We start from the raw sequence: 60948 nt of genomic DNA, 5'->3' as shown, positions 1-60948 counted from the left end.
GTGATTTATGGAGAGGTCACAGAGTGATTCATGGAGAGGTCACAGAGTGATTTATGGAGAGGTCACAGAGTGATTTATGGACAGGTCACAGAGTGATTTATGGAGAGGTCACAGAGTGATTTATGGAGAGGTCACAGAGTGATTTATGGAGAGGTCACAGAGTTAGGGATAGGTCAGTAAAGTTAGGATTCAGGCTCTGTGATAACAGAAATGTCTTGGTGACCAATAGAGAATAACAGCTATTAAGGCCTTGGGCCAGTGGCTAAAGGGGGGGGGGAGAACTGATAAATGATAAATCCATATTGGAAATCAAGTGTTTGTCTATGTCATCTTTAAGAAGGGAAAACACCTGCAGAGAAGTATGTTTCATATGCATAAATGTCATTTAGTTTCACCCCCCAAAAAAAACACACCAAGCTCTCGACCAAGAGCAAAGAATTGACAGAAAATGAACTTGAAAGCACATTACCATAGTTGTTCCACTTCTTGTAAAATACATGACATAAAAGGAAGTGCCCAGGAAGTGCAGCTTTCAGTCATACACACCATATGTAAAGAGTAGCTTATACTACAATGAGCAGAGGTACTTATAGCACAGCAGACATTACAAGTCATGATTAACAAACACATTTTATGTCGCCAAGAACATTTTTTTTTTTTTAGAAATCAAACCTGTAGACTACAGACTAGCTTATCTGGGTTTCAGAGAATAGTAGACTTGAGTGGTTAATGTATGTATGTATGTTGAACAGAGAGAGACAAAAAAGGGACATAATTAACTAATTATAATTAGTTACTAATACATAATGTTCCTTTGATTAATAGAGATATTCATTGACAAAGAAAGACGAGTAGACGGAAGTATATAGAAGGTTCCTTGGATTAATGACATTAAGAATAAGACACAGTTGAAGTGGGAAGTTTCCATACACTTAGGTTGGAGTCATTAACTCGTTTTTTTTCAACCACTCCACACATTTCTTGGTAACAAACTAGTTTTGGCAAGTCGGTTAGGACATCTACTTTGTGCATGACACAAGTCATTTTTCCAGCAATTGTTTACAGACAGATTATTTCACTTAAAATTCACTGTATCACAATTCCAGTGGGTCAGACGTTTACATACACTAAGTTGACAGCTTTAAACAGCTTTGAAAATTCCAGAAAATTATGTCATGGCTTCTGATAGGCTGATTGACATCATTTGAGTCAATTGGAGGTGTACCTGTGGATGTATTTCAAGACCTACCTTCAAACTCAGTGCCTCTTTGCTTGAAATCATGGGAAATCCAATAGAAATCAGTCAAGACCTCAGAAAAAAACAATTATAGACCTCCACAAGTCTGGTTCATCCTTGAGAGCAATTTCCAAACACCTGAAGGTACCATGTTCATCTGTACAAACAATAGTACGCAAGTATAAACCCCATGGTACCACGCAGCCGTCATACTGCTCAGGACGTAGACGCGTTCTGTCTCCTAGAGATGAACGTACTTTGGTACGAAAGGTGCAAATCAATCCCAGAACAGCAATGGACCTTGTGAAGATGCTGGAGTAAACAGGTACAAAAGTATCTATAGCCACAGTAAAACGAGTCCTATATCGACATAACCTGAAAGGACGCTCAGCAAGGAAGACCTTGTGAAGATGCTGGAGGAAACAGGTACAAAAGTATCTATATCCACAGTAAAATGAGGGAGGCTTACAAGCCGAAGTTGGGAGGCTTGCAAGCTGAAGAACACCATCCCAACCGTGAAGCACGGGGATGGCAGCATCATGTTGTGGGGGTGCTTTACTGCAGGAGGGACTGGTGCACTTCACAAAATAGATGGCATCATGAGGAAAGGAAATGATGAGATGTTGCTTCAATATATCCACAAGACATCAGTCAGGAAGTTAAAGCTTGGTCGCAAATGTGTCTTCCAAATGGACAATGACCCCAAGCATACTTCCAAAGTTGTGGCAAAATGGCTTAAGGACCACAAAGTCAAGGTATTGGAGAGGCCATCACAAAGCCCTGACCTCAATCCTGTTGAAAATGTGTGGGCAGAACTAAGAAAGCGTGTGCAAGCAAGGAGGCCTACAAACCTGCCTCAGTTACACCAGCTCTGTCAGGAGGCCTACAAACCTGACTCAGTTACACCAGCTCTGTCAGGAGGCCTACAAACCTGCCTCAGTTACACCAGCTCTGTCAGGAGGCCTACAAACCTGACTCAGTTACACCAGCTCTGTCAGGAGGCCTACAAACCTGACTCAGTTACACCAGCTCTGTCATGAGGCCTACGAACCTGCCTCAGTTACACCAGCTCTGTCAGGAGGCCTACAAACCTGACTCAGTTACACCAGCTCTGTCAGGAGGCCTACAAACCTGCCTCAGTTACACCAGCTCTGTCAGGAGGAATGGGTCAAAATTCACCCAACTTATTGTGGGAAGCTTGTGGAAGGCTACCTGAAAGGTTCGACCCAAGTTAAACAATTTAAAGGCAATGCTACCAAATACTAATTGAGTGTATGTAAACTTCTAACCCACTGGGAATGTGATGAAAGAAATAAAAGCTGAAATAAATCGTTCTCTCTACTATTATTCTGACATTTCACATTATTTAAAATAAAGTGGTGATCCTAACTGACCCTAAGACAGGGAATTGTTACTAGGATTATATGTCAGGAATTGTGACAAACTGAGTTTAAATGTATTTGGCTAAAGGTGTGAACTTCAGACTTCAACTGTACATAAATACATAGTAAATGCAGTGAGGAAAACAAGTTGAAAAAAAGACGTCCTTTCAACCCATTTTTACTCACTGGTAATGTTCACGTTTTGGCAGAAAACAGTCAATATGATTATATGATATGAAACATTCCTTTGAACAAGCTTTTACTACGGAGAAATATTGGACGATTCAGCAGCCTCATCCATCATGTTTGGGTTTACCTGAGATTCCGTTTGTCCCTCAGGGGTGGACTCTTAACACTGACCAGACTACTTGATCGATCACTTGACGGATCGATAGATTGAGCCCAAAGTCTAACAAAGGTTACGAAGATCGGGTCAGACATTCAAGCGAGCAGAGAAGGCGGATATTATCATGCCGATATTATCTTAAAACACTATCGTCACAACGAAAGATCAACCAAACTCAGCCTGGCTTGCTTCAACCAAACACACCGGACTCACCTTATCATCAAACACACCTGACCCGCAGGTTGAAAACGTTCCTTCCTCCCTCCACTTAGCTCCATTTTACACAACCACTCGTCAATACCTTTTAAAAAGAAAAATCGCAAATACATTTTTTTAAAGAAAGGCTTTTAGCTTATAGAAGGGACGATAGATCCGCTTACCGGTACAACCCTCTTCCTTCGAAGAAGTAGTTTTTTTCCATTTAAGACAGTCTTGGAATGCACTATATATATATATATATATATATATATAGAGAGAGAGATAAATATTGCCATTACTATAAAGCATGATTACTGTATACATACAGTGGCCTCCCTACCACTAGAGGCACCAGAGCGACCTGTAGCACCCTTTCCACTATTAACTCTGACTGTCATAGCCCCTGAAGACCTCTAGGAGGACAGACACTGAGCAGTCATAACCCCTGAAGACCTCTAGGAGGACAGACACTGAGCAGTCATAACCCCTGAAGACCTCTAGGAGGACAGACACTGAGCAGTCATAACCCCTGAAGACCTCTAGGAGGACAGACACTCAGAGCAGTCATAACCCCTGAAGACCTCTAGGAGGACAGACACTGAGCAGTCATAACCCCTCTGAAGACACTGAGCAGTCAGAAGAGGACAGACACTCAGAGCAGTCATAACCTCTGAAGACCTCTAGGAGGACAGACACTGAGCAGTCATAACCCCTGAAGACCTCTAGGAGGACAGACACTGAGCAGTCATAACCCCTGAAGACCTCTAGGAGGACAGACACTGAGCAGTCATAACCCCTGAAGACCTCTAGGGGAACAGACACTCAGAGCAGTCATAACCCCTGAAGACCTCTAGGAGGACAGACACTGAGCAGTCATAACCCCTGAAGACCTCTAGGAGGACAGACACTCAGAGCAGTCATAACCCCTGAAGACCTCTAGGAGGACAGACACTCAGAGCAGTCATAACCCCTGAAGACCTCTAGGAGGACAGACACTGAGCAGTCATAACCCCTGAAGACCTCTAGGGGAACAGACACTCAGAGCAGTCATAACCCCTGAAGACCTCTAGGAGGACAGACACTCAGAGCAGTCATAACCCCTGAAGACCTCTAGGAGGACAGACACTCAGAGCAGTCATAACCCCTGAAGACCTCTAGGAGGACAGATACTCAGAGCAGTCATAACCCCTGAAGACCTCTAGGAGGACAGACACTCAGAGCAGTCATAACCCCTGAAGACCTCTAGGACAGACACTCAGAGCAGTCATAACCCCTGAAGACCTCTAGGAGGACAGACACTCAGAGCAGTCATAACCCATGAAGACCTCTAGGAGGACAGACACTCAGAGCAGTCATTTTCTTTTCTTAAAAAAAATCCCTTATATATGTAAAAATCCACACTTTAGTGACGTTCTTCTCCCATAGGTCACTCCTCATCGACAGTTTCCCTTTTCGATTCGTCAGCTTTGTGTTCCAGGCCCTGAGAGGCGGGGCTAGGAGGGGGAAGGACATTGACGGCAGCAAATGAGGAGGGTTCTTGTTGATCAAGGTCCTTCCTGGATGAAATCTCTTCCTGTGAAGGAAATAGCTATTAATTTATTAAAACAGTTGACTCCCGATACATGCAATTCAGTTCATTGTTTCAGGGATAGTTTAACAAATCGCTGACTGAATCGTTGATTCACTGACTCACCTGCTCTGAGAATCGTTGATTCACTGACTCACCTGCTCTGAGAATCGTTGATTCACTGACTCACCTGCTCTGAGAATCGTTGATTCACTGACTCACCTGCTCTGAGAATCGTTGATTCACTGACTCACCTGCTCTGAGAATCGTTGATTCACTGACTCACCTGCTCTGAGAATCGTTGATTCACTGACTCACCTGCTCTGAGAATCGTTGATTCACTGACTCACCTGCTCTGAGAATCGTTGATTCACTGACTCACCTGCTCTGAGAATCGTTGATTCACTGACTCACCTGCTCTGAGAATCGTTGATTCACCGACTCACCTGCTCTGAGAATCGTTGATTCACTTGCTCTGCGTAGTCATGTGGCTCCAGCTCCTCCCCGTTGGAGTGACAGCTCGGGCTGCGAACCTCGATACCGTGACTCTCCAAGATGGCCGCCTCTGAGGGAGCGTGAGAGTGGAGGAAGTAAAGAGTAAGGAAGGTAAATAACGAATGAGAATGGGGAAACTACTGGCAATCTATTTCCAGTCTACAAATTATTAGTGGCGTGGGGGACTCGGTGTGGCGTGGGGGACTCGGTGTGGCGTGGGGGACTCGGTGTGGCGTGGGGGACTCGGTGTGGCGTGGGGGACTCGGTGTGGCGTGGGGGACTCGGTGTGGCTTGGTAGACGCGGTGTGGCGTGGGGACTCGGTGTGGCGTGGGGGACTCGGTGTGGCGTGGGGGACTCGGTGTGGCGTGGGGGACTCGGTGTGGCGTGGGGGACTCGGTGTGGCGTGGGGGACTCGGTGTGGTGGGGGACTCGGTGTGGGTGGGGACTCGGTGTGGCGTGGGGGACTCGGTGTGGCGTGGGGGACTCGGTGTGGCGTGGGGGACTCGGTGTGGCGTGGGGGACTCGGTGTGGCGTGGGGACTCGGTGTGGCGTGGGGGACTCGGTGTGGCGTGGGGGACTCGGTGTGGCGTGGGGGACTCGGTGTGGCGTGGGGGACTCGGTGTGGCGTGGGGGACTCGGTGTGGCGTGGGGGACTCGGTGTGGCGTGGGGGACTCGGTGTGGCGTGGGGGACTCGGTGTGGCGTGGGGGACTCGGTGTGGCGTGGGGGACTCGGTGTGGCGTGGGGGACTCGGTGTGGCGTGAGGGACTCGGTGTGGCGGGCGACTCGGTGTTGTGCATCAGAGATTCTCACCTATATTAGCCCGCCTCTTCATCTCTTTCCGGCGGTTGGCAAACCAGTTGTACACCTTCAGAGCCGTGACACGCTCAAACTCAGACAGCTTGCCTCCTGGGTAATGACAACAGGATTTTTTTTTTTAAAAGATGAACAAGTGAATATATTTAATTGGGTGAGCTGCTCTCTCGTCATGATAAAATGAGAGCCTTTTTAAACATGGGATTCGATTGACAAAGCAGACATTTGAGAGACCTAACAGATTGATTACAGGTGTGTTCTTGCCAAACAAACCAAACTGACCGGGTTTCTGGATGACTGAGTTGCAGGCGTTAGCGATCTCCTCTCTCTTTGCCTCGTCAGGGTACTGGTTCTCCATGAAGAAACTGATAGCCAATAGGAAAACAGAAAGATGAGTCCTTCCTGCCCATGACCATAACCAAATCTCAAACTCTCATCATAGTGGAGGCGGGAGAAAGACACCATCCAGCCAATGAGAGTGCAGCTACATCAGCCTAAATCAGGGCCATTAACCAGAGCAAACTAGACACTCATTGAAGTGGGACAGTAGATTAATGGACACATGAGGTGGTTCACATTCAGTGCTGTTGTCATAACTCTCCCTTTCTCTCCTCTTCTAGGAGGACATAAATAATAACCAAATGTAACCGTAACAGAAAGATAAACTGCACCAAATGTTTTCACTGGTTACCACAGACAACGTCCATATCGTAAGATTCATGGGGGGAAATAAATTGTTTTTTTTAGTCTTAATTTAAGGTTAGCAGTGTGGCTTAGGTTAGATTCCCGAGTGGTTGGGCTCCCGAGCGGCAATGCGGTCTAAAGGCACTGCATCTCAGTGCTAGAGGCATTACAACAGACACCCTGGTTTGAATCCAGGCTGTATCACAACCGGCCGTGATTGGGAGTCCCATAGGGAGGCACACAATTGGCCCAACTTCGTCAGATTTTCTCTCCACGCCCCTCTCCTCTCCACGCCCCTCTCTTCTCTCCACGCCCCTCTCCTCTTCTCTCCACGCCCCTCTCCTCTTCTCTCCACGCCCCTCTCCTCTTCTCTCCACGCCCCTCTACTCTTCTCTCCACGCCCCTCTCCTCTTCTCTCCACGCCCCTCTCCTCTTCTCTCCACGCCCCTCTCCTCTTCTCTCCACGCCCCTCTCCTCTTCTCTCCACACCCCTCTCCACTTCTCTCCACGCCCCTCTCCTCTTCTCTCCACGCCCCTCTCCTCTTCTCTCCACGCCCCTCTCCTCTTCTCTCCACGCCCCTCTCCTCTCCTTTCCATTCCCCCATCTCTATCTTCCCCACCTCTTTCCATGCCCCTCCCCTCTCTCCTTTTCTCTCCATGCCCCTCCCCTCTCTCCAAGCACCTCCTCTCTCCAAGCCCCTCCTCTCTCCAAGCCCCTCTCTCCAAGCCCCTCCTCTCTCCAAGCCCCTCCTCTCTCCTCGTCTCTCCAAGCCCCTCCTCTCTCCTCGACTCTCCAAGCCCCCCCTCTCCTCGTCTCCCCAAGCCCCTCTCTCCAAGCTCCTCCTCTCTCCAAGCTCCTCCTCTCTCCTTTTCTCTCCAAGCCCCTCCTCTCCTTGCTCTCCCCAAAACCCCTCTCTCTCTCCTTCTCTCCAAGCCCCTCTCCCTTTTCTCTCCAAGCCCCCTCTCCTAGTCTCCCCAAGCCCCTCCTCCAAGCTCCTTTTTCTCTCCAAGCCCCTCCCCTCTCCTTCTCTCCAAGCCCCCTCTCTCTAGTCTCCCCAAGCTCCCCTCTCTCTCCAAGCTCCTCCTCTCTCCTCCTCTCTCCAAGCTCCTCCTCTCTCCTTCTCCAAGCTCCTGCTCTCTCCCTCCAAGCTCCTCCTTCTCTCCAAGCTCCTCTCTCTCTCTCCCAAAACCCCTCCTCTCCAAGCCCTCCTCTCTCCTTCTCTCCAAGCCCCTCTCCTAGTCTCCTCCCCCTTCTCTCCAAGCTCCTCTCTCTCTCTCTCCAAACCCCTCCTCTCCTCTCCAAGCTCCCTCCTCCTCTCCTTCTCTCCAAGCCCCCCCTCTCCTAGTCTCCCCAAGCCCCTCTCTCCAAGCTCCTCCTCTCTCCTCTCCAAGCTCCTCCTCTCCTCTCCAAGCTCCTCCTCTCTCTCCTTCTCTCCAAGCTCCTCCTCTCTCCTTCTCTCCAAGCCTCTCTCACCCTCCTTTTCTCTCCAAGCTCCTCCTCGCTCTCGCTCTCTCCAAAACCCCTCCTCTCTCCTTTTCTCTCCAAGCCCCTCCCCTCTCCTTCTCTCCAAGCACCCCCTCTCCTAGTCTCCCCAAGCCCCTCTCTCAAAGCTCCTCCTCTCTCCTTCTCTCCAAGCTCCTCCTCTCTCCTCTCCAAGCTCCTCCTCTCTCTTCAAGCTCCTCCTCTCTCTCCAAGCTCCTCCTCTCTCTCCATTCTCCTCCTCTCTCTCCAAGCCTCTCTCACCCTCCTTTTCTCTCCAAGCTCCTCCTCTCTCTCGCTCTCTCCAAAACCCCTCCTCTCTCCTTTTCTCTCCAAGCTCCTCCTCTCTCCTTCTCTCCAAGCCCCTCCCCTCTCCATGTCCCTCTACTTTTCTCTCCAAGCCCCTCCCCTCTCCTTCTCTCCATGTCCCTCTCCTTTTCTCTCCATGTCCCTCTCCTTTTCTCTCCATGTCCCTCTCCTTTTCTCTCCAAGCCCCTCCCCTCTCTCAATTCAATTTAAGGGGCTTTATTGGCATGGGAAACATGTGTTAACATTGCCAAAGCAAGTGAGGTAGATAATATACAAAAGTGAAATAAACAATAAAAATTAACAGTAAACATTACACATGCAGAAGTTTCAAAACAATAAAGACAAATGTCATATTATGTATATACAGTGTTGTAACAATGTACAAATGGTTAAAGTACACAAGGGGAAAATAAAGCATAAATAAGGGTTCTATTTACAATGGTGTTTGTTCTTCACTGGTTGCCTTTTTCTTGAGGAAACTAGCCACAAATCTTGCTGCTGTGATGTCACACTGTGGTATTTCACCCAGTAGATATGGGAGTTTATCAAAATTGGGTTTGTTTTCAAATTCTTTGTGGATCCGTGTAATCTGAGAGAAATTATGTCTCTCTAATATGGTCATACATTGGGCAGGAGGTTAGGAAGTGCATCTCAGTTTCCACCTCATTTTGTGGGCAGTGAGCACATAGCCTGTCTTCTCTTGAGAGCCAGGTCTGCCTACGGCGGCCTTTCTCAATAGCAAGGCTATGCTCAGAGTCTGTACATAGTCAAAGCTTTCCTTAAGTTTGGGTCAGTCACAGTGGTCAGGTATTCTGCCACTGTCTACTCTCTGTTTAGGGACAAATAACATTCTAGTTTGCTCTGTTTTTAATGAATTATTTCCAATGTGTTAAGTAATTATCTTTTTGTTTTCTCATGATTTGGTTGGGTCTAATTGTGCTGTTGTCCTGGGGCTCTGTAGGGTGTGTTTGTGTACAGAGCCCCAGGACCAGCTTGCTTAGGGGACTCTTCTCCAGGTTCATCTCTCTGTAGGTGATGGCTTTGTTATGGAAGGTTTGTGAATCGCTTCCTTTTTAGGTGGTTGTAGAATTTAACGGCTCTTTTCTGGATTTTGATAATTAGTGGGTATCGGTCTAATTCTGCTCTACATGCTCTGCATTATTTGGTGTTCTACGTTGTACACGGAGGATATTTTTGCAGAATTCTGCGTGCAGAGTCTCAATTTGGTGTTGGTCCCATTTTGTGAATTCTTGGTTGGTGAGCGGACCCCAGACCTCACAACCATAAAGGGCAATGGTTGATTGATTCAAGTATTTTTAGACAGATCCTAATTGGTATGTTGAATTTTATGTTCCTTTTGATGGTGTTGAAGGCCGTTCTTGCCTTGTCTCTCAGATCGTTCACAGCCTTGTGGAAGTTATCTGTGGCGCTGATGTTTAAGCCAAGATATATATTGTTTTTTGTGTGCTCTAGGGCAATGGTGTCCAGATGGAATTTGTATTTGTGGTCCTGGTGACTGGACCTTTATTGGAACACCATTCTTTTTGTCTTACTGAGATTTACTGTCAGGGCCCAGGTCTGGTCTCTCTCATTTTCTCTCTATGCCCCTCCCCTCTCTCTATGCCCCTCCCCTCTCTCTATGCCCCTCCCCTCTCTCTATGCCCCTGTCTGAAAAATAATAACTTCACAAAATGTAGGAACAGCATTTTTCTCCGTCTCTCCCTCCTCCATGCCTCCCACCTCTCCCTCCCTCCTTCTCCATGCCTCCCACCTTTCCATGCCTCCCACCTCTCCCTCCCTCCCTCCCTCCCTCCTTCTCCATGCCTCCCACCCTCCCTCTCCATGCCTCCCACCTCTCCCTCCCTCCTTCTCCATGCCTCCCACCTCTCCCTCCCTCCTTCTCCATGCCTCCCACCTCTCCCTCCTTCTCCATGCCTCCCAACTCCCTCCCTCCTTCTCCATGCCTCCCACCTCTCCCTCCTTCTCCATGCCTCCCAACTCTCCCTCCTTCTCCATGCCTCCCACCTCTCCCTCCTTCTCCATGCCTCCCAACTCTCCCTCCTTCTCCATGCCTCCCACCTCTCCCTCCCTCCTTCTCCATGCTCCCACCTCCCACCTCTCCCTCCTTCTCCATGCCTCCCAACTCTCCCTCCTTCTCCATGCCTCCCACCTCTCCCTCCTTCTCCATGCCTCCCACCTCTCCCTCCCTCCTCTCCATGCCTCCCACCTCTCCCTCCCTCCTCCCATCCCACCTCCTCCCTCCTTCTCCATGCCTCCCAACTCTCCCTCCTCCTTCTCCATGCCTCCCAACTCTCCCTCCTTCTCCATGCCTCCCACCTCTCCCTCCCCCTCCCATGCCTCCCACCTCTCCCTCCTTCTCCATGCCTCCCACCTCTCCCCTCCCCTCCCAACTCTCCATGCCTCCCACCTCTCCCTCCCTCCTCTCCATGCCTCCCACCTCTCCCTCCCTCCCACCTCTTCCTCCTCCTTCTCCATGCCTCCCACCTCTCCATGCCTCCCACCTCCCTCCCTCCTCTCCCCTCCCACCTCTCTCCATGCCTCCCTCTCCCTCCCTCTCCATGCCTCCCACCTTCTCCATGCCTCCCACCTCTCCCTCCCACTCCATGCAACCCACCCTCCTCCCATCTCCCATGCCTCCCACCTCTCCATGCCTCCACCTCTCCCTCCCCCTCCCTCCATCCTCCCACGCCTCCCACCTTCTCCATGCCTCCCACCTCTCCCTCCTCCCTCCCACTCCCATGCCTCCCACGCCTCCCACCTCTCCCTCCTCCCCCTCCCACCTCTCCATGCCTCCCACCTCTCCCTCCTCCCTCCTTCTCCATGCCTCCCACCTCTCCCTCCCACTCCACGCCTCCCACCTTCTCCATGCCTCCCACCTCTCCCTCCCTCTCCATGCAACCCCTCCTCTCCCTCCCCTCCCTCCCTCCCTCCTCCCTCCCCTCCCTCCCTCCCGCCTCCCACCTTCTCCATGCCTCCCACCTCTCCCTCCCCTCCACGCCTCCCACCTCTCCCCCTCCCTCCCGCCTCCCACCTCTCCATGCCTCCCACCTCTCCCTCCCTCCTCCTTCTCCATGCCTCCCACCTCTCCCTCCCACCTCCCACCGCCTCCCACCTTCTCCATGCCTCCCACCTCTCCCTCCCACTCCATGCAACCCACCTCTCCCTCCCTCCCCTCCTCTCCACGCCTCCCACCTCCCTCCCTCCCTCCCTCCCTCCCACCTCTCCCTCCTTCTCCATGCCTCCCACCTCTCCCTCCCCCTCCAAGCCTCCCACCTCTCCCTCCTTCTCCATGCCTCCCACCTCTCCCTCCCTCTCCATGCCTCCCACCTCTCCCTCCTCCCACCTCCCCCTCTCCATGCCTCCCACCTCTTCCTCCCTCCTTCTCCATGCCTCCCACCTCTCCATGCCTCCCACCTCCCTCCCTCCCCTCCCTCCTTCTCCATGCCTCCCACCTCTCCCCGCCTCCCACCTTCTCCATGCCTCCCACCTCTCCCTCCCACTCCATGCAACCCACCTCTCCCTCCCTCCCCTCCCACCCCGCCTCCCACCTTCTCCATGCCTCCCACCTCTCCCTCCCACTCCACGCCTCCCACCTCTCCCTCCCACTCCACGCCTCCCACCTCTCCATGCCTCCCACCTCTCCCTCCCTCCCTCCTTCTCCATGCCTCCCACCTCTCCCTCCCACTCCACCACCTCCCGCCTCCCACCTTCTCCATGCCTCCCACCTCTCCCTCCCACTCCATGCAACCCACCTCTCCCTCCCTCCCACGCCTCCCTCCCCCTCCCCGCCTCCCACCTTCTCCATGCCTCCCACCTCTCCCTCCCACTCCACGCCTCCCACCTCTCCCTCCCACTCCACGCCTCCCACCCTCCATCCATGCCTCCCACCCACCCTCCCTCCCTCCCTATGGCTCCCACCTCTCCCTCCCTCCATGGCTCCCACCTCTCCCTCCCTCCCTCCTTCTCCATGCCTCCCAACTCTCCCTCCTTCCCTCCATGCCTCCCACCTCTCCCTCCCTCCCACCTTCTCCATGCCTCCCACCTCTCCCTCCCCATGCCTCCCACCTCTCCCTCCCTCCCTCCCTCTCCATGCCTCCCTCCCTCTCCCTCCCTCCCCTCCCATTTGTTGACTCTCCATGCCTCCCACCTCTCCCTCCCTCCCTCCCTCTCCATCTTCCGTCAAGATAGAACTGCGCCTCCCACCTCTAATTTTCCCCTCCCTCCCTCTCCACACCTCCCACCTCTCCCTCCCTCTCCACGCCTCCCACCCCTCCCTCCCTCTCCACCTCTCCCACCCCTCCCTCCCTCTCCCTCCCTCCCTCTCCACAACTCCCACCTCTCCCTCCCTCTCACTTCTCCCTCCCTCCCCCGCCTCCCACCTCTCCCTCCTTCTCCATGCCTCCCACCTCTCCCTCCCTCCCACCTTCTCCATGCCTCCCACCTCTCCCTCCCTCCCCATGCCTCCCACCTCTCCCTCCCTCCCTCTCCATGCCTCCCACCTGTTCCCTCCCTCCCTCTCCATGCCTCCCACCTCTCCCTCTCCCAGCCTCCCACCTCTCCCCGATAAATCCATGATCCTCCCACTCCACTGGCCATCCCACCTCTCCCCCCTCCCTCCCTCCCAAATCCAGATAGCAGATGCCTCCCACCTCTCCCTCCCTCCCTCCCCCCACCAGCCTCCAACCCTCTCCCTCCCTCTCCTGCCGCAGTCATCCCCCTCTTCCTCCCACCCCTCCTCCCTACCTCTCCCTCCCAGTCCCCAACAGCCTCTCTCCACAACTCCCACCTCTCCCTCCACAACTCCCACCTCTCCCTCCCTCCCACTTCTCCCCGCCTCCCTCCTCTCCCTCCCTCCCTCTCCACGCCTCCCTCCTCTCCACGCCTCCCACCTCTCCCTCCATGCCTCCCACCTGGTGTGGCTTGTCTAAGTGCCTGTGTATTTCTCATGACTGAGAGTGCCCTCTGCTAAGAAATATCACAGAGGAGTCGATCGCTTAGATTAGGATATGCCTTGTTTAAAAAACACACACAAAAAAAACTGAAAACCATAGACTGGTTATAAAGAATCTGTTAAGATTTAAATTAAAACATTTCATTCATTTAAAAAAGTTAAGAGGAGCATCATATAAAATTTAGAAATATGTTTGTTTTTTAACAATTTATTGAGATACTGACAATATGAATTCTAGCTACTTTCGAAGGACATGTTTGTAACCTAGAAACGAAATACATTAAGTCTATTATGAAAGCTAAAATGTTTAAAATGTTTATACAAAAACGAGAAAGAAATTACAAAAGCCTCGTGTAAATAGTAGGTTTCAGTGTAAAAGCACTGTTTTCCTATTGAGACGCAACACCTTGAAAATGGTACACTGTCTCTTTAAAAACAAAATGGCGGGTTTGTGATGACAAGAGATCTGTCATACATTCATTTATGATCATTGATCCCCTTTCTTTCCCGCGGCCCCTCAGCTTGCCAACCGACGAGTTAACACGACTGAACCAAGTGTAAACAGATGGTTAACGACGTCAACGAGCGAGTAGTTTTAAAAAAAAAACGGTCCACGACATTATGAACGGAAAATGCGATCCCGCTATAGGACGAGACAAAATGTTGCGGCGTTAATATACAGAGCATTCGGAAAGTATTCAGACCCCTTCCCCTTCCCCACATTACAGCGTTATTCTAAAATCGATTAAATATATATTTTTCCTCATCAATCTACACACAATACCCAATAATGACACTGCAAAAACATCCACATGAACCTTAATGTAACAGAGTGAATTCCATGTGTCATGCTGCAAACAAACACCTGATGAGATCAAAGTGGTTGGTTTTTTTGCAGTGAAAGAGAACCACAAAATGACACACCTTGATAATGAAATGAATTAAATAGTAGTTTATTATTCTGGTTGGCAGTAGTAGGTTGGGAGTGGTCAGTAAGCAGGGGTGAAAGTACAGTTTATCCACATTAAAATGACCCCTCCTAAATTATCTGATCACAGTGACATCCGGCATGACTAAAAATCCCATCAGCCTCAGCAGCAGGACTAGCTGTACAGGGGGATGGGGGGACATCTTCCCTCTTTCTTTCTACGTGTCCTTGTTTTGTATGTCGTGTTTTGTATTATTTGTTCTGCACCCAGAACTCTGGCTCTTGTTGTTCCTGTCTGCTCTTTTATGTTTAGATAAGAATTGTATACCCGTCACGTATACCGATACACCATTCTTGTGTGTGTTTAATAAAAATATTTGAAACGAAAAAATAAAAAATTTGAAAAAATAATAATAATAATTTAACAAACAGTCGACATGACTCAATGACAAGGTGACATTGTTAGGGCCACACCTTGTCATTCAATCTTGTTGACCGTTTTATTTAACGAGGCAAGTCAGTTAAGAACAAATTCTTATTTTACAATGACAGCCTTCCCCCCCGACCAGACCCTCCCCTAACCAGGACGACGCTGGGCCAATTGCGTGCCACCCCTATGGGACACCTGATCATGGACGGTTGTGATACAGCCCGGGGATCAAACCAGGCCTGTAGCACTGAGATGCAGTGTCTTAGACCGCTGCGACACTCGGGAGTTAAATTAGAAGCCTTATCACAAACTTCAATAGACTCAACCACTTTTATTGTTTACTGCTGGGCTTGGACAAAAGCCTGGACAACCCATAGCTCTCTAGCATAGCTCTCTAGCATAGCTCTCTAGCATAGCTCTCTAGCATAGCTCTCTAGCATAGCTCTCTAGCATAGCTCTCTAGCATAGCTCTCTAGCATAGCTCTCTAGCATAGCTCTCTAGCATAGCTCTCTAGCATAGCTCTCTAGCATAGCTCTCTAGCATAGCACTCCAGCATAGCACTCCAGCATAGCTCTCTAGCATAGCTCTCTAGCATAGCTCTCTAGCATAGCTCTCTAGCATAGCACTCCAGCATAGCACTCCAGCATAGCACTCCAGCATAGCTCTCCAGCATAGCTCTCCAGCATAGCACTCCAGCATAGCTCTCCAGCATAGCTCTCCAGCATAGCTCTCCAGCATAGCACTCCAGCATAGCACTCCAGCATAGCACTCCAGCATAGCACTCCAGCATAGCACTCCAGCATAGCACTCCAGCATAGCACTCCAGCATAGCACTCCAGCATAGCACTCCAGCATAGCACTCCAGCATAGCACTCCAGCATAGCACTCCAGCATAGCACTCCAGCATAGCACTCCAGCATAGCACTCCAGCATAGCACTCCAGCATAGCTCTCCAGCCCAGACCAGGGTTGGGGACCACTGGCCCTAGTAGAGGAAAGCACTCAGACTCCAAAAACATGTCCACACAGCTCTGTTCTAGATTATTGGACAGTTGGCTTTCATCCTTTTCCGAATTCTCAGTGCGGCTCAAGCAATTTCATCAACCCATTTCAAAAATGGTCACACCCGTATTGATCAAGCCACACCTCACCAACCACCAAAACGGGAGCAAACATACCTTAAAAAGGCACTATTTTGGGGAAACGTTGTCATTCAATTCAATACAAACCGCCGCGCAACGTAGCAAACGTTGAAGCGAAGTGAACGCACCCCTAAAAATGTCTTAGTGACAGAATCACTAACATGAATAGACTCAACCACCATTGGTTAGTGCTGGGTGGAGAATCTGTTTTGGATCTGTTGTCATGGAAACCTGACCCAATCAGGGTCTGTGATTGGCTCACCTCTCCATGATGGACTGGCACTCCTTCCTCCAGGTGAACCTGCTTCCCCTCCGCAGCCTAAGAGGACCGCCAACCATCCCGCCCCTCTCCCCGGGGCTGACCCCCGTCCTCCAATCAGGCTCCTCCTTCACCATGGAGCGCATCGACAGGGTAGCACCTATAGCGGGTGACAGGGAGGGAGGGATGACATTAAAAACAACAGAGGAGAAAACATACATTTTTTTTTTTTACATTTAAAAAGATCACTGATTGCAACTAGTAAGTAGCCTGATAGCAAAATAAAATAGTTATTGAAGAAAGTATAAAACTGTTTCAAGTCAACATTTACGATACGCAGTAAAAACCCACACACCAGGAGGGCAGACAGCGCATTCGGAAAGTATTCAGACCCCTTGACTTTTTCAACATTTTGTTACGTTACAGCCTTTTTCAAAAAAAAGATTAAATTGTTTTTTTTCCCCTTATCTACACACACAATGAGAAAGGTAAAACAGTTTTTTTTTTTACGAATAATAACATGAAATATCAAATTTATATAAAGTATTCAGATCCTTTACTCAGTACTTTGCTGAAGCAACAGAGGCAGTGATTACAGCATTGATTCTTCTTGGGTATGATGCTACAAGCTTGGCACAGCTGTATTCGAGGAGTTCCTCCCATTCTTCTCTGCAGATCCTCTCCAGCTCTGTGAGGTTGGATAGGGATCGTCGCTGCACAGCTGTTTTCAAGTCTCTCCAGAGATGTTCGATCGGGTTCAAGTCCGGGCTCTGGCTGGGCCACTGAAGGACATTCAGAGACTTGTCCCGAAGCCACTCCCACGTTGTCTTGGTTGTGTGTTTAGGATCGTTGTCCTGTTGGAAGGTGAACCTTCACCCCAGTCTGAGGTCCTGAGAGCTCTGGAGCAGGTTTTCATCAAGGATCTCTCTGTACTTTGCTCCGTTGATCTTTCCCTCGATCCTGACTAGTCTCCCAGTCCCTGCCGCTGAAAAACATCCCCAGGGCATGATGCTGCCACCACCATGCTTCACCGTAGGGATGGTGCCAGGTTTCCTCCTGACGTGCCGATTGGCATTCAGGCCATACTTGGTTTCATCGGACCAGATAATCTTGTTTCTCATGGTCTGAAACTCCCAAGAGGGCCGTCATGTGCCTTTTACTGAGGAGTGGCTTCCGTCTGGCCACTCTACCGTAAAGGCCTGATTGGTGGAATGCTGCAGAGATGGTTGTCCTTCTGGAAGGTTCTCCCATCTCCACAGAGGAACGCTGGAGCTCTGTCAGAGTGACCATCGGGTTCTTGGTCTCCTCCCTGACCAAGGCCCTTCTCTCCCGATTGTTCAGTTTGGCCGGGCGGCCAGCTCTAGGAAGAGTCTTGGTGTTTCCAAACTTCTTCCATTAAAAGAATGATGCCACTGTGTTCTTGGGGGATCTTCAATGCTGCAGACCCTTCCCCAGATCTACAGACAATTCCTTCGACCTCTTGGCTTTGTTTTTGCTCTGACATGCACTGTCAACCTCCAATCCATTTTAGAACGAGGCTGTAACGTAACAACATTTGGAAAAAAGGGAAGTGGTCTGAATAATATCCGAATGCACTGTAGACATGCAGGCTAGGTCATGTGATCACAGGCATGTGTCAGAGAGTGGACTAGGTCATGTGATCACAGGCATGTGTCAGACAGAGTGGACTAGGTCATGTGATCACAGGCATGTGTCAGACAGAGTGGACTAGGTCATGTGATCACAGGCATGTGTCAGACAGAGCGGACTAGGTCATGTGATCACAGGCATGTGTCAGACAGAGTGGACTAGGTCATGTGATCACAGGCATGTGTCAGACAGAGTGGACTAGGTCATGTGATCACAGGCATGTGTCAGACAGAGTGGACTAGGTCATGTGATCACAGGCATGTGTCAGACAGAGTGGACTAGGTCATGTGATCACAGGCATGTGTCAGACAGAGTGGTCTAGGTCATGTGATCACAGGCATGTGTCAGACAGAGTGGTCTAGGTCATGTGATCACAGGCATGTGTCAGACAGAGCGGACTAGGTCATGTGATCACAGGCATGTGTCAGACAGAGTGGACTAGGTCATGTGATCACAGGCATGTCAGACAGAGCGGACTAGGTCATGTGATCACAGGCATGTCAGACAGAGTGGTCTAGGTCATGTGATCACAGGCATGTCAGACAGAGTGGACTAGGTCATGTGATCACAGGCATGTGTCAGACAGAGTGGACTAGGTCATGTGATCACAGGCATGTGTCAGACAGAGTGGTCTAGGTCATGTGATCACAGGCATGTGTCAGACAGAGTGGTCTAGGTCATGTGATCACAGGCATGTGTCAGACAGAGTGGACTAGGTCATGTGATCACAGGCATGTGTCAGACAGAGCGGACTAGGTCATGTGATCACAGGCATGTGTCAGACAGAGTGGACTAGGTCATGTGATCACAGGCATGTGTCAGACAGAGCGGACTAGGTCATGTGATCACAGGCATGTGTCAGACAGAGTGGACTAGGTCATGTGATCACAGGCATGTGTCAGACAGAGCGGACTAGGTCATGTGATCACAGGCATGTCAGACAGAGTGGACTAGGTCATGTGATCACAGGCATGTGTCAGACAGAGTGGACTAGGTCATGTGATCACAGGCATGTGTCAGACAGAGTGGACTAGGTCATGTGATCACAGGCATGTGTCAGACAGAGTGGACTAGGTCATGTGATCACAGGCATGTCAGACAGAGTGGACTAGGTCATGTGATCACAGGCATGTGTCAGACAGAGTGGACTAGGTCATGTGATCACAGGCATGTGTCAGACAGAGTGGACTAGGTCATGTGATCACAGGCATGTGTCAGACAGAGTGGACTAGGTCATGTGATCACAGGCATGTGTCAGACAGAGTGGACTAGGTCATGTGATCACAGGCATGTGTCAGACAGAGCGGACTAGGTCATGTGATCACAGGCATGTGTCAGACAGAGTGGACTAGGTCATGTGATCACAGGCATGTGTCAGACAGAGCGGACTAGGTCATGTGATCACAGGCATGTGTCAGACAGAGCGGACTAGGTCATGTGATCACAGGCATGTGTCAGACAGAGCGGACTAGGTCATGTGATCACAGGCATGTGTCAGACAGAGCGGACTAGGTCATGTGATCACAGGCATGTGTCAGACAGAGCGGACTAGGTCATGTGATCACAGGCATGTCAGACAGAGTGGACTAGGTCATGTGATCACAGGCTTGTATCAGCTCCAGTCCTCCATGACTCAGACAGATGTCACACAACACAGTGCCCTTATTGAGTCTAAAATAATACAGGCCTCACACCTTTATTCCAAAATCTGATTTGGCCAAAAAGACAATTAAAATGTGAAACGATATACAAAACTAAATGTAAACCCAGTTTATACTGCTCTACAACCCTGGAGGAGAGGAGTTAACCAAGACAGGGTGATCAAGGGGATTTGGGGGGGGTTGGTTACCTGTCTGTAAGGAGGCTGGTTACCTGTCTGTGAGGAGGCTGGTTACCTGTCTGTGAGGAGGCTGGTTACCTGTCTGTGAGGAGGCTGGTTACCTGTCTGTGAGGAGGCTGGTTACCTGTCTGTGAGGAGGCTGGTTACCTGGCTGTGAGGAGGCTGGTTACCTGGCTGTGAGGCGGCTGCAGTGTACCATGGCAGCAGGTGCATCAGCAGCTCTCTCTGTCTGCCCCAGGTGGTGGAGGCGGTCGCGGCTGTAGCGGCCGTGGTGGCGCCCGTGGCGGCATTGCCCGTCGCCGTGACGTCTCTGTCCCCTCCCCTGGCTGCCCTGGGTCCAGAGCCTGGGTGTTGACCCAGCCCCTGGCCGAGACCACTGAGCCCCAGGCCCAGACCTGCCGGGCCATGCTGGCTTTCACTCCACCTCAGCCCTTCAGACAAAACCAAACCAGTGGTCAGGCCAAAGCCAGATATACGGAGACGTTTTCAGAGTTTTAGCAGAAGCCAAGTTGATACTTGCAGTCAATCAAAATGACCTGTTTATATGGCTATCAACAGGAATATAGTTTATTAAAATGGCAGGCCAGAAATAACTTGTTTTATCGCCGAATCATACTGAACGTTGGAGTTCTGTTCTGAACAGGTATTTAGCGCCAAAGAAGCAAATAATTGTAGAATTATTAAAGTGCCTGCTCGGTAGGGGGAAAAAAGCGTAGAGAAATGCTAGGCAACATATTAGCATTAGTATCCAGAATTAGCATCTCTGTTAGCGTTGCGATAAGAGTTATCATTCTTAGCCACGTAGGAATGAAAACCAGCACGTCCAGAAACACGACTGAGTACCACAGAAAGATAGCAGCAGTGACATAGGAGAGGAGATGGTGTGAGGAGGTGCTGCATGTGACAGACAGGAGAGGAGATGGTGTGAGGAGGTGCTGCATGTGACAGACAGGAGAGGAGATGGTGTGAGGAGGTGCTGCATGTGACAGACAGGAGAGGAGATGGTGTGAGGAGGTGCTGCATGTGACAGACAGGAGAGGAGATGGTGTGAGGAGGTGCTGCATATGTGACAGACAGGAGAGGAGATGGTGTGAGGAGGTGCTGCATATGTGACAGACAGGAGAGGAGATGGTGTGAGGAGGTGCTGCATGTGACAGACAGGAGAGGAGATGGTGTGAGGAGGTGCTGCATGTGACAGACAGGAGAGGAGATGGTGTGAGGAGGTGCTGCATGTGACAGACAGGAGAGGAGATGGTGTGAGGAGGTGCTGCATGTGACAGACAGGAGAGGAGATGGTGTGAGGAGGTGCTGCATGTGACAGACAGGAGAGGAGATGGTGTGAGGAGGTGCTGCATGTGACAGACAGGAGAGGAGATGGTGTGAGGTGCTTATTTCAGATCTAAACATTCCATTATTCAGGCTACATCGTGATGTAGAATTGAGCAAAACGTTTAGTGTCGTTTATAAAACCCTCCTAGTGCATGTCTGTGGTTGGTGTTAATTCTCTCATCAGGTCACGATGCTACTCTAGCTTGTCTTAAAAAGGGATAGTAAAACATTTTGGCAATTAACTACTTTTTTCTACTTTACCAGAGTCATATTTTTATTTATTTTATTTATTTGTTCTTAACTGATTTGGTTATTTACAATGACGGCCAAACGCGGACAACGCTGGTCCAAATTGTGTGCCGCCCTCTGGGACTCCAAATCAAGGCCAGTTGTGATACAGCCTGGATTCGAACCAGGGTCTGTAGTGACGCCTCAAGCACTGAGATGCAGTGCCTTAGACCGCTACGCCACTCGGGAGCCCCACTCATAGATTTCATTTGTATGTCTCTGTGTGTAGTTTGAAGGAAATCGGAAGGTAGTTTCTGGAGCCATTGCTAACTAGCGTTAGCGCAAAGACAGGAAGTCAACAGGAACAGCTAGCGTAAATGTGTCTTTAAGACACAGCTAGACGGAAACCACATTCATTCAAGCCAGATGACTAACATTATTGATTAGTATCTACAGTAACAGATCTTTATCCTACTGTGTCTTGTCATAAATATCTCTCGTCTCCTGATCTCTGTCCTTCACTGAACTCTAGCCAGGACACGTGTCTGTGTACACGCGCCTGTCTCTGTGTTCGTCCGCGTCACAATCCTTGGTCACAGGGACGGCACATAAACTAAGTGGACTAACAGCTTCCTAAAAGAGCCCATAAACGTGTCATGAGAGTCAACATGAACCCTTTCCTCCCCTCCCCGACAGACCCAGCAAACAGTAGCCTCCACCTCCAACCGTGGCTCTTACCTGGGTTGTTCTTCTCTAGCAGGTACCAGCGGTAGAAAGATCTGCGTTTGGAGTCGCTCATCTCCAAGCCCTGCTGCAGCAACCACTGGGAGATGTAACTCTGACTGATACCTAGAGAGAGGAGAAGAGAAAGAGGGGAGGAAGGGAGAGAGAAAGAAAGGAGGGGAGAGAGAAAGAGGGGAGGAAGGGAGAGAAAAAGAAAGGAGGGGAGGAGAGGAAGGGAGAGAGAAAGAAAGGAGGGGAGAGAGAAAGAGGGGAGGAAGGGAGAGAGAAAGAAAGGAGGGGAGGAGAAGAGGGGAGGAGAGAAAGAAAGGAGGGGAGAGAGAAAGAAAGGAGGGGAGAGAGAAAGAGGGGAGGAGAAGAGAAAGAGGGGAGGAGAAGAGAAAGAGGGGAGGAGAAGAGAAAGAAAGGAGGGGAGAGAGAAAGAGGGGAGGAAGGGAGAGAGAAAGAAAGGAGGGGAGAGAGAAAGAAAGGAGGGGAGGAGAAGAGGGGAGAGAGAAAGAGGGGAGGAAGGGAGAGAGAAAGAAAGGAGGGGAGAGAGAAAGAGGGGAGGAAGGGAGAGAGAAAGAAAGGAGGGGAGGAAGGGAGAGAGAAAGAAAGGAGGGGAGAGAGAAAGAGGGGAGGAGAAGAGAAAGAGGGGAGGAGAAGAGAAAGAGGGGAGGAGAAGAGAAAGAGGGGAGGAAGGGAGAGAGAAAGAAAGGAGGGGAGAGAGAAAGAGGGGAGGAAGGGAGAGAGAAAGAAAGGAGGGGAGAGAGAATGAGGGGAGGAGAAGAGAAAGAGGGGAGGAAGGGAGAGAGAAAGAAAGGAGGGGAGGAAGGGAGAGAGAAAGAGGGGAGGAGAAGAGAAAGAGGGGAGGAGAAGAGAAAGAGGGGAGGAGAAGAGAAAGAGGGGAGGAGAAGAGAAAGAGGGGAGGAAGGGAGAGAGAAAGAAAGGAGGGGAGAGAGAAAGAGGGGAGGAAGGGAGAGAGAAAGAAAGGAGGGGAGAGAGAATGAGGGGAGGAGAAGAGAAAGAGGGGAGGAAGGGAGAGAGAAAGAAAGGAGGGGAGAGAGAATGAGGGGAGGAGAAAGAGAAAGAGGGGAGGAAGGGAGAGAGAAAGAAAGGAAGGGAGAGAGAAAGAAAGGAGGGGAGAGAGAAAGAAAGGAGGGGAGAGAGAAAGAAAGGAGGGGAGAGAGAAAGAAAGGAGGGGAGAGAGAAAGAAAGGAGGGGAGAGAGAAAGAAAGGAGGGGAGAGAGAAAGAAAGGAGGGGAGGAGAAGAGAATGAGGGGAGGAGAAGAGAATGAGGGGAGGAGAAGAGAATGAGGGGAGGAAGGGAGAAGAGAGCCAGGGTGAACACATTAGAAAATATCCTAGACAGAAATACAGAAATAGCCAAACAAATATGATGTAACCCCCCTTCAGGTACACTGAAAGCTGTCTGAGCAGAATAAATGTAACCCCCCTCCAGGTACACTGAGAGCTGTCTGAGCAGAATACATGTAATACCTGTGACCTGTCCCACGATGGCCTGGGAGATCCTGCGGTTGTTGAGGAAGGTTTTAATCTCCTCCTTCACCAGGTTACTGTCCCTCCTAGAAGAACAGGCACCGCAGAGTTAACGGACGACAACCATAGTAGGACTGATTACCAACAACGACCAGACAGCCTACAGGGAGGAGGTGAGAGCCCTGGTGAAGGGGTGCCAGGAAATGAACCTCTCCCTCAACAGACGCACCACTGAGAGCATCCTGTCGGGCTGTATCACCGCCTGGTACGGCAACTCCACCGCCCTGCAACTGCAGGGCTCTCCAGAGGGTGGTGCGGTCTGCACAACGCATCACCGGGGGCAAACTACCTGCCCTCCAGGACACCTACAGCACACACCGTCACAGGAAGGCCATAAAGATCATCAAGGACGACAACCACCCGAGCCACTGCCTGTTCACCCCGCTATCATCCAGAGACTGCAAAACAGCTTCTATCTCAAGGCCATCAGACTGTTATATATCCATCACTAGCCGGCTACCACCCGGTTACTCAACCCTGCACCTTAGAGGCTGCTGCCCCATATACAAAGACATGGAATCACTGGTCACTTTCATACTGCTTTACTCCTCTCATATGTATATACTGTATTCTACTGTATTTACTAACTAGTCACTTTAATAATGTTTACATACTGCTGTACTCATCTCATATGTATATACTGTATTCTACTGTATTTACTAACTAGTCACTTTAATAATGTTTACATACTGCTGTACTCATCTCATATGTATATACTGTATTCTATTCTACTGTATTTACTAACTAGTCACCTTAATAATGTTGGAGTTAGGAACACAAGCATTTAGTTAGATATTACTGCACTGTTGGAGTTAGGAACACAAGCATTTAGTTAGATATTACTGCACTGTTGGAGTTAGGAACACAAGCATTTAGTTAGATATTACTGCACTGTTGGAGTTAGGAACACAAGCATTTAGTTAGATATTACTGCACTGTTGGAGTTAGGAACACAAGCATTTAGTTAGATATTACTGCACTGTTGGAGTTAGGAACACAAGCATTTAGTTAGATATTACTGCACTGTTGGAGTTAGGAACACAAGCATTTAGTTAGATATTACTGCACTGTTGGAGTTAGGAACACAAGCATTTAGTTAGATATTACTACACTGTTGGAGCTAGGAACACAAGCATTTAGTTAGATATTACTGCACTGTTGGAGTTAGGAACACAAGCATTTAGTTAGATATTACTGCACTGTTGGAGTTAGGAACACAAGCATTTAGTTAGATATTACTGCACTGTTGGAGTTAGGAACACAAGCATTTAGTTAGATATTACTGCACTGTTGGAGTTAGGAACACAAGCATTTAGTTAGATATTACTGCACTGTTGGAGTTAGGAACACAAGCATTTAGTTAGATATTACTGCACTGTTGGAGTTAGGAACACAAGCATTTAGTTAGATATTACTGCACTGTTGGAACACAAGCATTTAGTTAGATATTACTGCACTGTTGGAACACAAGCATTTAGTTAGATATTACTGCACTGTTGGAGTTAGGAACACAAGCATTTAGTTAGATATTACTGCACTGTTGGAGTTAGGAACACAAGCATTTAGTTAGATATTACTGCACTGTTGGAGTTAGGAACACAAGCATTTAGTTAGATATTACTGCACTGTTGGAGTTAGGAACACAAGCATTTAGTTAGATATTACTGCACTGTTGGAGTTAGGAACACAAGCATTTAGTTAGATATGTACAGGGATACTGGAGTGATGGAGGTAGATATGTACAGGGATACTGGAGTGATGGAGGTAGATATGTACAGGGATACTGGAGTGATGGAGGTAGATATGTACAGGGATACTGGAGTGATGGAGGTAGATATGTACAGGGATACTGGAGTGATGGAGGTAGATATGTACAGGGATACTGGAGTGATGGAGGTAGATATGTACAGGGATACTGGAGTGATGGAGGTAGATATGTACAGGGATACTGGAGTGATGGAGGTAGATATGTACAGGGATACTGGAGTGATGGAGGTAGATATGTACAGGGATACTGGAGTGATGGAGGTAGATATGTACAGGGATACTGGAGTGATGGAGGTAGATATGTACAGGGATACTGGAGTGATGGAGGTAGATATGTACAGGGATACTGGAGTGATGGAGGTAGATATGTACAGGTATACTGGAGTGATGGAGGTAGATATGTACAGGGATACTGGAGTGATGGAGGTAGATATGTACAGGTATACTGGAGTGATGGAGGTAGATATGTACAGGTATACTGGAGTGATGGAGGTAGATATGTACAGGTATACTGGAGTGATGGAGGTAGATATGTACAGGTATACTGGAGTGATGGAGGTAGATATGTACAGGTATACTGGAGTGATGGAGGTAGATATGTACAGGTATACTGGAGTGATGGAGGTAGATATGTACAGGGATACTGGAGTGATGGAGGTAGATATGTACAGGGATACTGGAGTGATGGAGGTAGATATGTACAGGGATACTGGAGTGATGGAGGTAGATATGTACAGGGATACTGGAGTGATGGAGGTAGATATGTACAGGGATACTGGAGTGATGGAGGTAGATATGTACAGGGATACTGGAGTGATGGAGGTAGATATGTACAGGGATACTGGAGTGATGGAGGTAGATAGGGATACTGATGGAGGTAGATATGTACAGGGATACTGGAGTGATGGAGGTAGATATGTACAGGGATACTGGAGTGATGGAGGTAGATATGTACAGGGGAGTGATTACTGGAGTGATGGAGGTAGATATGTACAGGGTTACTGGAGTGATGGAGGTAGATATGTACAGGGTTACTGGAGTGATGGAGGTAGATATGTACAGGGTTACTGGAGTGATGGAGGTAGATATGTACAGGGTTACTGGAGTGATGGAGGTAGATATGTACAGGGTTACTGGAGTGATGGAGGTAGATATGTACAGGGTTACTGGAGTGATGGAGGTAGATATGTACAGGGTTACTGGAGTGATGGAGGTAGATATGTACAGGGTTACTGGAGTGATGGAGGTAGATATGTACAGGGTTACTGGAGTGATGGAGGTAGATATGTACAGGGTTACTGGAGTGATGGAGGTAGATATGTACAGGGATACTGGAGTGATGGAGGTAGATATGTACAGGGATACTGGAGTGATGGAGGTAGATATGTACAGGGTTACTGGAGTGATGGAGGTAGATATGAACAGGGATACTGGAGTGATGGAGGTAGATATGTACAGGGTTACTGGAGTGATGGAGGTAGATATGTACAGGGTTACTGGAGTGATGGAGGTAGATATGTACAGGGATACTGGAGTGATGGAGGTAGATATGTACAGGGATACTGGAGTGATGGAGGTAGATATGTACAGGGTTACTGGAGTGATGGAGGTAGATATGAACAGGGATACTGGAGTGATGGAGGTAGATATGTACAGGGATACTGGAGTGATGGAGGTAGATATGTACAGGGATACTGGAGTGATGGAGGTAGATATGTACAGGGATACTGGAGTGATGGAGGTAGATATGTACAGGGATACTGGAGTGATGGAGGTAGATATGTACAGGGATACTGGAGTGATGGAGGTAGATATGTACAGGGATACTGGAGTGATGGAGGTAGATATGTATGTACAGGGATACTGGAGTGATGGAGGTAGATATGTACAGGGATACTGGAGTGATGGAGGTAGATATGTACAGGGATACTGGAGTGATGGAGGTAGATATGTACAGGGATACTGGAGTGATGGAGGTAGATATGTACAGGGATACTGGATGTGATGGAGGTAGATATGTACAGGGTACTGGAGTGATGGAGGTAGATATGTACAGGGTTACTGGAGTGATGGAGGTAGATATGTACAGGGTTACTGGAGTGATGGAGGTAGATATGTACAGGGTTACTGGAGTGATGGAGGTAGATATGTACAGGGTTACTGGAGTGATGGAGGTAGATATGTACAGGGTTACTGGAGTGATGGAGGTAGATATGTACAGGGTTACTGGAGTGATGGAGGTGATATGTAGGTACTGATATGGAGGTAGATATGTACAGGGTTACTGGAGTGATGGAGGTAGATATGTACAGGGTTACTGGAGTGATGGAGGTAGATATGTACAGGGTTACTGGAGTGATGGAGGTAGATATGTACAGGGTTACTGGAGTGATGGAGGTAGATATGTACAGGGTTACTGGAGTGATGGAGGTAGATATGTACAGGGTTACTGGAGTGATGGAGGTAGATATGTACTGGAGGATGGAGGTAGATATGTACAGGGTTACTGGAGTGATGGAGGTAGATATGTACAGGGTTACTGGAGTGATGGAGGTAGATATGTACAGGGTTACTGGAGTGATGGAGGTAGATATGTACAGGGATACTGGAGTGATGGAGGTAGATATGTACAGGGTTACTGGAGTGATGGAGGTAGATATGTACAGGGATACTGGAGTGATGGAGGTAGATATGTACAGGGATACTGGAGTGATGGAGGTAGATATGTACAGGGATACTGGAGTGATGGAGGTAGATATGTACAGGGATACTGGAGTGATGGAGGTAGATATGTACAGGGTTACTGGAGTGATGGAGGTAGATATGTACAGGGATACTGGAGTGATGGAGGTAGATATGTACAGGGATATGGACTGGAGTGATGGAGGTAGATATGTACAGGGATACTGGAGTGATGGAGGTAGATATGTACAGGGATACTGGAGTGATGGAGGTAGATATGTACAGGGATACTGGAGTGATGGAGGTAGATATGTACAGGGATACTGGAGTGATGGAGGTAGATATGTACAGGGATACTGGAGTGATGGAGGTAGATATGTACAGGGATACTGGAGTGATGGAGGTAGATATGTACAGGGTTACTGGAGTGATGGAGGTAGATATGTACAGGGATACTGGAGTGATGGAGGTAGATATGTACAGGGATACTGGAGTGATGGAGGTAGATATGTACAGGGATACTGGAGTGATGGAGGTAGATATGTACAGGGATACTGGAGTGATGGAGGTAGATATGTACAGGGATACTGGAGTGATGGAGGTAGATATGTACAGGGATACTGGAGTGATGGAGGTAGATATGTACAGGGTTACTGGATATGTACAGATGGAGGTAGATATGTACAGGGATACTGGAGTGATGGAGGTAGATATGTACAGGGATACTGGAGTGATGGAGGTAGATATGTACAGGGATACTGGAGTGATGGAGGTAGATATGTACAGGGATACTGGAGTGATGGAGGTAGATATGTACAGGGTTACTGGAGTGATGGAGGTAGATATGTACAGGGTTACTGGAGTGATGGAGGTAGATATGTACAGGGTTACTGGAGTGATGGAGGTAGATATGTACAGGGATACTGGAGTGATGGAGGTAGATATGTACAGGGATACTGGAGTGATGGAGGTAGATATGTACAGGGATACTGGAGTGATGGAGGTAGATATGTACAGGTATACTGGAGTGATGGAGGTAGATATGTACAGGGATACTGGAGTGATGGAGGTAGATATGTACAGGGATACTGGGAGTGATGGAGGTAGATATGTACAGGGATACTGGAGTGATGGAGGTAGATATGTACAGGGATACTGGAGTGATGGAGGTAGATATGTACAGGGATACTGGAGTGATGGAGGTAGATATGTACAGGGATACTGGAGTGATGGAGGTAGATATGTACAGGTATACTGGAGTGATGGAGGTAGATATGTACAGGGATACTGGAGTGATGGAGGTAGATATGTACAGGGATACTGGAGTGATGGAGGTAGATATGTACAGGGATACTGGAGTGATGGAGGTAGATATGTACAGGTATACTGGAGTGATGGAGGTAGATATGTACAGGGATACTGGAGTGATGGAGGTAGATATGTACAGGGATACTGGAGTGATGGAGGTAGATATGTACAGGGATACTGGAGTGATGGAGGTAGATATGTACAGGGTTACTGGAGTGATGGAGGTAGATATGTACAGGGATACTGGAGTGATGGAGGTAGATATGTACAGGGATACTGGAGTGATGGAGGTAGATATGTACAGGGATACTGGAGTGATGGAGGTAGATATGTACAGGGATACTGGAGTGATGGAGGTAGATATGTACAGGGATACTGGGGTGATGGAGGTAGATATGTACAGGGATACTGGAGTGATGGAGGTAGATATGTATGACTGCCTGGATGCAATCATCTCTTTCTCTCCCTACACACCTGACCCAAATTAGCCAGACTAAAAGCTAACAGGAGAATAAGTCATCGTGACCAGGGCCTCGGGCCGTTGTCTGATAATGATATAATCATCCTCCTCTCCAGACGCAAAACTAGTTTCTCCCCCCCCCCCTCTCTCTCTATTACGGTGTTCACCTCAAATAACCATCTTTCTCTTTTTCATGATTCACAGTTTGCTCCTAATCTTCTTCTAGCATCTCTTTAAGCAGTAGGCCCATATCTCTCCTCATTACAGTCCTATAGGCCCATATCTCTCCTCATTACAGTCCTATAGGCCCATATCTCTCATTACTGTCCCATAGGCCCATATCTCTCCTCATTACTGTCCTATAGGCCCATATCTCTCCTCATTACTGTCCTATAGGCCCATATCTCTCCTCATTACTGTCCTATAGGCCCATATCTCTCCTCATTACAGTCCTATAGGCCCATATCTCTCCTCATTACAGTCCTACAGGCCCATATCTCTCATTACTGTCCCATAGGCCCATATCTCTCCTCATTACTGTCCTATAGGCCCATATCTCTCCTCATTACTGTCCTATAGGCCCATATCTCTCCTCATTACAGTCCTATAGGCCCATATCTCTCCTCATTACAGTCCTATAGGCCCATATCTCTCCTCATTACTGTCCTATAGGCCCATATCTCTCCTCATTACTGTCCTATAGGCCCATATCTCTCCTCATTACTGTCCTATAGGCCCATATCTTTCCTCATTACTGTCCTATAGGCCCATATCTTTCCTCATTACTGTCCTATAGGCCCATATCTCTCCTCATTACTGTCCTATAGGCCCATATCTCTCCTCATTACTGTCCTATAGGCCCATATCTCTCCTCATTACAGTCCTATAGGCCCATATCTCTCATTACTGTCCCATAGGCCCATATCTCTCCTCATTACTGTCCCATAGGCCCATATCTCTCCTCATTACTGTCCTATAGGCCCATATCTCTCCTCATTACAGTCCTATAGGCCCATATCTCTCCTCATTACAGTCCTATAGGCCCATATCTCTCCTCATTACAGTCCTATAGGCCCATATCTCTCCTCATTACTGTCCTATAGGCCCATATCTCTCCTCATTACTGTCCTATAGGCCCATATCTCTCCTCATTACTGTCCTATAGGCCCATATCTTTCCTCATTACTGTCCTATAGGCCCATATCTTTCCTCATTACTGTCCTATAGGCCCATATCTCTCCTCATTACAGTCCTATAGGCCCATATCTCTCCTCATTACAGTCCTATAGGCCCATATCTCTCCTCATTACAGTCCTATAGGCCCATATCTCTTCATTACTGTCCTATAGGCCCATATCTTTCCTCATTACTGTCCTACAGGCCCATATCTCTCCTCATTACTGTCCTATAGGCCCATATCTTTCCTCATTACTGTCCTATAGGCCCATATCTCTCCTCATTACAGTCCTATAGGCCCATATCTCTCCTCATTACAGTCCTATAGGCCCACACCTCTACTCATTACTGTCCCATAGGCCCATATCTCTCCTCATTACTGACCTATAGGCCCATATCTCTCCTCATTACTGTCCTATAGGCCCATATCTCTCCTCATTACTGTCCCATAGGCCCATATCTCTCCTCATTACTGTCCTATAGGCCCATATCTCTCCTCATTACTGTCCTATAGGCCCATATCTCTCCTCATTACTGTCCTATAGGCCCATATCTCTCCTCATTACTGTCCTATAGGCCCATATCTCTCATTACTGTCCTATAGGCCCACATCTCTCCTCATTACAGTCCTATAGGCCCATACCTCTACTCATTACTGTCCTATAGGCCCACACCTCTCCTCATTACTGTCCTATAGGCCCACATCTATCCTCATTACTGTCCTATAGGCCCACACCTCTACTCATTACTGTCCTATAGGCCCACACCTCTCCTCATTACAGTCCTATAGGCCCATATTTCTCCTCATTACAGTCCTATAGGACTCTACCTCATTACTGTCCTATAGGCCCACACCTCTCCTCATTACAGTCCTATAGGCCCACACCTCTACTCATTACTGTCCTATAGGCCCACATCTCTCCTCATTACTATCCCATAGGCCCACATCTCTCCTCATTACAGTCCTATAGGCCTCTACCTCATTACTGTCCTATAGGCCCACACCTCTCCTCATTACAGTCCTATAGGCCCACACCTCTACTCATTACTGTCCTATAGGCCCACACCTCTCCTCATTACAGTTCTATAGGCCCATATCTCTCCTCATTACTGTCCTATAGGCCCACACCTCTACTCATTACTGTCCTATAGGCCCACATCTCTCCTCATTACTGTCCTATAGGCCCACACCTCTCATCATTACTGTCCTATAGGCCCACATCTCTCATCATCACTGTCCTTTAGGCCCACACCTCTCCTCATTACTGTCCTATAGGCCCACACCTCTCCTCATTACTGTCCTATAGGCCCACACCTCTACTCATTACTGTCATATAGGCCCACACCTCTACTCATTACTGTCCTATAGGCCCACACCTCTACTCATTACTGTCCTATAGGCCCACACCTCTTTTCCTGTCTCCATATATGAAACCCACTCTCTAAACAGCCCTCTTGCCCCCTCCTCACCTCATATACTCCTCTACCTTCTCCTCCAGGTCCCAGTCCTCCTCCGCCATGATGTCATAGCTGAATGACCTCTGAACTCCGACTGCTGGGGGGTACAGCGGCGGGGGCGAGGTTTCGTAGCTGTTGCTAGGCGACAGGGAGGCGCCATCCAGCCCGGGTGTCTGCGTGGTGACGGAGGCCAAGGAGAGGGAGGAAGAGGAGGAGGAGGAGGAGGAGGGGGCTGGGGCGGAGGCTGTGGTAGGGGTAGTGTTGGTTGTGGGGATGGCGGTGTGGGTGTCGTTGCTGTACGGGGGCCGATGGTCGGGATCGAGCCGCTCTAGGGATGCTAAAGCCTGGATGATCTGTGGCTTGGTCATCCCTGAGAGACGGAGACGCTGAAGGAGGTCGATCTGCTCGATGGTATAGCGTGGCTCCACCTCACAACACTCCATCCTGGCATCTAACGGGTTAAAATAGACATTAATAGTTCAGACACTTTCAAAAAAAAGGTCTCTAAAAATACTGTATCAGAGACAAGTTGTTATCTATTTGATTTACAAATTCTCTATGGGGTAATGAATCTGGCTAAGGCCCTGGTGTGGCAGTAGCCTTGTGGTTAGAGCGTTGGACTAGTAACCGGAAGGTTGCAAGTTCAAACCCCCGAGCTGACAAGGTACAAATCTGTCGTTCTGCCCCTGAACAGGCAGTTAACCCACTGTTCCTAGGCTGTCATTGAAAATAAGAATTTGTTCTTAACTGACTTGCCTAGTTAAATAAAGGTAAAATATATTTATATATATATATTTTTTAATCTGGCTTCCCTTGTCCCACAACTAGGCATCTATATTATCATTTAACATCTCTGACTTGCTTTCACAGAGGCCTCAGTAAAAATAAAAGTCAAAAGTCAGAACTGTTAATATAAATGCCTAGTTGGGGGCTGAACTTTGGCACAGTCACATCTCTTACATATTTGTCCTGAGCATAAGACAGTGCTGATTCACAGCCCGATGACTCATTAAGTTATAATAATATAGTGTATTTGGAAAGTACCGAGATCCCCTTCCCCTTTTCCACATGTTGTTACATTACAGCCTTGTTCTAAAACGGATTAAATAAGTACAATTCCCTATCAATCTACACACAACAACCCCACAAAGCGAAAACAGGTTAAGAAATGTTTGCACAATTATTAAAAATAGAAAACAGAAATACTTTATTGACATAAGTATTCAGACCCTTTGCTATGAGACTCGAAATTGAGCTCAGGAGCATCCTGTTTCCATTGATAATGTTTCTACAACTTGGAGTCCACCTGTGGTAAATTCAATTGATTGGACATGATTTGGAAAGGCACACAACCTGTCTATATAAGGTCCCACAGTTGACAGTGCATGTCAGAGCAAAAACCAAGACATGAGGTCGAAGGAATTGTCCGTAGAGCTCAGAGACAGGATTGTGTCGAGGCACAGATCTGGGGAAGGATATGCAGCATTGAAGTTTGGAACTCTTGTTAGTTTTCCTAGAGCTGGCTGCCCAGCCAAACTGAGCAAATGGGGGAGAAGGGCTGTGGTCGGGGAGGTGACCAAGAACCCGATGGTCACTCTGACAGAGTTCCTCTGTGGCGATGGGAGAACCTTCCAGAAGGACAACCATATCTGCAGCACTCCACCACAACAGGCATTTATGGTAGAGTGGCCAGATGGAAGCCACTCCTCAGTAAAAGGCACATGACCGACTGCTTGGAGTTGGCCATAAGGCACCTAAAGGACTCAGACTGTGAGAAACAAGATTATCTGGTCTGATGAAACCAAGATTGAACTCTTTGTCCTGAATGACAAGAGTCATATCTGGAGGAAACATGGCATCATCCCGACGGTGAAGCATGGTGGTGGCAGCATCCCTACGGTGAAGCATGGTGGTGGCAGCATCCCTACGGTGAAGCACGGGGATGTTTTTCAGCGGCAGGGACTAGGAGACTAGTCAGGATCGAGGAAAAGATGAATAGAGCAAAGTACAGAGAGATACTTGATGAAAACCTGCTCCTGAGTACTCAGGACCTCCGACTGGGGCGAAGGTTCCCCTTCCAACAGGACAACGACCCTAAGCACACAACCAAGACACCGCAGGAGTGGCTTCGGGAGAAGTCTCTGAATGTCCTTGTGGCCCAGCCAGACTCAAACATCTATAGAGAGACCTGAAAATAGCTGTGCATCTCCCAATCCAACCTGACAGAGCTTGAGAGGATCTACAGAGGAATGGGGAGAAACTCCCCAAATACAGGTGAGCCAAGCTTGTAGCATCAAACCCAAGAAGAATGGAGGCTGTGATCGCTGCCAAAAGGTGCTTCAACAAAATACTGAGTAAAGGGTCTGAATACTTATGTCAATATCATATATTTTTTTAAAACCTGTTTGTACTTTATCATTATGGGGTTTATGGGTATATTGAATCTATTTTAGAATAAGGCTGTAACATAACATGTTTTGGAAAAAGTCAATAGGTCTGAATACTTTCCCGAAATAACCTATGTATTTATTGCCATGTTTAAAGTTAGCTATGTACCGACACGAATAAATAAATCTGTGCATTGATTGTAAAATCAGGTGTGTCATTGCCCCTGCCCATGGCATTACAGTGCCCGACTGCAGCCTACCTGACAGCGGGGGTGAGAGGCGCCCTGTGGGCAGAGGCTCGGTTCGCGGTGCCGCAGCCGGGAGGCACCACTGTCGCATGGCTCGATGGAGCTGCCGGGGGGGGGAAGAGGTAGGCGACACTTGATGATGCGGTGTAGGGACTAGGGAAGAAATGCGACAAGGGGTCAACTCGCTAGAAACTTCACTTCAAATATGATTAAAGTTTTTGCAGTTAAATTAGATGTGGCCTGTTGCTAAATAAAAGTGACCCAACTCGCTATCAAGTTGGCTTGTTGTTTTCCAAGGTGAGAAGCGACCGTCACTTTCACTGACGCGCTGCAGCCTGGTTCGGCTTTATATGGTTAGCTTATCGCGCTAGCTAATTATTAGCTCGCTAGCTATCTCTTATCTGGTGACAGTAACGGTGCAAGCTATTAAAAGTAGCAAACTTGAGCTAAGTTGTAACGCGAGCTAACTCATCGCGTCCACCTTGCACCAATAACTAGCGCACGCTAAATCAGGTCATAAACCAGAGCACTTTGCACCAAATGGTATCTTGATTTAGCCGAGGTGGGAGATAATGGCATGCTAATGCAGACACATGATGCTAACCGGCAGCGCCCCTCTTCTCTTACCTCCCGCTGCTGTGGCGAGCCGCAGCCGTCTAAACGGGCAGCTGTAACGCAGCAGGGGACGCGACGTGGGCACTTCTCTTGAAACGTTCAACCGTGCACGTCGACCGAACAAAACTTTCGTAACGGTTTCCAACCAGCTAATGAAGGTGATCCGCGCAGGCAGGGTCACATTGTCCCGGGATGCAACAGCAGAACCGTAAAGAAACGGTAAACGGGGAGTCGGTCTCAGTTTCTGACCTCTAACCCCAGCACACTGTCCCGGGATGATATAGGAAGTTATTCATCTGGGAGGGAAAATCAAAACGTTTTTTTTATTATTCATTAATACATTCAGTTCTCCCCCCAAAAAAGTGAATAGTGCAAACCTTACAGCCATTAGCCTATAATAAAGTGATCTGTAAAGTAATTTGAGGCAAAGCATTTTGTGACAAAAAAGGGCTTTGTTAATACGTTTGATTGATAAATTGATTGATAAAAACACTATTAGGCAACATTCTATTCCTTCTGTAGCCTGTTGATATTTCTATATCTTATCTGTTTATAAAGTCGGCCTAATGACAGCAACCTACTATCATACCTCGTTAAAAGGCAATTCAATATTCACTCTCTGAATAGCACACACGTCTCGCGAGGCTTAAAAACCCTTCTTTAAACCCGTCTCCTCCACTTCATCCACACTGATTTTTGAAGTGGATTTAACACGTGACATCAATAAGGGATTCGTAGCTTTCACCTGGATTCACCCTGTCAGTCTATGTCATGGAAAGAGCAGGTGTCCTTAATGTGTTTCATTGTCAGTGTATATGTCTGTTTATGTATTTAATTCGGAATGATCCCATATCATGCAGATTGCATGCAGACGTATTAATGGCATCGAGTGAAAGATACAGAGCCTTCAGAAAGTACCACTTGACTTATTACACATTTTGGTTGTGTTGCAGCCTGAAAATAAAAGGATTACATTTATTTTTCTCTCGCACATCTAAACCCAACGTGAAAACGAGTTTTTACTGAAAATACAGGCCAGTCAAAAGTTTGGATAATACCTACTCATTTTTCACAATTTTCTACATTGTAGAATAATATAATAGTGAAGACATCACAACTATGAAATAACACATATGGAATCATGTAGTAACCAAAAAAGTGTTAAACACATCAAAATATATTTGAGATTTTAGACACTTCAAAGTAGCCACCCTTTGCCTTGATGATGGCTTTGCACACTCTTGGCATTCTCTCAACCAGCTTCATGAGGTAGTCACCTGGAATGCTTTTCCAACAGTCTTGGAGGAGTTCCCACATATGCTGAACACTTATTGGCTGTTTTTCCTTTCATTCTGTGGTCCAAATCATCCTAAACCATCTCACTGACAGTGTCACCAGCAAAACACCATTGCACCTCCTCCTCCATGCTTCACGGTGGAAATTGCACATGCAGAGATCATCCGTTCACTTACTCTGTCTCACAAAGACACGACAGTTGGAACCAAACATTTAAAATGTGGACTCATTAATCAATCAAATTTATTTATCAGCAGATGTCAGCAGAGGTCGCAAAGTGCTATACAGAAACCCAGCCTAAAACCCCAAACAGCAAGCAATGCAGATGTAGAAGTTACCATTTTGGGGCAGCAGGTGGCCTAGTTGCTGGATCGAATCCCCTGAGCTGACAAGGTAAAAATCTGTCTTTCTGCCCCTGAACAAGGCAGTTAACCCACTGTTCCCCTGAACAAGGCAGTTAACCCACTGTTCCCCTGAACGAGGCAGTTAACCCACTGTTCCCCTGAACGAGGCAGTTAACCCACTGTTCCCCTGAACGAGGCAGTTAACCCACTGTTCCCCTGAACGAGGCAGTTAACCCACTGTTCCCCTGAACGAGGCAGTTAACCCACTGTTCCCTGAACGAGGCAGTTAACCCACTGTTCCCCTGAACGAGGCAGTTAACCCACTGTTCCCCTGAACGAGGCAGTTAACCCACTGTTCCCCTGAACAAGGCAGTTAACCCACCGTTCACCTGAACAAGGCAGTTAACCCACTGTTCCCCTGAACAAGGCAGTTAACCCACCGTTCCCCTGAACAAGGCAGTTAACCCACTGTTCCCCTGAACAAGGCAGTTAACCCACTGTTCCCCTGAACAAGGCAGTTAACCCACTGTTCCCCTGAACAAGGCAGTTAACCCACTGTTCCCCTGAACAAGGCAGTTAAACCCACCGTTCCCCTGAACAAGGCAGTTAACCCACTGTTCCCCTGAACAAGGCAGTTAACCCACCGTTCCCCTGAACAAGGCAGTTAACCCACCGTTCCCCTGAACAAGGCAGTTAACCCACTGTTCCCCTGAACAAGGCAGTTAACCCACCGTTCCCCTGAACAAGGCAGTTAACCCACTGTTCCCTGAACAAGGCAGTTAACCCACTGTTCCCTGAACAAGGCAGTTAACCCACCGTTCCCTGAACAAGGCAGTTAACCCACCGTTCCCCTGAACAAGGCAGTTAACCCACTGTTCCCCTGAACAAGGCAGTTAACCCACTGTTCCCCTGAACAAGGCAGTTAACCCACTGTTCCCCTGAACAAGGCAGTTAACCCACCGTTCCCCTGAACAAGGCAGTTAACCCACCGTTCCCCTGAACAAGGCAGTTAACCCACCGTTCACCTGAACAAGGCAGTTAACCCACCGTTCCCCTGAACAAGGCAGTTAAACCACCGTTCCCCTGAACAAGGCAGTTAAACCACCGTTCCCCTGAACAAGGCAGTTAACCCACCGTTCACCTGAACAAGGCAGTTAACCCACTGTTCCCCTGAACAAGGCAGTTAACCCACTGTTCCCCTGAACAAGGCAGTTAACCCACTGTTCCCCTGAACAAGGCAGTTAACCCACTGTTCCCCTGAACAAGGCAGTTAACCCACTGTTCCCTGGTAGGCCGTCATTGTAAATAAGAATTTGTTCTTAACTGACTTGCCCAGTTAAATTTAAAAAATAAGCTTGACCAAAGGACCAAATCAGACCGAAGGACAGATTTCCACCAGACCATTACTCATGTTTATTGGCTCAAGCAAGTCTCTTCTTATTATTGGTGTCCTTTAGTATTGGTTTCTTAGCAGCAATTCGAGCATGAAGGCCTGATTCACACAATCTCCCCTGAACAGTTGATGTTGAGATATGTCTTATTTGAACACTGCGAAGCATTTTTGGGGGGCTGCAATCTGAGGTGCAGTTCACTCTAATGAAATCCTCTGCAGCAGAGGTAATTCTGGGTCTTCCTTTCCTGTGGAGATCCTCATGAGAGCCAGTTTCATTATATTATATCACTTGATGGTTTTTCTGACTGCACTTGAAGAAACATTCAAAGTTCTTGAAATGTTCCAGATTGACTGACCTTTATGTCTTAAAGTAATGATTGACTGACCTTCACATCTTAAAGTAATGATGGACTGACCTTCATGTCTTAAAGTAATGATGGACTGACCTTCACGTCTTAAAGTAATGATGTACTGACCTTCACGTCTCAAAGTAATGATTGACTGACCTTCATGTCTTAAAGTAATGATGTACTGACCTTCACGTCTCAAAGTAATGATTGACTGACCTTCATGTCTTAAAGTAATGATGTACTGACCTTCACGTCTTAAAGTAATGATGGACTGACCTTCATGTCTTAAAGTAATGATGGACTGACCTTTATGTCTTAAAGTAATGATGGACTGTCCTTCATGTCTTAAAGTAATGATGGACTGTCCTTCATGTCTTAAAGTAATGATGGACTGTCCTTCATGTCTTAAAGTAATGATGGACTGACCTTCATGTCTTAAAGTAATGATGGACTGACCTCCATGTCTTAAAGTAATGATGGACTGACCTTCATGTCTTAAAGTAATGATGGACTGACCTTCATGTCTTAAAGTAATGATGGACTGACCTTCATGTCTTAAAGTAATGATGGACTGTCCTTCATGTCTTAAAGTAATGATGGACTGTCCTTCATGTCTTAAAGTAATGATGGACTGTCCTTCATGTCTTAAAGTAATGATGGACTGTCCTTCATGTCTTAAAGTAATGATGGACTGACCTTCATGTCTTAAAGTAATGATGGACTGACCTTCATGTCTTAAAGTAATGATGGACTGACCTTCATGTCTTAAAGTAATGATGGACTGACCTTCATGTCTTAAAGTAATGATGGACTGACCTTCACGTCTTAAAGTAATGATGGACTGACCTTCATGTCTTAAAGTAATGATGTACTGACCTTCATGTCTTAAAGTAATGATGGACTGTCCTTCATGTCTTAAAGTAATGATGGTCTGTCCTTCATGTCTTAAAGTAATGATGGACTGTCCTTCATGTCTTAAAGTAATGATGGTCTGTCCTTCATGTCTTAAAGTAATGATGGACTGTCCTTCATGTCTTAAAGTAATGATGGACTGACCTTCATGTCTTAAAGTAATGATGGACTGTTGTATTGACTGACCTTCATGTCTTAAAGTAATGTTGGCTTGTCGTTTCTCTTTGCTTATTTGAGCTGTTCTTGACTTAATATGAACTTGGTCTTTTTACCAAATAGGGCTATATTCTGTATACCACCCTTACCTTGTCACAACACAACTGATTGGCTCAAACGCATTTAGAAGCAAACAAATTCCACAAATGAACTTTTTAAGAATGCACACCTGTTATTTAAAATGCATTCCAGGTGACTGTGTCCAAACTTTTTACTGATACTGTAAATATTCACACCCATGAGTCAATACAGTAGAAGCACCTTTTTACCAGTGATTACAGCTGTGAGTCTTTCTGGGTAAGTCTCTAAGAGCTTTCCACACCTAGATTGTGCAACATACCTGAGTCAATACAGTAGAAGCACCTTTTTAGCAGTGATTACAGCTGTGAGTCTTTCTGGGTAAGTCTCTAAGAGCTGTCCACACCTAGATTGTGCAACATACCTGAGTCCATACAGTAGAAGCACCTTTTTAGCAGTGATTACAGTTGTGAGTCTTTCTGGGTAAGTCTCTAAGAGCTTTCCACACCTAGATTGTGCAACATACCTGAGTCAATACAGTAGAAGCACCTTTTTAGCAGTGATTACAGCTGTGAGTCTTTCTGGGTAAGTCTCTAAGAGCTTTCCACACCTAGATAGTGCAACATACCTGAGTCAATACAGTAGAAGCACCTTTTTAGCAGTGATTACAGCTGTGAGTCTTTCTGGGTAAGTCTCTAAGAGCTTTCCACACCTAGATTGTGTAACATTTGTCCATTATTCTTTATAAAATTCTTCAAGCTCTGTCAAATTGGTTGCTGATCATTGCTAGAAAACCATTCTTAGGTCTTGCCAAAGCTTTTCAAGTAGATTTAAGTCAAAGCTTTAACTAACTCGGCCGCTCAGGAACATGCAATGTCTTCTAGGTAAGCAACTCAAGCATAGATTTGACCTTGTGTTTTAGGTTATTGTCCTGCTGTAAAGGTGAATTCATCTCCCAGGGTCTGGTGGAAAACAAACTGAACCAACTTTTCCTCTAGGATTTTGCCTGTGCTTTAACATTCTGGGTTTTTTTATCCTGAAAAACTCCCCAGTCCTTAACGATTAGAAGCACCCCCATAACATGATGCAGCCACCAATATGCTTGAAAATATTTAGAGTGGTACTCAGTAATGTGTTTTATTGGATTTTATTGGATTTATTGGATTTATATTCTGTACAGGCTTCCTTATTTTCACTCTGTCATTTAAGTTCGTATTGTGTAGTATCTACAAAGGTGTTGATCCAGCCTTAGGAGAACTATCATAGCCATTAAACTATGTAACTGTTATAAAGTCACTACTGACGACAATGTTTTTGATCCATCCTCAGTTGTCTTCAATCACAACTCTGTGTCACAGCCCTTTGTCTCCCTTTTCCAATGTTGCCACATTTTTGTTTGCAGTATTACATGATTGAAAACATGATGCATCTTTTGGCATATTTTTATTCTGTACAGGCTTCCTTCTTTTCACTCTGTCAATTAGGTTAGTAATTGTGGAGTAACTACAATGCTGTTGATCCATCCTCAGTGTTCTTTCACAGCCATTAAACTCTGTAACTGTTTTAAAGTCATGATTGGCCTCATGGTGAAATCCCTGAGCAGTTTCCTTCCTCTCCGGCAACTGAGTTAGGAAGGATGCCTGTATCTTTGTCGTGACTGGATGTATTGATTGGATGTATTGATAAACACACACGCACACACACACACACCATTGAAATGAACATGCCCTTGCTGAAGTTGTATTCTTCTTGGTCTCCGACCCAACAAATCTCTCTCTCTCTCACTTCCTCTCTCTCTCACTTCCTCTCTCTCTCTCACTTCCTCTCTCTCTCACTTCCTCTCTCTCTCACTTCCTCTCTCTCTCACTTCCTCTCTCTCTCACTTCCTCTCTCTCTCACTTCCTCTCTCTCTCACTTCCTCTCTCTCTCACTTCCTCTCTCTCTCAATTCAAATGGCCTTTATTGGCATGGCAACGCGTTCACAAAACAAGTCAAATAAATGAATAAAACAACAAATTAACATCAAATGAAACAAAAACAATCAGACATTATCATTATCATTACCAGTATCAATCACATTTCAATCACATGTATTTATAAAAGCCCTTTTTACATCTGCAGATGTCACAAAGTGCTGAACAGAAACCCAGCCTAAAACCCCCAAACAGCAAGCAATGCAGGTGTAGAAGCACGGTGGCTTGGAAAAACTCCCTAGAAAGGCCAAAACCTAGGAAGAAACCTAGAGAGGAACCAGGCTCTGAGGGGTGGCCAGTCCTCTTCTGGCTGTGCTGGGTAGACCAGAGGGACCAGGCTCTGAGGGGTGGCCAGTCCTCTTCTGGCTGTGCCTGGTGGAGATTATAAGAGTACATGGCCATTAAGGCCAGATTGTTCTTACATTTTTTTAATTTAACCTTTATTTAGGCAAGTCAGTTAAGAACAAATTATTATTTACAATGTCGGCCAAACCCGGACGACACTGGGCCAACTGTGCGCCTCCCTATGGGACTTTCAATCACGGTCGGATGTGATACAGCCTGGATTCAAACCAGGGACCGTAGTGATGCTTCTTGCACTGAGATGCAGTGCCTTAGACCGCTGCGCCACTCGGGAGCCTGAGGTTAGACGTTCAACAAAATCAAATGTATTTATAAAGCCCTTTTTACATCAACCAATGTGTCACGTTCAAACGTCCATAGATGACCAGCAGGGTTGTGTTAGAGGGTGCAACAGGTCAGCACCTTAGGAGTAAATGTCAGTTGGCTTTTCATAGCCGATCATTCAGAGGTTGAGACAGCAGTCGAAAAACAGCAGGTCTGGGACAAGGTATTACGTCCGGTGAACAAGTTTGCAGGTAGAGCAGTTGAAACTGCTGACCAGGTGGACTGGGGACAGCCAGGAGCCATCAGGCTAGGTAGTCCTGAGGCATGGTCCTAGGGCTCAGGTCCTCCGGGAGGGGAAGGCGATAGGGAGAATTAGAGGGAGCATACATAAATTCACACAGGACTCCAGATAAGACAGGAGAAATACACCAGATGTAAAAGACTGACTCTCGCCCCCCGGCACATAGACAATAGCAGCATAGATACTGGAGGCTTAGACGGGGGTGGGTCGAGGGACACGGTGGCCCCGTCCGATGATACCCACAGACAGGGCCAACCAGGCAGTATATAACCCCATCCACTTTGCCAAATCACCCACACCACCAGAGGGATATCAACAGACCACCATCTTACTACCCTGAGACAAGGCTGAGTATAGCGCCCAAATGTCTTCTCCACAGCACGAGCCCGAGGGGGGACTCCAAACTGGACAGGAAGATCACGTCTGACTCAACCCACTCAAGTGACGCACCCCTCCAAGGGACGGCATGGGAGAGGACCAGTAAGCCAGTGACTCAGCCCCCGTAACAGGGTCAGAGGCAGAGAATCCCAGTGGAGAGAGGGGAGCCGGCCAGGCAGAGACAGCAAGGACCAGTGCCTTGTCGTTCACCTTCGCACCCCTGGGCCAGACTACAGTCAATCATAGGGTCCACTGAAGAGATGAGTCTTCCGTAAAGACTTAAAGGTTGAGCCTGAGTCTGTGTCTTTCACATAGACAGTGTTTAGCAGTTGCTGGTACTGTTCAATAACACAGACCCCAAAGCAAATCAGGGGGGGGGGGTATATATATTCAAAGATAACGTATCATAGTTGTTATACTGAGAGGTAGCTGTTTATTCTCCCCTGTCCTCAGTGATTCTCTCCACTGAACAAAGAGACAGGATGTACTTTATACCCAAGCCTAGCCTGTGGTTGACCAATTAGAATTCCTTGCAATAAAATTGGGCCAATCGCCAAATACCAAGTATCCCGTTTCAGGCTCAATGTATACTGTAGACAATTTGGACCAATGAGAACTTGCCACGTGTAGCTTTGAGTCCCAGACTGGAATTCCTACACAGATCCTAAACTGATGTTGACCTGAAAAACCCTAGTTCCAATGCTCTCTTGCCCTCTTGCCCTCTGGCCCTCTAGCCCTCTGGCCCTCTGGCCCTCTGGCCCTCTGGCCCTCTAGCCCTCTAGCCCTCTGGCCCTCTAGCCCTCTGGACCTCTAGCCCTCTGGCCCTCTGGCCCTCTAGCCCTCTAGACCTCTGGCCCTCTGGCCCTCTAGCCCTCTGGACCTCTAGCCCTCTGGCCCTCTGGCCCTCTAGCCCTCTGGCCCTCTAGCCCTCTGGCCCTCTGGCCCTCTAGCCCTCTGGACCTCTAGCCCTCTGGCCCTCTGGCCCTCTGGCCCTCTAGACCTCTGGCCCTGTGGCCCTCTAGCCCTCTGGCCCTCTGGCCCTCTAGCCCTCTGGCCCTCTAGCCCTCTAGCCCTCTGGCCCTCTAGCCCTCTGGCCCTCTAGCCCTCTGGACCTCTAGCCCTCTGGCCGTCTGGCCCTCTAGCCCTCTGGACCTCTGGCCCTCTGGCCCTCTAGCCCTCTAGCCCTCTGGCCCTCTATCCCTCTAGCCCTCTGGCCCTCTAGCCCTCTGGACCTCTGGCCCTCTAGCCCTCTAGCCCTCTAGCCCTCTGGACCTCTGGACCTCTGGCCCTCTAGCCCTCTGGCCCTCTGGACCTCTAGTCCTCTGCGTTGTGTATTTACAGTATCTTATAATATTCCAACAATAGGTAGACCATTCCATAAAAATGGAGCTCTATTGGAGGAGGCCCTGCCTCCAGCTGTTTGCTTAGAAATTCTAGGGACAATTAGGAGACCCGTGTCTTGTGAACCTTGCCAATCCTGACCCCGAGCCCGCCTGCCTGACCACTCTGCCTTACCCTGACCCCGAGCCTGCACCTGTCTCAACGTCAACAGTGAAGAGGCAACACAGTGTCTGTGTTCATTTTGCCCATCTTAATCTTTTCTTTTTATTGGTCAGTCTGAGATGTGGCGTTTTCTTTGCAACTCTGCCTAGAAGTCCAGCATCCCGGAGTTGATTCACCTCTTCTCTGTTGACATTGAGACTGGTGTTTTGCGGGTACTATTTAATGAAGCTTAGGACTTGTGAGGCGTCTGTTTCTCAAACTAGACACTCTAATGTACTTGTCCTCTTGCTCAGTTGTGCACTAGGGCCTCCCACTCCTCTTTCTATTCTGGATAGAGCCAGTCGTAAATGTTAGCAACATCTCTGCCTTTGCGGGATGAGTGGGGGATATGGTCACTAGTGTAACCAGGAAGAGAGGCCTAATTTAACACAACAAATGAATCGGTCTTGAGCCATGTTTCAGTCAGGCCAATCACATCAAGATTATGATCAGTGGCTATGACTGCCTTGGAAGTGAGGCATCTAACATAAAGTAGCCCTATTTTGAGATGTGAGCTATCACAATCTCTTTCAATAATAACAGGAAAGGAGGTCTTTATTCCAGTTGCTAAAGCGATCACTGACACATAATTTTTGCTCAACCTAGATCGTGTTGACTACACTGACTGTGCTGGTGGCAGACTCCACTAAGCTGGCAGGCTGGCTAACAGGGTGCAGGCCAGGCAGCAGGCTATCTCATTGTGGAGCGAGAGGAGTTACAGCCATGTCTATGTTGATAGATAAGAAGAGAGCACCCATCCAGCTAGGATGGAGTCCGTCACTCCTCAGCAGGCCAGGCTTGGTCCTGTTTGTGGGTGAGTCCCAGAAAGAGGGCCAATTATCTACAAATTATACATTTTGGTAGGGGGGCAGAAAACAGTTTTAAACCAGTTGTGAGACTCTGCTATAGGGGACCAGAGACAATTACTCGATGCCGACAGACATCTGACTGTGTAATCCTAACATCGTTGGTGCTGACATTGATAACAATATCCCTATATAACAATATCCCAATGTCTAAGCTCACCAGTTTTAGCCTTAGCCAGCACCCTCTTCAGATTAGCCTTACAGCGGTAGCCCTGCTCCCTGGTAAACAGTGAATGATCGCCGGTTGATAATTTTTTAAGTCTAATATTGCGGATAATGGAGTTGCCAATGACTAGGGTTTTCAATTAGTCAGAGCTAATGGTGGGAAGCTTCGGCGTCTCAGACCCGTACCGGGAGGAGTAGAGACTAGAGAAGGCTCGGCCTCTGACTCCGACTCGTTGCTTAATGGGGAAAACTGGTTGAAAGTTTCTGTCGGCTGAATGAGCGACACCGGTTGAGCATTCCTACAGCATTTCCTTCCAGAAGCCTTGAGAAAGTTGTCCGGCTGCGGGGACTGTGCCAGGGGATTTATACTAACGTTACTATCTGTACTTACTGGTGGCACAGACGCTGTTTCATCCTTTCCTACACTGAAATTACCCTTGCCTAACGATTGCATCTGAAGCTGTGCTTGCGACACGGCTATCCTCACCATAAGGCGATAGTCCTCCTGTATATTATGAGTACAGCGACTGCAATTAGAAGGCATAGTGTTAATGCACAGCAGCACGGAGACAGTGAGGAAGTGTGTTCCGCATTACTGTGAAGAAGGAGACCTCAAAGCGTCCGGAGTGGAAAAGTTTAATGAAAAAACTAAGTAGCAAGAGAATGGCTAACAACTTATATTTCAACTTTTACCGTGGACTGGGACATGTTTCGTATTGCATCAGATAAAAATATTGACGAATACGCTGATTCGGTGTGCGAGTTCATTAGAACGTGCGTTGAAGATGTCGTTCCCATAGCAACGATAAAAACATTCCCTAACCAGAAACCGTGGATTGATGGCAGCATTCGCGTGAAACTGAAAGCGCGAACCACTGCTTTTAATCAGGGCAAGGTGTCTGGTAACATGACCGAATACAAACAGTGCAGCTATTCCCTCCGCAAGGCTATTAAACAAGCTAAGCGTCAGTACAGAGACAAAGTAGAATCTCAATTCAACGGCTCAGACACAAGAGGCATGTGGCAGGGTCTACAGTCAATCACGGACTACAAGAAGAAACCCAGCCCAGTCAAGGACCAGGATGTCTTGCTCCCAGGCAGACTAAATAACTTTTTGCCCGCTTTGAGGACAATACAGTGCCACTGACACGGCCTGCAACGAAAACATGCGGTCTCTCCTTCACTGCAGCCGAGGTGAGTAAGACATTTAAACGTGTTAACCCTCGCAAGGCTGCAGGCCCAGACGGCATCCCCAGCCGCACCCTCAGAGCATGCGCAGACCAGCTGGCCGGTGTGTTTACGGACATATTCAATCAATCCCTATACCAGTCTGCTGTTCCCACATGCTTCAAGAGGGCCACCATTGTTCCTGTTCCCAAGAAAGCTAAGGTAACTGAGCTAAACGACTACCGCCCGTAGCACTCACTTCCGTCATCATGAAGTGCTTTGAGAGACTAGTCAAGGACCATATCACCTCCACCCTACCTGACACCCTAGACCCACTCCAATTTGCTTACCGCCCAAATAAGTCCACAGACGATGCAATCTCAACCACACTGCACACTGCCCTAACCCACCTGGACAAGAGGAAGACCAATGTGAGAATGCTGTTCATCGACTACAGCTCGGCATTCAACACCATAGTACCCTCCAAGCTCGTCATCAAGCTCGAGACCCTGGGTCTCGACCCCGCCCTGTGCAACTGGGTACTGGACTTCCTGACGGGCCGCCCCCAGGTGGTGAGGGTAGGCAACAACATCTCCTCCCCGCTGATCCTCAACAGGGGGGCCCCACAAGGGTGCGTTCTGAGCCCTCTCCTGTACTCCCTGTTCACCCACGACTGCGTGGCCACGCACGCCTCCAACTCAATCATCAAGTTTGTGGACGACACAACAGTGGTAGGCTTGATTACCAACAACGACGAGACGGCCTACAGGGAGGAGGTGAGGGCCCTCGGAGTGTGGTGTCAGGAAAATAACCTCACACTCAACGTCAACAAAACTAAGGAGATGATTGTGGACTTAAGGAAACAGCAGAGGGAACACCTCCCTATCCACATCGATGGAACAGTAGTGGAGAGGGTAGCAAGTTTTAAGTTCCTCGGCATACACATCACAGACAAACTGAATTGGTCCACTCACACTGACAGCGTCGTGAAGAAGGCGCAGCAGCGCCTCTTCAACCTCAGGAGGCTGAAGAAATTCAGCTTGTCACCAAAAGCACTCACAAACTTCTACAGATGCACAATCGAGAGCATCCTGGCGGGCTGTATCACCGCCTGGTACGGCAACTGCTCCGCCCTCAACCGTAAGGCCCTCCAGAGGGTAGTGCGGTCTGCACAACGCATCACCGGGGGCAAACTACCTGCCATCCAGGACACCTACACCACCCGATGTTACAGAAAGGCCATAAAGATCATCAAGGACATCAACCACCCGAGCCACTGCCTGTTCACCCCGCTATCATCCAGAAGGCGAGGTCAGTACAGGTGCATTAAAGCTGGGACCGAGAGACTGAAAAACAGCTTCTATCTCAAGGCCATCAGACTGTTAAACAGCCACCACTAGCATTGAGTGGTTGCTGCCAACACACTGTCATTGACACTGACCCAACTCCAGCCACTTTAATAATGGGAATTGATGGGAAATTATGTAAATATATCACTAGCCACTTTAAACAATGCTACCTTATATAATGTTACTTACCCTACATTATTCATCTCATATGCATACGTATATACTGTACTCTATATCATCGACTGCATCCTTATGTAATACATGTATCACTAGCCACTTTTACTATGCCACTTTGTTTACTTTGTCTACATACTCATCTCATATGTATATACTGTACTCGATACCATCTACTGTATGCTGCTCTTTACCATCACTCATTCATATATCCTTATGTACATATTCTTTATCCCCTTACACTGTGTATAAGACAGTAGTTTTGGAATTGTTAGTTAGATTACTTGTTGGTTATTACTGCATTGTCGGAACTAGAAGCACAAGCATTTCGCTACACTCGCATTAACATCTGCTAACCATGTGTATGTGACAAATACAATTTGATTTGATTTAGAGAGAAGGAGACTGTGATTCAAACCACAAAAAGGAATTCTAGTTCGCTCTGTTTTTTGGTTGATTCTTTCCAATGTGTCAAGTAATTATCTTTTAGTTTTCACATTATTTGGTTGGGTCTAATTGTGTTGCTGTCCTGGGTCTCTGTGAGGTCTGTTTGTGTTAGTGAACAGAGCCCCAGGACCAGCTTGCTTCGGGGGCTCTTCTCCAGGTTAATTTCTCTGTAGGTGATGGCTTTGTTATGGAAGGTTTGGGAATCGCTTTTCTGGTTTTTGATCATTTGTGGGTATCGCCCTAATTCTGCTCTGCATGCATTATTTGGTGTTTTAAGTTGTACACAGACAATAGTTTTGCAAGACGAACTGTTAGAATAGAATTCAGACAATAGAATTCTCAATTTGGTGTTTGTCCCATTTTGTGAATTTTTGGTTGGTGACCCCAGACCTCACAACCACTGAGGCCAATTGGTTTATAAATGATATAAAAGTATTTTTTGCCAGATCCTAATTGGTATGTCAATTTTTATATTCCTTTTGATGGCATAGAAGGCCCTTCTTGCCTTGTCTCTCAGATAGTCCACAGCTTTGTGGAAGTTACCTGTGGCGCTGAAGTTTAGGCCAAGGTATGTATAGTTTGTGTGCTCTAGGCAAATGGTGTCTAGATGGAATTTATTATTTGTGGTCCTGGCGACTGGACCTTTTTTAGAACACCATTATTTTTGTCTTACTGAGAATTACTTGGCCCAGGTCTGACAGAATCTGTGTAGAATATCTAGGTGCTGCTGTAGACCCTCCTTGGTTGGGGACAGAAGCACCAGATCATCAGCAAACAGTAGACATTTGACTTCAGATTCTAGTAGGGTGAGGCCGGTTGCTGCAGACTTTTCTAGTGCCTTAGCCAATTCATTGATACAAATGTTGAAGAGAGTGGGGCTCATGCTGTTTCCCTGCCTCACCCACCCGGCCCTGATGGATGAAAAATCTGCGTGTTTATTGCCAATTTTGACCACACACTTGTTTGGAAACATTGATTTTATAATATTGTGGGTTTTTCCCCCTAACACTGATTTTCATTTTTGGGATTCAACAAAGCATGAGAAGACTTTGCTTTTGTTTAGTTTGTTTGTCAGTTAAAGTATGCAGGATTTACACGTATTTTAACAAGAAGTCCATTTGACATTTGCTCAGGACATCATTTTGACTGAGGAAATGTTGGAGTCTGCCATTGATGAGGTTACAGTTGACATAGATCCCGTGGTAAATTATGGGGGGTCAAATTTGTCTCCACTTTGTGGATTGGGGTGAACAGACCTTGGTTCCAAATATAATATATAAATATTGGGGAAGATGCCAGAGCCGAGGATAATAATGAAGCCAACTTGTATTTATTGTGTTTTATTTTATCATTTCATTTTTCTATATTTACTGTTTTAGTGTTTCCCCTTAGTATTTTGTATTTATTAGGGCAGCAGCTACTCTTCCTGTGGTCCAAACACATTAAGGCACTTACATTACACAGTGAAGGTGTATGTTCTAGTTTTGTGGGTCTGGGGGGTCTGGGGGGGGGGTGTTGCTCTTCATCAAACCATTTTTTTTTGCTGTTAATTTTTATAGGTTTCTGCTTGATTTTGTTTTTTTCAACAATTTGATGTTAGCTGTCAAATATATACTGTTCAGACTTTATTTTGCGAAGTTTACACCTTCAACTATCGCAAGGAAAATATTTTTCTCTCTCTCTCTCTCTCTCTCTCTCTCCTTTTTGTCGTTTGAATCACAGTCTCCTTCTCTCTCTATGGTAAAAGTTGAATACTAAGTTATCGGCCACTCCCTAATCTACTCAAACACTGAGCTGAGGGTGTTGCAGCTATGTTTACCTAGCTAGTACACTCAGTAAGGGCATGCAGTACATCCCTCCCCTCTTGTACCAAGCTGAGTAGGTCTTATTAAAGACCCACCTTTCCTGAGTGCGGTTGAGTATTTTTTTTGAACCAAAGGGTAGAAGCCCACTGGGAACGAGAGACGGTTGTGGCAAGAGCCAGTGGCCTGTTGGAGGTTGAACTGAACTTATTACTACCAATTCTAATTCTACAACTTGTACCTCCACTATGAACTGGGCGTTTTTGCAGGGCCTGCTTAGCGGGGTCAATAAGTACTCCACGGCGTTCGGTCGTATCTGGCTCTCTGTCGTCTTCATCTTCAGACTCATGGTCTTCGTCGTGGCCGCGGAGAAAGTGTGGGGTGACGAGCAGAAAGACTTCGACTGCAACACGCGCCAACCCGGCTGCCACAACGTCTGTTACGACCACTTCTTCCCCGTCTCCCACAGCCGGCTCTGGGCACTCCAACTCATCTTCGTCACCTGTCCCTCGCTCCTGGTCGTCCTCCACGTCGCCTACAGAGACGAACGAGAGAGGAAACACTGTCTGAAGCACGGCGAGGGATGCACCCGTCTGTATGGCAATACGGGGAAGAAGCGCGGCGGTCTGTGGTGGACCTACCTCTTCAGTCTGCTATTCAAGATGGCGGTAGACGGCGTGTTCATCTTTCTGTTGTTTTACATCTACGATGCGTACTTCTTCCCGCTGGTGGTGAAGTGCTCAGAGGACCCCTGTCCCAACGAGGTGGACTGCTTTATTGCCAGGTAATTATTATTATTGTTACTATTATTACAAACAGAGCACACTTCGCACTGATCGTTGGCATGGCCCTGCGGTTCTCCTGATCATGTGACCTGACCATCAGGAGAATCTCTTGAGCACTAAGTATCACAAATGCTGCACTTGTTGACGGTGATGAACGGCTGATGAGCTAAACCAGAATGTGATTGCAATGCTTTGTTGTTATATGACCAAAGACCTGTACTACTTCACAAAGCTCATCTTTTACTGTCTGCTCCCCAGGCCAACAGAGAAACGAGTGTTCACGGTCTTCATGGTGGTGATAAGCTTGGTGTGTATACTCTTGACCCTGTGTGAGATCCTCTACCTGCTGGGGAAGAAGTGCAGGGAGTGTATTGTCGGTGGAGGACCCCGTGCCATCAGGGAGAGCCCCCAGTTCACCATGCCAGCTACCATACCCCTGACAGAGAAAGATACCTCTGTGTTTAAGCAGTCTGAACTGAAGAAGATGAATATGGCTGATGGCGATGGTGGACTGGATAAGAGAGAGAGCCCTGCTCCGGGTTACAGTGTGAATGTCTCTTAAGACTGTTATCTTTCATTCTGGTCCTGGAGACGCCATAACTTGCGAAGGCTTTCCGTTCAAGCCCAGTATTAATATGTGATTAGATGGATCTAATCAAGGCATTGACGATTAGTTGATCAGTTGTGTTTTAGTAAGTCTAGTAGTAGTTAATAGATAGTACTGGTCTGGAAGAAAAGCCTATGGAAAGACTACAACATTGTGTCATGTCTGTGTCATGTCTGTGTCATGTCTGTGTCATGTCTGTGTCATGTCTGTGTCATGTCTGTGTCATGTCTGTGTCAAGGCAAGGGCCACATATACTGTTCAGTGTGAGTATATGGGATACTCCAAAATGCTGTTTACAAAGTCACTGCCAAAATGGGAAAATATTTAGTCGTGATTAATTAGAGAATGACATGCCATCTGTTTTTTTTTGTAAGAAGTTTTCATTTCATGAAATGTACATTATTTCTTGTATTGTCTAGTTATTGATATGTGTAATATAGTTTCAAGCCTGATGATTGTAGTTTGCTTGTAATTTGAAATAAAACATATTTTATTATGATCTATTATATTTTTTGTTGTTGTTATTTTCTATAAATATAAATGTTTCTTTCATTTCAACTAAAATATCATGATGATTTTCAACTTAAAAGTAAAGTCCATTGAGCACAAAACTGATTGGATCCAAAGCCTCTTATTCATTCCAGCAACCATTTCTAGGCCATTTCCTAGTACAACAGGAAGTGCAACAGGAAGTGCAACAGTGTTCCACTAGAAGGTATTGAACTTTCAACCATGTCATGAAATCAATCACATATTTTACCTTAGTTTAACTCGGCAAGTAAGTTAAGAACAAATTCTTATTTACAATGACGGCCTAGGAACAGTGGGTTAACTGGTCTAGGAACAGTGGGTTAACTGCCTTGTTCAGGGGCAGAACAACAGATTTGTACCTTGTCAGCTCAGGGATTCGATCCAGCAACCTTCCGGTTACTGGCCCAACGCTCTAACTACTAGGCTCTAACCACTAGGCTCTAACCACTAGGCTCTAACCACTAGGCTCTAACCACTAGGCTCTAACTACTAGGCTCTAACTACTAGGCTCTAACCACTAGGCTCTAACCACTAGGCTCTAACCACTAGGCTCTAACCACTAGGCTCTAACCACTAGGCTCTAACCACTAGGCTCTAACTACTAGGCTCTAACCACTAGGCTCTAACCACTAGGCTCTAACCACTAGGCTCTAACTACTAGGCTCTAACTACTAGGCTCTAACTACTAGGCTCTAACCACTAGGCTCTAACCACTAGGCTCTAACCACTAGGCTCTAACCACTAGGCTCTAACCACTAGGCTCTAACCACTAGGCTCTAACCACTAGGCTCTAACCACTAGGCTCTAACCACTAGGCTCTAACCACTAGGCTCTAACCACTAGGCTCTAACCACTAGGCTCTAACCACTAGGCTCTAACCACTAGGCTCTAACCACTAGGCTCTAACCACTAGGCTCTAACCACTAGGCTCTAACCACTAGGCTCTAACCACTAGGCTCTAACCACTAGGCTCTAACCACTAGGCTCTAACCACTAGGCTCTAACCACTAGGCTCTAACCACTAGGCTCTAACCACTAGGCTCTAACCACTAGGCTCTAACCACTAGGCTCCAACCACTAGGCTCTAACCACTAGGCTCTAACCACTAGGCTCTAACCACTAGGCTCTAACCACTAGGCTCTAACCACTAGGCTCTAACCACTAGGCTCTAACCACTAGGCTCTAACCACTAGGCTCTAACCACTAGGCTCTAACCACTAGGCTCAACTACTAGGCTCTAACCACTAGGCTCTAACCACTAGGCTCTAACCACTAGGCTCTAACTACTAGGCTCTAACCACTAGGCTCTAACCACTAGGCTCTAACTACTAGGCTCTAACTACTAGGCTCTAACTACTAGGCTCTAACTACTAGGCTCTAACCACTAGGCTCTAACCACTAGGCTCTAACTACTAGGCTCTAACCACTAGGCTCTAACCACTAGGCTCTAACCACTAGGCTCTAACCACTAGGCTCTAACCACTAGGCTCTAACTACTAGGCTCTAACCACTAGGCTCTAACCACTAGGCTCTAACCACTAGGCTCTAACCACTAGGCTCTAACCACTAGGCTCTAACTACTAGGCTCTAACCACTAGGCTCTAACCACTAGGCTCTAACTACTAGGCTCTAACCACTAGGCTCTAACCACTAGGCTCTAACCACTAGGCTCTAACTACTAGGCTCTAACCACTAGGCTCTAACCACTAGGCTCTAACCACTAGGCTCTAACCACTAGGCTCTAACCACTAGGCTCTAACCACTAGGCTCTAACCACTAGGCTCTAACCACTAGGCTCTAACCACTAGGCTCTAACTACTAGGCTCTAACCACTAGGCTCTAACCACTAGGCTCTAACTACTAGGCTCTAACCACTAGGCTCTAACCACTAGGCTCTAACCACTAGGCTCTAACCACTAGGCTCTAACCACTAGGCTCTAACCACTAGGCTCTAACCACTAGGCTCTAACTACTAGGCTCTAACCACTAGGCTCTAACTACTAGGCTCTAACCACTAGGCTCTAACCACTAGGCTCTAACCACTAGGCTCTAACCACTAGGCTCTAACTACTAGGCTCTAACCACTAGGCTCTAACTACTAGGCTCTAACCACTAGGCTCTAACCACTAGGCTCTAACTACTAGGCTCTAACCACTAGGCTCTAACCACTAGGCTCTAACCACTAGGCTCTAACCACTAGGCTCTAACCACTAGGCTCTAACCACTAGGCTCTAACCACTAGGCTCTAACCACTAGGCTCTAACCACTAGGCTCTAACCACTAGGCTCTAACTACTAGGCTCTAACCACTAGGCTCTAACCACTAGGCTCTAACTACTAGGCTCTAACCACTAGGCTCTAACCACTAGGCTCTAACCACTAGGCTCTAACTACTAGGCTCTAACCACTAGGCTCTAACCACTAGGCTCTAACTACTAGGCTCTAACCACTAGGCTCTAACTACTAGGCTCTAACCACTAGGCTCTAACCACTAGGCTCTAACTACTAGGCTCTAACCACTAGGCTCTAACCACTAGGCTCTAACCACTAGGCTCTAACTACTAGGCTCTAACCACTAGGCTCTAACTACTAGGCTCTAACTACTAGGCTCTAACCACTAGGCTCTAACTACTAGGCTCTAACCACTAGGCTCTAACCACTAGGCTCTAACCACTAGGCTCTAACTACTAGGCTCTAACTACTAGGCTCTAACTACTAGGCTCTAACTACTAGGCTCTAACCACTAGGCTCTAACCACTAGGCTCTAACTACTAGGCTCTAACCACTAGGCTCTAACTACTAGGCTCTAACTACTAGGCTCTAACCACTAGGCTCTAACTACTAGGCTCTAACCACTAGGCTCTAACCACTAGGCTCTAACTACTAGGCTCTAACTACTAGGCTCTAACTACTAGGCTCTAACTACTAGGCTCTAACTACTAGGCTCTAACTACTAGGCTACCCCAACAATCTCACAGATAAACGATCATATGTGATATATACATTTTGAATAAAGTTTGTTCAAGAGTCCCTTCTTAAAACATCCACATGAACCTTAATGTAACAGAGTGAATTCCATGTGTCATGCTGCAAACAAACACCTGATGAGATCAAAGTGGTTTTGTTATTTTTTTGCAGTGAAAGAAAACCACAAAATGACACACCTTGATAATGAAATGAATTAAATAGTAGTTTATTCTTCAGGTTGGCAGTAGTAGGTTGGGAGTGGTCAGTAAGCAGGGGTGAAAGTACAGTTTATCCACATTAAAATGACCCCTCCTAAATGATCTGATCACAGTCACATCCGGCATGACTAAAAGCCCCATCAGCCTCAGCAGCAGGACTAGCTGTACAGCTGTGTGATGTGGTGGCGAGAGGTGACACCTTCTACAGCTGATTGAGCCGTCTAGTCTGGAGTGTCTGCTAAATGACTCAAATATTTTTATTTTATTTTACCTTTATTTTACTAGGCAAGTCAGTTAAGAACAAATTCTTATTTTCAATGACGGCCTAGGAGCAGTGGGTTAACTGGTCTAGGAACAGTGGGTTAACTGGTCTAGGAACAGTGGGTTAACTGGCCTAGGAACAGTGGGTTAACTGGCCTAGGAACAGGGGGTTAACTGGTCTAGGAACAGTGGGTTAACTGGTCTAGGAACAGGGGGTTAACTGGTCTAGGAACAGTGGGTTAACTGGTCTAGGAACAGGGGGTTAACTGGTCTAGGAACAGTGGGTTAACTGGTCTAGGAACAGTGGGTTAACTGGTCTAGGAGCAGTGGGTTAACTGGTCTAGGAACAGTGGGTTAACTGGTCTAGGAACAGTGGGTTAACTGGTCTAGGAACAGTGGGTTAACTGGTCTAGGAACAGTGGGTTAACTGGTCTAGGAACAGTGGGTTAACTGGTCTAGGAACAGTGGGTTAACTGGTCTAGGAACAGTGGGTTAACTGGTCTAGGAACAGTGGGTTAACTGGTCTAGGAACAGTGGGTTAACTGGTCTAGGAACAGTGGGTTAACTGCCTGTTCAGGGGAGCAGTGGGTTAACTGCCTGTTCAGGGGAGCAGTGGGTTAACTGCCTGTTCAGGGGAACAGTGGGTTAACTGCCTGTTCAGGGGAGCAGTGGGTTAACTGCCTGTTCAGGGGAGCAGTGGGTTAACTGCCTGTTCAGGGGAACAGTGGGTTAACTGCCTGTTCAGGGGAGCAGTGGGTTAACTGCCTGTTCAGGGGAGCAGTGGGTTAACTGCCTGTTCAGGGGAGCAGTGGGTTAACTGCCTGTTCAGGGGAGCAGTGGGTTAACTGCCTGTTCAGGGGAGCAGTGGGTTAACTGCCTGTTCAGGGGCATATACATGTACATTTGCTGTTCAGGTCCATATACATGTACATTTGCTGTTCAGGTCCATATACATGTACATTTGCTGTTCAGGTCCATATACATGTACATTTGCTGTTCAGGTCCATATACATGTACATTTGCTGTTCAGGGGCATATACATGTACATTTGCTGTTCAGGTCCATATACATGTACATTTGCTGTTCAGGTCCATATACATGTACATTTGCTGTTCAGGGGCATATACATGTACATTTGCTGTTCAGGTCCATATACATGTACATTTGCTGTTCAGGTCCATATACATGTACATTTGCTGTTCAGGTCCATATACATGTACATTTGCTGTTCAGGTCCATATACATGTACATTTGCTGTTCAGGTCCATATACATGTACATTTGCTGTTCAGGTCCATATACATGTACATTTGCTGTTCAGGGGCATATACATGTACATTTGCTGTTCAGGTCCATATACATGTACATTTGCTGTTCAGGTCCATATACATGTACATTTGCTGTTCAGGTCCATATACATGTACATTTGCTGTTCAGGTCCATATACATGTACATTTGCTGTTCAGGGGCATATACATGTACATTTGCTGTTCAGGGGAGCAGTGGGTTAACTGCCTGTTCAGGTCCATATACATGTACATTTGCTGTTCAGGGGAGCAGTGGGTTAACTGCCTGTTCAGGTCCATATACATGTACATTTGCTGTTCAGGGGAGCAGTGGGTTAACTGCCTGTTCAGGTCCATATACATGTACATTTGCTGTTCAGGTCCATATACATGTACATTTGCTGTTCAGGGGAGCAGTGGGTTAACTGCCTGTTCAGGGGAGCAGTGGGTTAACTGCCTGTTCAGGTCCATATACATGTACATTTGCTGTTCAGGGGAGCAGTGGGTTAACTGCCTGTTCAGGTCCATATACATGTACATTTGCTGTTCAGGGGAGCAGTGGGTTAACTGCCTGTTCAGGTCCATATACATGTACATTTGCTGTTCAGGTCCATATACATGTACATTTGCTGTTCAGGGGAGCAGTGGGTTAACTGCCTGTTCAGGGGAGCAGTGGGTTAACTGCCTGTTCAGGTCCATATACATGTACATTTGCTGTTCAGGTCCATATACATGTACATTTGCTGTTCAGGTCCATATACATGTACATTTGCTGTTCAGGTCCATATACATGTACATTTGCTGTTCAGGGGAGCAGTGGGTTAACTGCCTGTTCAGGTCCATATACATGTACATTTGCTGTTCAGGTCCATATACATGTACATTTGCTGTTCAGGTCCATATACATGTACATTTGCTGTTCAGGTCCATATACATGTACATTTGCTGTTCAGGGGAGCAGTGGGTTAACTGCCTGTTCAGGTCCATATACATGTACATTTGCTGTTCAGGTCCATATACATGTACATTTGCTGTTCAGGGGAGCAGTGGGTTAACTGCCTGTTCAGGGGAGCAGTGGGTTAACTGCCTGTTCAGGTCCATATACATGTACATTTGCTGTTCAGGTCCATATACATGTACATTTGCTGTTCAGGTCCATATACATGTACATTTGCTGTTCAGGTCCATATACATGTACATTTGCTGTTCAGGTCCATATACATGTACATTTGCTGTTCAGGTCCATATACATGTACATTTGCTGTTCAGGTCCATATACATGTACATTTGCTGTTCAGGTCCATATACATGTACATTTGCTGTTCAGGTCCATATACATGTACATTTGCTGTTCAGGTCCATATACATGTACATTTGCTGTTCAGGTCCATATACATGTACATTTGCTGTTCAGGTCCATATACATGTACATTTGCTGTTCAGGTCCATATACATGTACATTTGCTGTTCAGGTCCATATACATGTACATTTGCTGTTCAGGTCCATATACATGTACATTTGCTGTTCAGGTCCATATACATGTACATTTGCTGTTCAGGTCCATATACATGTACATTTGCTGTTCAGGTCCATATACATGTACATTTGCTGTTCAGGTCCATATACATGTACATTTGCTGTTCAGGTCCATATACATGTACATTTGCTGTTCAGGTCCATATACATGTACATTTGCTGTTCAGGTCCATATACATGTACATTTGCTGTTCAGGTCCATATACATGTACATTTGCTGTTCAGGTCCATATACATGTACATTTGCTGTTCAGGTCCATATACATGTACATTTGCTGTTCAGGTCCATATACATGTACATTTGCTGTTCAGGTCCATATACATGTACATTTGCTGTTCAGGTCCATATACATGTACATTTGCTGTTCAGGTCCATATACATGTACATTTGCTGTTCAGGTCCATATACATGTACATTTGCTGTTCAGGTCCATATACATGTACATTTGCTGTTCAGGTCCATATACATGTACATTTGCTGTTCAGGTCCATATACATGTACATTTGCTGTTCAGGTCCATATACATGTACATTTGCTGAAAGGGCATGAACAGCAAATGTACAGTGTGTGAGTATCTAGAAATATGAATCAACAACAAATACTTCTCTGTGAGACTGAAGTGCTCTTATGTCCATATCACGATACCTCTGTGGTTCCAGCTCTCCTGGCAAATAAAGGATCAGCGTTTATCTCGGAATCTGTGGCAGTTGCAGGATAAATGAGGGTGACTAGGCAGACATGGAGTGGTACCAGTCCAATACTCACCTGTGTGGGCCTGGGGTGTTACCGATACCAGACTCACCTGTGTGGGCCTGGGGTGTTACCGATACCATACTCACCTGGTGGGAACACTTAGTCACCATGACAACTCCAATGTTGATTTTAACAAGGGTGTTGCGTCACTAACTGGTCAGCGGAGAGAAAAAGAAACCCAGCACTGATTCCAAAGCTTGACCACACCTCCAGAGTGTGGCTAAATCATCACGTCCAGACTTACAGTAGTCCAGCCATTTTGTTCAGCCCTGCCATTCAATAGTCAAATCAGACTGAGGCAAAGTTGAACAGACAGACGGACAAGCTTTGAACAGACAGACAGACAAGCTTTGAACAGACAGACGGACAAGCTTTGAACAGAGAGACAGACAAGCTAAAATGAATTGAGCATCAATCAGCCTAGTGATCTGAAACAACTGTAAGTACGACTTGACTTTTAATCCATCTGTAATAGTGATACGAATGACTTTTGCCTCAAAATGATGTGTATTCAACGATAAGTAAACTATCATATACTCTACCTGTGTTTGAACACGGTTCCACTGTTTCATAAGAAATGACTTTGCTCAAGATGTGGTTTCGCGAGCATTAGACTCTTGAGGGAAGGCAAACAGTGTTTTGATCAAATATTAAAGCCGCCTTTCTTCAAAGAACCCCACTCCTTTAAGCAAACAGCTTCAGAAGGCGAAGAGAGAGTCGCAGGGAGATTTGGATGAAAAGTTTGATCGGAGTCTAAATAAAAGGCTGTGAAAAGATCTTTCAAAAGAAAACTACTTTAATTTGAAAAATTTGAAGATTTGTATTATATGTTTTTTGTGGCTTTATTACCTCTCATTCTGTAGCCTTCCAGTAGGGCAGGCGATGGCAAAGGCAGTGTTAGGTGATGCCAAGGGGTCTGGAACTTGATTTTAAAGTAGTTCCCTTTCCCTGAAATGGAGGTTGGTGGGGCTCAATACAACCGTTATTCATCAACTTATTAATGAATCGCTT

General features: G+C 47.0%; 3 protein-coding genes and 2 long non-coding RNA genes across 57 annotated transcripts in view; 4 read left to right on the top strand and 1 right to left on the bottom strand.

The window, feature by feature from the left end:
- Nucleotides 1-454: 454 nt before the first annotated feature.
- On the bottom strand, nt 455-35944 carry LOC118373245 (homeobox-containing protein 1-like). 49 transcript variants are annotated; one of them, XM_052469216.1, is made up of 15 exons: nt 35686-35943; nt 35071-35211; nt 32436-32874; nt 23513-23598; nt 22031-22141; nt 19906-20166; nt 16249-16405; nt 6324-6406; nt 6039-6134; nt 5177-5295; nt 4445-4736; nt 4142-4183; nt 4012-4097; nt 3842-3967; nt 455-3744 (listed from the first exon to the last, which is right to left on the bottom strand). In XM_052469216.1, exons 2-11 carry the CDS (start codon nt 35147-35149, stop codon nt 4590-4592), a joined length of 1578 nt encoding a protein of 525 aa, XP_052325176.1. In that variant the 5' UTR covers nt 35150-35211; nt 35686-35943; the 3' UTR covers nt 455-3744; nt 3842-3967; nt 4012-4097; nt 4142-4183; nt 4445-4589. The 49 variants fall into 49 exon arrangements, with proteins under 49 accessions (XP_052325176.1, XP_052325187.1, XP_052325191.1 ...); XM_052469227.1 differs by having other exon boundaries at nt 4012-4053; XM_052469231.1 differs by having other exon boundaries at nt 4012-4053; nt 4489-4736.
- LOC127909180 (uncharacterized) lies at nt 16417-19697 on the top strand. Of its 3 annotated transcripts, none has more exons than XR_008070063.1 (4): nt 16417-17977; nt 18018-18177; nt 18572-18811; nt 19128-19697. It is a non-coding gene; the product is annotated as an uncharacterized LOC127909180 (long non-coding RNA). The 3 variants fall into 3 exon arrangements; XR_008070064.1 differs by having other exon boundaries at nt 18452-18811; XR_008070062.1 differs by having other exon boundaries at nt 18018-18491.
- Nucleotides 26578-29005, top strand: LOC127909177 (uncharacterized). 2 transcript variants are annotated; one of them, XR_008070057.1, is made up of 4 exons: nt 26578-26948; nt 27926-28189; nt 28392-28523; nt 28893-29005. It is a non-coding gene; the product is annotated as an uncharacterized LOC127909177 (long non-coding RNA). The 2 variants fall into 2 exon arrangements; XR_008070058.1 differs by lacking the exon at nt 28893-29005 and having other exon boundaries at nt 26578-26750; nt 26850-26948; nt 27992-28189; nt 28392-28669.
- Nucleotides 35945-51063: 15119 nt separating the features above from the next.
- Nucleotides 51064-52891, top strand: LOC118380986 (gap junction beta-4 protein-like). Its single transcript, XM_035767941.2, has 2 exons — nt 51064-51777; nt 52037-52891. Exons 1-2 carry the CDS (start codon nt 51242-51244, stop codon nt 52338-52340), a joined length of 840 nt encoding a protein of 279 aa, XP_035623834.1. The 5' UTR covers nt 51064-51241; the 3' UTR covers nt 52341-52891.
- Nucleotides 52892-59781: 6890 nt separating this feature from the next.
- The window catches only part of LOC118380987 (gap junction beta-3 protein-like), an 8593-nt gene continuing 7426 nt past the window's right edge, over nt 59782-60948 (top strand). Inside the window, exon 1 of one of the 2 annotated variants that reach the window (XM_052469293.1) lies at nt 59782-60376. The gene's annotated coding sequence lies outside the window, so the exon portion shown is untranslated. The remainder of the gene's footprint in view (nt 60377-60948) is intronic. The other variant, XM_035767942.2, reaches the window with a different exon arrangement.

This window comes from Oncorhynchus keta, chromosome 19 (genome assembly GCF_023373465.1).
Source record: "Oncorhynchus keta strain PuntledgeMale-10-30-2019 chromosome 19, Oket_V2, whole genome shotgun sequence".
In the NCBI taxonomy this organism is placed as follows: Eukaryota; Metazoa; Chordata; class Actinopteri; order Salmoniformes; family Salmonidae; genus Oncorhynchus; species Oncorhynchus keta.
The sequence above is the reverse complement of the archived record's forward strand: the minus strand, read 5'-3'. Positions and strand labels throughout refer to the sequence as shown.

Excerpts from the sequence above, each read along its gene's own strand:
- LOC118373245 (XM_052469207.1), bottom strand. The coding sequence starts at position 35,149 with ATGCGACAGTGGTGCCTCCCGGCTGCGGCACCGCGAACCGAGCCTCTG. Across the intron at positions 22,142-23,512 it reads CATCGTGGGACAGGTCACAG|GTATCAGTCAGAGTTACATC; the intron begins GTATTACATGTA and ends TCCTCTCTCTAG. Across the intron at positions 6,135-6,323 it reads CTCAGTCATCCAGAAACCCG|GAGGCAAGCTGTCTGAGTTT; the intron begins GTCAGTTTGGTT and ends GTCATTACCCAG.
- LOC118380986 (XM_035767941.2), top strand. The coding sequence starts at position 51,242 with ATGAACTGGGCGTTTTTGCAGGGCCTGCTTAGCGGGGTCAATAAGTAC. Across the intron at positions 51,778-52,036 it reads GTGGACTGCTTTATTGCCAG|GCCAACAGAGAAACGAGTGT; the intron begins GTAATTATTATT and ends TCTGCTCCCCAG.